At 36.9% G+C, this 60,948-nt stretch overlaps 3 protein-coding genes across 23 annotated transcripts; all 3 read right to left on the bottom strand.

Moving 5' to 3' along the window:
* Positions 1–6,802: 6,802 nt before the first annotated feature.
* On the bottom strand, positions 6,803–21,166 carry LOC132634785 (probable F-box protein At1g65740). 7 transcript variants are annotated; one of them, XM_060350855.1, is made up of 6 exons: positions 21,013–21,166; positions 19,411–20,576; positions 16,150–16,251; positions 14,651–14,788; positions 8,803–9,983; positions 6,803–7,152 (listed from the first exon to the last, which is right to left on the bottom strand). In XM_060350855.1, exon 2 carries the CDS (start codon positions 20,572–20,574, stop codon positions 19,411–19,413), a length of 1,164 nt encoding a protein of 387 aa, XP_060206838.1. In that variant the 5' UTR covers positions 20,575–20,576; positions 21,013–21,166; the 3' UTR covers positions 6,803–7,152; positions 8,803–9,983; positions 14,651–14,788; positions 16,150–16,251. The 7 variants fall into 7 exon arrangements, with proteins under 7 accessions (XP_060206838.1, XP_060206840.1, XP_060206839.1 ...); XM_060350857.1 differs by lacking the exon at positions 21,013–21,166 and having other exon boundaries at positions 16,150–16,244; positions 19,411–20,963; XM_060350856.1 differs by lacking the exon at positions 21,013–21,166 and having other exon boundaries at positions 8,803–9,605; positions 19,411–20,961.
* A 1,666-nt stretch (positions 21,167–22,832) lies between these two features.
* On the bottom strand, positions 22,833–39,461 carry LOC132634786 (F-box protein At2g26160-like). 15 transcript variants are annotated; one of them, XR_009580334.1, is made up of 6 exons: positions 37,866–38,094; positions 37,206–37,267; positions 25,586–26,757; positions 23,782–23,859; positions 23,311–23,423; positions 22,833–23,180 (listed from the first exon to the last, which is right to left on the bottom strand). XR_009580334.1 is itself a non-coding variant. In XM_060350862.1 (4 exons), the coding sequence occupies exons 1-3, from the start codon at positions 37,946–37,948 to the stop codon at positions 25,586–25,588; spliced, it is 1,317 nt and encodes a 438-aa protein (XP_060206845.1). In that variant the 5' UTR covers positions 37,949–38,094; the 3' UTR covers positions 22,833–23,180. The 15 variants fall into 15 exon arrangements, 9 of the variants coding, with proteins under 9 accessions (XP_060206845.1, XP_060206846.1, XP_060206847.1 ...); XR_009580332.1 differs by lacking the exon at positions 23,782–23,859; XR_009580333.1 differs by having other exon boundaries at positions 22,833–23,423.
* A 2,386-nt stretch (positions 39,462–41,847) lies between these two features.
* On the bottom strand, positions 41,848–49,273 carry LOC132634788 (uncharacterized). The gene is made up of 5 exons (XM_060350871.1): positions 48,764–49,273; positions 44,310–44,468; positions 43,220–43,480; positions 42,248–42,904; positions 41,848–42,157 (listed from the first exon to the last, which is right to left on the bottom strand). Exons 1-5 carry the CDS (start codon positions 48,842–48,844, stop codon positions 42,068–42,070), a joined length of 1,248 nt encoding a protein of 415 aa, XP_060206854.1. The 5' UTR covers positions 48,845–49,273; the 3' UTR covers positions 41,848–42,067.
* Positions 49,274–60,948: the final 11,675 nt, after the last annotated feature.

Here is a 60,948-nt window from a genome sequence, read left to right on the forward strand (position 1 = left end):
CCCTTATCTTCTTCACCGTTGCTTTTTCTCCTTTATCTTTCCAAGTCTATTTTTTTTTTTTCAAGTCTCACCAAATCACAAATAAAAAACTAAACACTTTAATTAAAATAATTGGTAAATTTAATTAAATCCTCTGATAATAAACACTTCTCTTTTTTACTTTTAGAATTGAATTTGTGTACTTATTAATTGTTACTATTGTATAAAGATTTATAGTATAAAAAACAATTAGGAAAAAAATTAAATATAAACCAAATCAGATCTAACCTTCATCTACAAAAGATAATTAATGTTGTTGAAAGTAAGATCACTACCAGAGGTTTTAACTTAAAGAAACGAGGGTCATTGGTAGCTAGCTACTTTATTCTTTTCTTTGAATTAATCTCATCGTTAAATAATACTTAGGAGTTTTCCTTAACTATAACTAAGCGTAAATATTGTATGAGTCCTAGTAGAAAATAACTTTAATTAAATAATATGAATCCTAGCAGGTATGTAATACGAATTCTAAATTTTACAATTATATCCAACATGGAATTGTCTCTTTAGACAAAATATTTTAGTTAAAGGATATAAAAGTCGTTCAATAATTGAAGGATATTTTGATCAACCAACACTTATATTCATGCTTTTAAAATAATATAGATATAACATGTTATTTCCTGTTTTTAGGTTGTGATTTGCTATATGAAGAGTACTAAACCATTGTTAATGTAAAATTTAACTTGATGACGTAATAATATTATACGGGTTCAATACACGATACTTGAACTCTTCTTAAATTAGCTAATACTTCAAAAAGTAATTTGATATTTTATTTTAAGTAATAATAAGAGAGACTATGCAATAGTAGGACTTTGAGATTGAATAACCATAATGAGTTTTGGCATAAATAGAGGAAGGTAATTCACCTCACTTTAACCCCATGTGAATATTTTTAACTCTGAAACAAATCAACTAGTTGAGGCCAAAAAAAGAACAAAATATTTGAAGAGTTTAATTTTTATATATCGTTAGATTAAGGAAATTTTACATATTAAGTCACATTTATCTATTATAGCAGGTAACTTAGCTTGTCTTGTTTTCTAGATTACAAATCTCACAATTTAAACACGTTTGCCGTTAGATATGATGGAAAATAGGCATATATACGCAGCGGAAGCAAACAACCAAAATCATATTCTTACATGTAAACTAGACAAACATAATCAAACACGAGATTGTAACACTAACCTTTTAAAGCTGTTGCACAAATCTTCAATAGCGGTCGTGCTGTCCAGGTCTACAATCTTCTGCTGTGTATCCTGAACTTCTATGAACGAAATACTTGAGTGGCAAGTATTGCGACTAAAGAATGAATATCACTTTAGGTTGAATGACTTTCTTTATATACACACGTTTTTAGGTTAAAACCCTAGCAAAAAACGTGTAACCCTTTCCTTACCCACAAAGGATATTATTTTTCTTGTTCTAGAATATTCAGGCACAACAGGGACCACAAATTTAATAACGAGGCTTCCTATTGTGGTATTAATTCGGAATATGAGTGAATTAATCCTACCACAATAAATTACAATTTATACCACTAAAAACTGTAATTGCACTCCTCTGTTTAATTTCAAAATCATTCATTAAAACTTATTTAACTCCCCATGTTAAGATTACAGATACGAATCAAATAAATTAAATTACCGACAATTTAATTCATCGACTAATTTAATCCTTTATACTTCCGCTTAACTTATTTCATATGACAGATACAAAATCCACCTGCAGGGTTTTCACATGAAAACTTATAAGCATCCATAAAGGGGTATCATCAATCTCAATGTCGAGACATGAATTCTATCAACTAATTGTTAATTCACAAATGCACTTTGCCATTATCCAATTTACCAGGAATACATTAACTCGCAGTTGAGTCGTACCTTTTAATAAATCAAAATAATGAACGAAGCACATTGATCATAACAATCATGTCAAGATTAAGAGTATAAGTACATTTAATGAGCTAGAGAGGTTGTTTTATATATTCAGTATAAAAACACTTATCTCTAATTGGTCCGTTCAATACATACAAAATGTACTAGCATAAGAAGTTGGAACAAAACCATTCCCATAATCAAGATAGATTATATTTTAATCTTATGCTACAATCATCAAAATAATTTGTCCAGTTTCATCTTTGATTGTGAACATTAACTTTATAACTTATAAGAACCGATAATTTAATCTTCTGCGCATGAGTTAAAACTCCATACACTAAATCATCTACTATATAAGTAAAGGACACACATATGAACAAATGATCTAGTTAAAATGAGATTTTATTGAATTGAATAAATAAATAAACAATTGTTCCAAAAGAAATAAAACATAATACTATAATCAAACCGCATGGTTAATAGGATATCCTAACAAGATATATTTTAGGTAACATGATAGTGAAAAAAAAAATTACACTAAAGATGTATATAACGTAAATTCTTCTCTTAAATGCATTGACAAAGACTTCAAATTTCCTCTTGAAGACTAGTGAGTCCTATAAATAATTCATGTTGACCTCACATCTATTACCAATAAAGTCCTACCATCTCACAACCAGACGTACCAAAAACACTACTTATAATGTTTCAATTTGTATGGTAGTTATTAGCTTCAGTACAACGTATATAGTTGGTTTGCAGTGACATTTAATATAAGATGCAACTAACGGGTCGAAATTACTGCAGTTTAGAAGACTTTTGAGCTCAACACAATGTGAACGTTTGATGAAAATAGCATATTTCTGGTTTGTGAGTGATGAGTTTATTTAATAACTGCTGATCTTGCAAATTCATTAATTTAATTACATATCATAGGGGTCATCTTCAAGTAGGTAATTAATTAAACGCCGGTCTTAATTAATTTAATGTCTTTATCTTCTTCCCCTTACAACAGAATTTATACTACTTTTGCATACCAATTTGCTTCTATTGCCAGTTTATTAATTATATATAGTGACGAATCTTTGATGTAAAATTAGAGGGTTCTGGAAAGAAAGAAAGCAATAATTAGAGTTTAAGAGATAATTCAATCATTAAAAATTCTTCTTCTACGAAAAGGAGTATAAAGTTTACCTGTTATATATGAAAGATTAATGCTTGGTTGATTCAAGATTAAATTTTATGTGTTTATGTAGCTATCTCAAGTTAATTCTACTATAATAATTAGTTTTACCGTCAAATTAATATTTAAAAATATTTAAAATATTTCTTAATAAATGTAGGGTTTAGGCAAAAGCTATTGGTTCGGTGAACACATAACCAGACCTCTAGATCCACTTCTAAGCACCAATTAAAGATACATATACTTATGTACTAACTTACACTACTCAATAAAAAATTAGTTACAAAATTCGTCTCAAGTTTGTTGCTAAAAAGGTCGTAGCGAACAAATCTTAATTTTTTGATAATTCGTTAATAGAATTAGCGACAGTTTTCTATAAATTGCTTATGAATAGAAGGTGTCCGTCACTAATTCCAATTTCTTTATATAATGGTGGTGAAGGTTGAATTGGAAGCAAATACACTTGTCTTCCCTTGTGCATAGATCGAGCTAGGAAGAAAAAACTGATTCTTTTTTAACTGAGATTTTCAATTAGAAAGGGAATCATAGCACAACAATAAGAATTGTCGTCGAGTATTGACCGGGAGATCATGGATTTATATCCTAAAATATTCTCTTCGAGATATATAGTAAGGTTACGTATAACAGATCTAATATGATCCGATCTTTTTCAGAGTTTGCTTATACAATGGAAGCTTAGTGCACCGATCTGTTTTTGTTTTTCACGTTCTACCCTTAAAATCATTGTTGCCAAAATTAAGGAGCATATGTGATATCATCCCAACAAGTTGTGCATGTATTGCATATTTGCATGGATTTAATTTTATTGTATAACGTCATTGTAAAATATGGATAAGCATGTGTACGGTTAACGTATTGATGGGGTATGCAAATTAATTTAGCTTATCTAAAATTAATTTGTTATATAATCCCTACAAGATTTTATACTATTTTTTCCACAATTGACATAATCACGACGCTAGTCTATCGTCATGGAACTGTATAATGAAATATGAAACTATGGTAGTCAGAAATTTATTGTTTTTTTTTTAAAAAAAAAAAACTTAGATTAAAAATCATTTGTCGTTTTTGTTAACGAGAATTTAAATAATCTTGGGATTGAAAAAAGGGGATTTATTTCGCTTTCAAAAATAGTCTTCAATAGTTTAGGTGAGAAGATGAAGAGTGATTGGTTGTGAAAATCTTTTGTGAAGACCCTTTTGACTTGATTGAAATGAAGAACATAATTATAAACCTAATCTTGACCCCACTAATTGGGATTAATATAATTAATTTATGATTAATTATTATTTTTTGGCCACAAGATCTTAACAATAATTGTCTTTGATATTGTAGTTTAATGGGTCAAATCTAAATTTCACCCTAGCTACCATTTTAATGTCCAAGTTTTTGTGCGGATGGTCCTTCTTTTGGGGTGGTCTTTAATTTTTATCCGTTGCTAAAAAAAAGTGACCGAAAATATCTTAAGATTCTGGGTTCAAACCCCGCTTAGTCATAAAAATAAAATAAAAAAATCGCAAGGCAAGACTTTGCAAAAAGTCTGCCGCCTTACGATTTTTTTATTTTATTTTTATGAGTAAGCCGGGGGTTCGAACCCAGAACCTCGAAATATTTTAGGCGAAGGGCAAAAATTAAAGATCAACAATTTGAGGGGCAAAACTTAAAGACCACACCCAACGAAGGGCAATCGTGCAAATTGCCCAACACATCCAATATTTTGTTCTTTTTAATAATGACGGTGTCTGAGCAAGCTTGCAAACACTACAAATATGATATACTTTACCCATATGAAGTTTTAACATCGACCTAATGGCCACATAATGTGTTTAAACATGCACAACTATCGTTTAACCTTGGTAAGTTAATGTATATTTTCACTTCAGTCAATTAATTAAGGTATGTTGAATTGGTTTGGTGTAAGCACCCTGTGTGGAGAAATATTTATCCCTCAAATATTCCTTGGCACTTGTTTCCCCACCAACACAATTACCAAGTAACTCTATTCAGCAGGTATCAGATAACTCTATCCGACCAAAGCTTAAGCAGATCGAAAGAAATCATGACTTATAAGCTAGACCTTGAATCTTATTTCCTGCACAAAATCATTAAAATATCAAGAATTTCAAGCTAATTCTTCAATTATACAAGCAGTGGCATCCCAAACAGATGACCGTAAAGACATATCATGTTTATAATGCATCTTAGTGTCAGAATCAGTGATGAAGTATACTATTTTCTTAAGTCTGAACACTGCCCATCTTATGAACTCTAGTCAAGAGTTGGGCCTGGAGGAACATGTAGATCAACTTGGGCCTGTAATAAAAGGGCGATTAGCCCAATAAAAGATCAAATATTGCGGGCAATTTGCACGATTGCCTTATTTAGGGGTGGTCTTTAATTTTGCCCCTTAAATTGGTGGTCTTTATTTTTTGCCCTTCGTTAAAAAAATCTCTTGGTTTTAGGTTTGAACCCTACTCAGTCAAAAATTAAAAAAAAATAAAAATCGCAAGGTAGAGCTTGGATTCGCAAGGCAGAGATTTGCCTCAAACTCTACGGCAAGAGTTTTGCTACCTTCAGGCAGAGTTTCAAACTATACCTTCAGACACAGTTTGCCTCAAACTCTCCCTGATTAGGTAGAGTTTAACTCCAAACTCTCCCTGATGGCATAAAACAAATTCTACCTTAAGACTGCCTTCTGAGTTTTGCTTTCAGGCATAAAGCAAAACTCTACCTTAAGGTAGAGGTTTGCATTAAGCCAATTTTTTTTTTTAACTCAGTTGTAATTTTGCAAAACTCTGCCTTAAGGCCAAACTTTTGCCCGAATAGGTCTAATTTTGCTATGAAACTCTGCCTTGCAAATTATATTTTTTTGACTGAGCTAGGGTTCGAACCCCAAACCTCATGGTATTAGGCGAAGGGCAAAAATAAAAGACCAGTTCCTTTGAAGGTCAATCCGCACAAAAAAAAAATGAAAAAAAAAGGAATAATTGCACAGTTTGTCTTTCATATGGACTGGTCTCTAATTTTTGTCCTTCAAATGGGCTGGTCTTTAATTTTTGTCCTTCAAAATTCAACTTACGCCTATCAAGGTGTAATTTCTGTAAGGTAGCTAACATAACTTGTGGACTCATGGCCTTTTAGGCATAAGTTCAATTTTGAAGGGCAAAAATTAAAGACCAGCCCCATTTGAAGGTTAAAAAATAAAGACCAACACAAAATAAGGACAAAAGTGCAAATGACCCATAAAAGATTAGCAGATTGAGTGGGAGCCTAGTTGAAACTACACACGACTTTGGGCTAAAAAACGAAGAGTAACATTTTTTTGTGTGGATTGCTTTCAAAAGCACTGGTCTTTAATTTTTGCCCCTCCAATTGGTGATCTTTAATTTTTACCCTTCGCCTAATACCCGAGATTCTGGGTTCAAACCCCAAGTAAAAAAAACAAAAAAAAAAAATCGCAAGGCAGAGGTTTGAATTCGCAAAACCCCTTAAGGTAGAGTTTCAAACTCTGCCTGAGGCCTAACTTTGCTACGAAATTCTGCCTTGCGATTTTTTTTTTTTTTAACTGAACCGGAGTTCGAACTCCAAACCTCATCGTATTAGGCGAAAGGCAAAAATTAAAGACCACCAATTTGAGGGAGAAAATTTAAAGACCAATCCCTTTGAAGGATAATCGTGCAAATGACCCCGAAGAGTAAGTTCAGATAAAGATTAGCAGATTGTGAGTGGGCACAACCATGACTGCGTTGTCTCACTATAGACTACATATATATAATATAAGATAAAGTTAGATATAGTAGTAGAGCAACATCAACAATTCCCCTTGTACATAGATCAGTTAAAATACTAGTGTCTTTAGTTTTCAGCAGCAAAACTAACAAACAGTAGATGTGTAGCTGCATTTAAGCTACATTCTTGAACATCCATTGTACGTTAAGTCATGTGCAGGCGCTTTTGGGCAAGATTCTCAAAAATCTTATGAACATCAGCAGACGTAACTGGCTTCGATGAATCGACGTATGCCTGTCAAGGAAATGTAAAGGTGAATAAACGGCTGAAAGCTATATCCAGAATAAATGACATGCCAAGTTAAAGAGTAATAGTAAGGGATAAAGAGGAGCTCGTTCATCCAATATTCATTTAGATACCAGTTAAACAGTAATTAGTGGAACAACGAGAAGTTTGGTTCCACTTTTGCTTTTCCTTCATACAGTACTCGCTTAGATCGTTGTGTCATCACCCACAGGCAGACAGTCAATTTTATTTTGCAAGCTTGGTCACCTTCTCATATCTTAATTTCAGATTCCATGGATTTACTCAAATTACATATAACAAATTCCAGTGTACAAACTTGTCAGGTTTGAGGGGAGTTAAACAAGCTAAATCGCTGACATGACATATGCAAACAGCCAAAATCTTTACACAGTTAACCAAATAGTGGAGTGAGTTATTCAACGCTGTAAACATGACTGTATCTGTTGTCTTTTTGACATTTACCTGATAAAAAAGCTCCGAGAGCGTATTCCTCTTATAGCAGACAACAAGTACTTGTTCCAAGCTCAACAAAATATCATACTATACTAATTACTTTTACATAAAACCTGTTCTTTTATAATTACTGTGGCTTAACAAGTGCAAGTTTATAATCGGATTTAGGCCAGACATGATTTGGTTCATAGATGTCACTAGCTAGGGTGTTGTGTAGAGGGTTAATACAACAGAATAAGGAAAAAACTATACAAGTATGGATATTATCACTTCAAAAAAAAGTTAAATGACAATAATAGAGCAGTTTCTTCATAAATGCTTTTCTAGGAGCAACAATGAGAAAAAGAGCAATAGAGTATAAGCAGAAAATGTTCAAAAACAACACCATAGGCTCTGCGAGTGAGTCCAGGTGCGAGTATCCAATAAAATTTTCGGACAGCACAATGGCCTCATCAACATCTTTTAGGTCCTCTTGGACAAAAAGAACCGAGATTCAAAGAAGTACATGTAAAGCTGAATTGGTTTAGAAAAGAAGACATGGCAGTGCTTACAAGGTGAAATTTGATGTAACATTGGTCACTAGGAATAAGGGTTGAGTAATTTCAAAGGATGACTTCAAGAAGAGGATACATCAAAATGATGAATCTCAAATATTGTCTTGTTGCTCCTACTTTTTCAAGCAAGAGAAGCTAACATTTATAAGAGTACAAACAACAATGACAGTCTGTTCAAGTATCTCAAAACATATATTTGTTCTTTCTGTGTGAAACTCATTTTAACCCTTGAAGAAACAACTTCAAAACACAGTTTATTGAAGCAGAGTAACAGAAAGAATCTTACCACCTCTTTCTTTTCTATAGACAACTAGAAGATAATTACATCGAAAATCAGTTAGCATATCAATCGCAATAATGGTGACTGAACCTCAATATTATTAGATTGTGTCAATACTGATATAGAAAGAAGATTTCAAGGCAGTAATGCATTCCAACACAACATGCCCTGAAGCAACGAAGTATAACAACTAATGAAAGTACCTTTGTCCAATTATATGAATAACAAGAAAGATAAATCAATTAGAGCTGAAGGTAAATGACAACTAAATGTTTTTTTAAAAATGGACTTTCAGGGTAACACACGAACATATAGCATAAGAAATAGAGTAAATAAAGAAAGGTGACTCACTCAACACAGAGTTGGTGTAACCCAAATTGGTGGACAAACATGACTGAGGGAAACACCAATATAATGTGGCTGTATACAACCACTGCTAAGTTGAACATCCCCATGTCCAAGCCGCCTCCTTCTTTAGACTTAATGTATCCATCCAAACAAATATCTGTAAAATAAATATGATTGGGCTTGATTCCCGGAAATTGAGAAGCTTGGACCGAAAGAGAAGCATTAGCGCCCAGGAAAAAAGCTGTGTCCCCTAAATCACTGGTTGGCGTAGCTTTGCAAGCATCTAAATCAATCTGGAAAACAAGAAAATATCTTGTGCCATACGTCTTCATCCCACATTCTTCACCTAGGTTGAATGTCACTGGAATCCTTCCGCGATCATCTCTGACGTGCCTTATACCAACACCATCTTGCGAAACTACAAATAATTATCCTAGTGACTCTAGCCTATAATACTTTCTCCCCGGTGCTAGTTTCACTATGATATGACTTTTTGTGGGTTCGGGGCCATCAACATCACAAACTTGGACACAACCGTCATAACCGACCACATAAAAGTGGCCATTGAAACATACCACATCACTAATCGGTTTGTAGTAGGTCGATTTCTTCCCAATCCTTGTCCAAAACAAATCTCCTGGTCTCCAGATGCTAAGGAACTCGAAGCGTCCCACAATGACCATGAGAATATAGTCAGATGTATGAGAAGGATTAGCTGACAGAACTGCTTTCTCGACAAAAGTCCATGGCTCTTCCGTCGCGAAGGTCTCATAATGTTTGGTGGTATTTTGATGGGGCAACTCAATCTGAACACCGGAGAAGGGGTGTAGCAGATTAATTTCACCCTCATCTTTTCCGACTGTGATAAGCCATCCCCTAGACTCCATACAGCGTTTTCCACTCGCTTAGGAATCCGCTTCTTCAAAATCATGCCATTATAGAGACTGAAGAATTTCCTACAAGTGTTGTCATCCTTTTCCTCAGCTAGCATTAGCCATGGAACCCTAGGCAGGTCACTGTTAAAACTGTCCTTCGTGGCCACAGTGTTGCACGATTTGCAGACTGTCCTAAAATTAAGGTAGTCTTCAATCAAATTTACGCGTCTAACTATTAGAACCAGCAGTTCATGTTGAAGTTCCGACCAATCAAGCATCTCTCGCAGTTTCACCATTCTCCCTGAAACTCTGTAACGAGTTTGACAGGAATTTCACTTTTGGTGAGGTTACATTCATAAATTTCAAACATGAGATCTAAGGTGAAATAGATAAACGAGAGAAATAGAGAACAAGAAGAAGCACACAATTAAACAAAAATAGTCAGCTAGTAAACACATATCAGTTTAGAAGCAAACAACTAAATGAAGACACTGAATCCATAAAAAGTAGGGTTTATTTATTTTCTAATATTCAAATATGCATAGCCATACACAAGATAGCATGTACAAAACACTTAAAATTTTCAGAAACTTCATATCTCATATTGAAAGTGATGAGCTCGCCTTTATTGGAAAGCTTCAATCAATAGAATCAATCAGACATTTTCATTTTTGTGCGCTTTTAGTAAGAGAGTAAAGTGTGGAATTTCGCCCTAAAATGGGCACTTTTGGTCAAAAGACTCACTTACTGTACATGTTATTGCTGGGAGTAGAGGTGTGTGTATATCAGGTTGGTTCAGGTTTTTACCGAATCAAATTAATCGTGTCAATTTTTTTCTCTATATAAATCAAAACAAATTAATCAAAGTCGGGTTTTTCAGTTCTCAAATTTTTTGACTTCAACTATGGTCCGACGTGAAGCACTTTGCAATTTCTTTTAACAGCAAAATACGATATAAATGCATACTATTTCATACAGTCATACCAAATCCAGTTCAGTGTAACAAATTACACACAGGACTATCAACCACAACGCCACAAAAGAGAGAAAAATATCTTCTTTTTAATAATGATGGTGCTTGATCAAATTTGCAAACACTTCAAATATGGTAAAACTTTACACACATCAAGTATTTACATCAAACCAATGGACACATGACGTATTTGAATATAGTTAACTATCACTTAACCTTAGTTAATTAATGTATATTTTACACTTCACTTAATCATGGTATGTTGAATTGATTTAGTGTGAACTTTCGGTGCATATAGTATTTACCCCTCAAAATATCCACAGGTACTTGTTTCCCCCACCTGCACAATTATCGGATAACTCTATCCACAAAAATGACAATCAAATTTCTCTGCCCATAAGTAGATGGAAAGAAATCACTTATGAGCCATTTTTGACACATCCAATATATGACAATCTATCCATTTTACCTTCTTGATTTGCACAACGAAGGGGAATAAATACCTGTAATGAATTATTATTATTATTATTTCGGGAAAAAGAAAAGGTCTAAAGTCAGGTAAGTTGAGATCCTTTTTTGGCTAAAAATGATATTATTATATATAAATAGACTGAGATCTTCTCTTTCTTGCCTACCTCTACTTTATGCTTATAGACTCTTCTCGCTCGTTTGAGAGTGCAAGATGATATCGTTACCAAGACAAAGCTTGAAAGCTTTCATGGGCTAGACTTTGTACTGTCTAGTTTTTGGTGCAAAATTTCATAAAAATATCAAGAATCTCAGCTAATTCTTCAACTTACAAACAGACGGCATCCTAAAAGAACTCCCATAAAGAGATATCTCAATTTATAATGCATTACCATGTCAAAATCATTGATGAACTATACTGTTTTCACTGGTTGAATTTACAAGAAAACAAAATAAGGAAAACCATATAAACACGGATATCATCACTTCAAACAACAGTTAAATGGCAATAATTGTAACACCTCGTGCATTCGGGCTAAGATTTGTCTCATAAGACGGGGGTATAATGAACCCAATTTGAGTAGTGTATAAATGGTGTTTGAAACCCAATCAAGACATGAGAAGAGTCTTTGGGCAAAGCAAAGTTGAAAGCCACTCTACGGGGCATGTTTGCAAGTGAGTTTATAGAAGGCCTTACTTCCAACGACCATAACCCCTTTATTAATTTGGAATTTGGGAAAACTTCCTTGATGAAAGTTGTAGCCCTTTGAAATAGCTTTCCAACGGTATATTATTGGTCTTGAACAGAGCTATGTACAAAAAGTTATGCCCGTTTTACTAAACAGTGTTCTGTCGATTTACGGTGGAAACATACGGACCGTAAAAATTATACGGTGGAACATACGGACCGTAAAAATTATACGGGCCGTATATTCCAGTCGTAAAATTGGTCCAGAAAGTCCAAATCACTGGAATGGTTTTACGGTATGATATACGGTCCGTACAAATTATACGGGACGTAAAATGGGGCGTAAAATGGGTCCGAAAGTATTTTTAAAACTTCGTTCTAAGGCTTTTTTACTTCATTCTTCACACCCCCAAGCCCTAGAACGACCTTCTATTCTCTCCCATCATCAAGAACATTAAGGTAAGCCTATTCTAATCATTCCAAGTCAAATCTAAAATATATCCTTGTAATCTAAGCAAGAAATCATTGTTCATATACTAGGGTTTTCCAGAAAACCCATCTCAAGGTTCAAGAACCAAGATTTTGGAAATCTTCTTCAAGTTCAAATCTTTAATTTAAGTTTGGAGCATTACCAGGTATGTAGAGTTACTATCTACGTGTGGGAACATCATTGTTCTTCCCCACGCCTCATAATCCATAAAATTATGATTCTCTACTAAAAACTAGGGTTTCTATACCATGCTCATGATAACCCTAGGTCCATGTCCATGATTATATTATGTATGAATTGTTATAATTCCATCATTGAGTTCTTAATATTTCTTTATGATTATTGAGAATCCGTCCGTAATCTATGAAAACCCATACCTTGTATTCCATGGGTTCTTGCATGCATGTTTTTGACTAAGAATGATTGTTTCATGAATATCCTACATGTCTACAAGTTTTCATGCAACTATATTATATAATTACTTTCATGCTATGATACAAGATACATACATACTAAATACAAGTTATTTCATGAAACCATATTTACAAGTTATTTCATGAAACCATGTCTACAAGTTATTTCATGAAACCATGTTTACAAGTTATTTCGTGAAATCATGATTACAAGACAAGTACAAGTTAATTCACGAAAATCATGGGCTTCTTAGCCAACTATATTATGTTCATGTTTTTGGGAGTTGCACGAATTACCGAGAAGGCTCAGATAGCCTGAAACTATGTAGCCACCATAGGACAAGGATCGCTCCGCCCAGTTAGGACGATACCTTAATTTTACACTGAATGGATCCATCAAACACGTTATCACCTTATACCCTAGCAAGGTATAGGGGCTCTGCTGGTCCGGAGAGGTACCAGACTCCACGTATCCACATGGTGAAATCATGTGTCGGTTTATGAAATGCTCTCCCTATTTATCATGTTTTACTTATGTTATATATATATATGTACTCATGCTCATGTTCATGTCCGAGTTTTCAGTTTCGGTTCTTATCATGTTATTCCATGTCCCATGTTGTTTCTTTCAGTTGCTTTACATACCAGTACATTCAATGTGCTGACGTCCCCTTTTATTGCCCGGGGGCCTGCATTTCACGATGCAGGTACGGATTTACAGGACGACGCCTCTGCTCATTAGGATCTGCACGTACCAGCTTATTGGTGAGCCCCATCTCATTCGGGGTTTAGGCATTATCTTTCTTTATCTAGTTTTGCATCTAAAGGTATGCTGGGGGCCTTGTCCCAGCAAGTATGTTACGTGTTTTTTCAGACCCATGTTAGAGGTTTCATAGACAAGACAAGTGTCATGTTAGACTTCCAGAGTTGGTTAGCCGGTTTGGCTCACTTATGATATTGTCCGCATTCATGACTTAATCAAGTATTTATGTTTAATATTATGACTTACTATATTTTATAAAAGCTCATCATGCACTTCACGTTATATTTCCGCTCATGTATGCCTCATGATGGTTCAGCAAGCCATGTGGTTCGCTCGGTCACATGCAGTCAGGCACCGAGTGCCGTGTTACGCCCAGGCCATGGTTCGGGGCGTGACAATAATGGAGCAATTTCCTTATCAACACATCATTTACTGTAGATAATAGACAGAAAATTCATTTTACCTTGTAATAAATCAATTCCCACTTGGACTTCGAGCCCTTGAAAAGAAACAACTTCAAAATTGTTATGTCAGTAAGGGTTTGACAATTTCAGAATTGAGCACAAATTAGGGATTTGGGGTGTATATGGGGAAATTAGGGAAGTCACGTGTTCAGTAAAGGGCCTCACATGGATCACAATCCAACGGTTCAGATTAGAAGATAGCTAAATAAATCCTACGGTGGGGATTAATAATGCAACGGGTTGTTGAAAAGTGGTTAAATACACTAACACATGGACTGAGGCGGATATTGCAAATCTGCTACAATTTTCTAACTTCCAAAATATCTTTTCTCTCTTCTCTTCTCTTCTACTCGATCTCACCCTCACTCTTTTTCTTCCTTCTCCATTCTTTCAGGAATTCAAGGTCATCTCGTGTAATTAGTTCATTTCTGTTTCCACCGTTGTACTTAAGCATTTCTTCATTGTATTGACTGTGACAGTGTTGTATTGTTCCAATTTAGCAATAAAATTCCATTTTTCCGCGCTAGATTTTCTAAATTCAGTTAAGAACATTACAATGGGTATCAGAGCCTAATCCTGGCCCACAAAAATATGACTAATACAGAAACTAGATCGAAATCCATGGAGGAAAATGTGAAGAAATTAGAAACACAGATACAAAATCATATAATTGATGCAGGTCGCATATCTGAAGCAACCGATGGGAAGATTGATGACCTGATATGATGATGAAGAGATTCATGACAGTTCATGATGGGATACTGGGCAGTCCACCTAGGGCTCAAGCTCAAACAACTGTTGGGCAAACGAGTGGATCTTGCACTGTTGGCAACAGGAAAAATCAAATGGTTGCACCTGCAGCAAGAAATCATGTTAATCAACTGAGTCATAACGTGGAGTTTCCATATTTTGAGGATGGAGATCCTCAAGCATGGTTGAGAAAATGTGAGAGGTACTTTCACTACAATAATGTGATAGATCCTCAAGAGAAGTTGGAAATGGCAGTCCTGCATTTGAATGGAAGTGCAGAAGCATGGTATTTTTCTTACCACTTGAATAAGGGAAATGTTGAATGGTCTGAGTTTACTGAGGAGTTGTGCAAGAGGTTTGCAGAGGGAACCAACAACATACTCAAATCTTTTGGGGGAGTTTAAGAGAGTGGAACAAAAGGGATCAGTCAATGAATACTTAGAGAGGTTTGAGGACCTCAAAGCATGGGTGCTTATAAGGCATCCCACTATTCCTGAATTCTACTTGGGATTCTTTGTGGAAGGTTTGAAAGATGGTATCAGACACACAGTGAAGATGCTTGACCATTACACCTTAAGTCAAGCTGTAGACAAGGCTAGACACTATGAGAAGGTTTTGGAAATAGCTAACAAGAAGAGCAGATTAACAGGGAGTAAGAGCACAAGCCAATCCAGTGCTCCATCTTACAATGCTAATAACAGGAATGTACATTCAGGAGGAAGCAATAATAAGCTGTTGGAGTCACGAAGAAGTCAAGGCTTGTTTTACACATGTGGTGGTAAATATATCTATGGCCATCAGTGCAAAAATAAGCAACTCAATGCTATTTCTGCAGCTGAGGATCAACAAAAGGAAGATCCAGAGGAGGAAATTGTAGCAATAGATGATGAGGAACCCATAATCTTCAATGAATCAGAGATTGTGGAAGAGGCTATTAGTTTGCATGCATCGCCAGTAACTGAGGTTCCTAATACTATCAGTCTTATAGGAGAAGTCAAGAAACAAATGGTGAGTGTACTGTTAGACTCTGGTAGTACACACAGTTTCTTGGATATGAAGACTGCGAAGGAGAGAGAAGTGTGATTAGACAAGGTAACCCCATGAAAGTGACTGTAGCAGATGGCAATCGGGTTATGAGTTATCACATATGTCCCAGGTTCAAATGGAGAATACATGGGATTGAGTTTGAAGACTGTCAAGCTGATGAACTTAGGAGCTTCTGACGTGATACTAGGGGGTGATTGGATGAAAAAACACAATCCTGTGTTACTGGACTTTGAGAAGTATGAGGCTCAAGTTACTCACAATGGGAAAAGAGTTAAAGTTGAGAGGAATGCACAACCAAGCTACTCTTCAGAGTATGACATCACATAGTGTCTAACAGTTGCTTAAGAAGAGCAAGGTGTTTTGGGGACACTCATTCACTATTACAGCAGAAGAAATCACTGAAGAAGAGGAAGTCTTACCTGCTGATATCAGTAATGCATTGGAGGCATTTGTTGATGTGTTCATTGAGCCAAAATCTCTACCACCCAGGAGGCATCATGATCATTTCATACCACTGAAGCCTAAGTCAACACCAGTGAGTATTAGACCATACAAATATAATTTTTTCCAAAAAAATGAGATAGAAAAGCAAGTAAAGGACATGTTGAGTAATGGCATAATTCAACCTAGTCATTCACCCTTTTCTTCTCCTCTATTGTTGGTTAATGTAATCGAGAAGTTAAGTTGCTGTCTTATTCCAATAGATAAGCAAAGTATAAATACAGTACATCAAGGTGCTAACTAATGAAAGAAATAAAAAGGATCCCTACAAATCCGTCCTGTAAATCCCTACAAATCTGCTACTTAACTATTGCTATGTACATTACCAATAATGAGTCTAAGTGGGCGTTTGGCCATAAAAATTATTCACTTTTTTCTGGATTTTTTTTTCACTTTTTTTACTTTTAGCGTTTGGCCATAAAAATTATTCACTTTTTTCCGAAGTTGTATTCCGGAATACCAAAAACAAGAAAAAATTGTTTTTCAAAAAAATTTCACTTTTTTACACAACATTTCACCAAAAACTACAATTTTAAAAACTATGGCCAAACACAACTCCAACTCCAACTTCAAAAATTTCAAAAAAAGTGAAAAAGTTTTTGATATTTATGGCCAAACGGCACCTAAATATATTCTGTAACACTCCCCCTCAAGCTGGAGCATAGATATTGATCAAATTTTTTGACTTTTTCTTTGGTCCGATGTGAAGCATGTTACAATATTATTATTATTTTGGTAAAATATGACATAAATGTCATACTATTTTATAAAACCATACCTAATCCAGTTTAGTTAACCAATTACACATAGGACTGTCAACCACAACACCACAAAAGACAGAAATATCTTGTTCTTTTTAATAATGACGGTGCTTGAGCAAATTTGCAAACACTTCAAATATGGTAAAAATTTAGACACATCAAGTATTTACATCAAACCAATGGATACGTGATGTATTTGAATATAGTCAACTATCACTTAACCTTAGTTAATTAATGTATATTTTTCACTTCATTAAATCACTTAATCATGGTATGTTGAATTTATTTAGTGTGAACATTCGGTGCAGATAGTATTTTCCCCGCAAATATCCACGGGTATTTGATTCCCCCAGCAGCACAAGTATCGGATAACTCTATCCACAAAAATGATAATCAAATTTCTGTGCCCATAAGTAGATGGAAAGAAATTACTTATAAGCCCTTTTAAACACATCCAATATATGACAATCTATACATATTACCTTCTTGATTGCACAATGAAGGAAAATAAATACATATAATAAATATCTCCATGGATTTACTAAATTTACAGATCACAAATTCCAGTGTACACTCTTATCATGTTCAAGGGGAGTTAAAACATGCAAAATTGCTGACAAGACCCATGCAAACATCCAAACTCTTTATATAGTTAACCAAATAGCGGAGTGAATTATTCAAGCGCTTGTTCCAAACTCAACAAAATATGATAAACAAGATTTATACTAAGTGACTTAACCACTTGTAGGATTATACCGGGTATGTTGTTGTTGTATTTACATAAATATTTGCTAGCCCGTTATTTTCTAATTACTGTGACTTAACCAGTCCAATAAGGTAGGACAGGCCATGTGTAGAGGGTTAACATAACAGAGCTATTACAAGAAAACAAAATTAGGATAAAACCATACAAGTATGGATATTGTTACAGAATGTATATAGATGTTATTCTTAGTAATGTACATAGCATAATTAGGTAGTAGGAATCAGTCTTTATTTTCTTTCCTAAGTTAGAGCCTGATGTATTGTATTTATACCTTGCTTACCTGTTGGAATAAATCATCTTCTTCAATTCAATTACAGATATCATCACTTCAAACAAAAGTTGTATGACGATAATAGATCAGTTTCTTTATCAACACAGCATTTACTGTAGACACTAAACAGAAAAGCAGAGAATGACCAAACAATTTCGTCTCAACTCACACAACATTTAAAAGGTTCAAAAACATCACTAAACAATCTACTTCTTGCACGTATTTGTTTCTCCATCAGTAAATTTGTGGTCATTTATGATTAGGTTTCTTTCTTCCTACTCTTAATGCTATCAACAACATGTTGATCCTCCTAAGAGTCTTCCAAGTAATCCAATGAGACATCAGAAAGTTCCTGATTATTTTCACAAAAGAAAGTTTATTTACATATCTATTAAACATGTTTGTTTTAAAAATGAGTGAAGCTTCCTAAAGAAAACAGTAAGTCAAGTTACTTTTTCTTTGATAAATTAAATCCTTTTGTCACCTATTTATTGATTCACTTTTATCCCCCACGAGAATTTTCCCCTTACCAGAATTGTGGTATAAAATTTGGATTTTAATATACAAATCGCCAACATGTTCGAGTTACTTTTAGGATGACATTAGACAAAATTCGTGGTGAAGGAGGAATGCTGCAAAGATACTATACACATATTAAAGGATCTCAGTTTGCTATTTTTTTATTTGGACAAGAAAGACCAACTTAGTGGTAGAATATAGTGTCACTTACAATAAGTTCAATTCCTGTTAACGTCAAGTTTACCTCCAGCAGTTTTGAGGACTATGTAGAGAACCATTGGCAATAACACATTCCATTATTGCCACCCTCTCCTCCACTTTCTATCTTTTTTTTTTGAGAATATTTGGGCCGATTACAATAATTCAACTTGCATAAATGCTTTCCAAGAGCAACAAGGAGAAAAAGAGCAATGGTGATCCAAAGAAAGAGTATAAGCAGAAACAACACCATCGGCTATGCTAGTGAGTTCAGGTGTGAGTATCTAATAACATCTCTAGAAAGCACACTGGCCTCATCGAATTCTTTTAAGTCCTCTTGGCCACATCACCGACTTCTGTTTTTCATTTAGTATAACAATTGCAATGGTGACTGCACCGTAATATTATTAGAATGTGAACATTTTCCAGTAAGAAACCTGAGAATAAGGACAATACTGATATAGAAAGAAGATTTCGAAGCAGTAATGCATTCCAACACAACATGTCTTGAACCAAGGAAGTATAACAACTAATTGGAGTACCTTTGTCCAATTATATGAATAACAAGAAAGTTACATCAATCAAGTCTGAAGGTAAATGACACGTTGTAAATGTTCAAAACATATAGCATAATAAATAGAATAAGTAAAGAAAAATGACTCACTCAACACGGAGTTGGTGTGACCCAAATTGGAGGACAAACACGACTGAGAGAAACACCATCATAATGTGGCTGGATACTGCCATCTGCTAAGTTGAACACCCCCATGTCCAAACCGCCTCCTTCTTCAAAGTGGAGGTATGCACCCAAACAATTATCAGTAAAATAAATATGATTGGGCTTGATTCCTGGAAATTGAGAAGCTTGGACTGAAAGAGAAGCATTAGCGCCCAGGAAAAAAGCTCTGTCCCCTAAATCCCTGGTTAGCGTAGTTTTGCAAGTATCTAAATCGATCTGAAAAACCAGAAAATTTCTTGTCTTGTACGTGTACATCTTCTCCTCCTCATCATCTTCACCTTGGATGTGCGTCAGGGGAATCCTTTCGCGGTCATCTTTGACGTATCTTATATCAACACCATCTTGCGAAACTACAAATAATGATCCTAGTGATTCTAGGATGTAATACTTGCCATCAATCCATGGTGCTAGGTGTGCTATGATGCGACTTTTAGTGGATTCATTGCCAACAACAGCACAAACTTGCACGCACCCATTATAACTGACTGCATAAAAGTGGCCACTGAAATATACCACATCACTAATATGTGGGAAATAGGCCGGTTTCCTAATCCTGGTCCATAACAAGTCTCCTGGTCTCCAGAAACTGAGGAATTGGTAGTGTCCCTCAATGACCATGAGAACATAATCAGATGTATGACAAGGATTGCCTGACAGAACTGCTTTCTGGACAAAGGTCCATGGAACGGGAGTCTGGTTGAATTCATAATGTTCGGTGGTATTTTGATGGGGCAATTGGATTTGAACACCGGAGAAGGGATGTAACAGACTGATTTCACCCTCATCTTTTCCAACTGTGATAAGCCATCCCATAGATTCCATACATCGTTTTCCACTCGCTTTAGGAATCCGCTTCTTCAAAATCATGCCATTACAAAGACTGAAGAATTTTCTACAGGTGTTATCATACTCTTCCTCAGCTAGCATTAGCCATGGAACCCTAGGCAAGTTACTGTTAAAGTTTTCCTTGGTGGCCACAAAGTGCCATGATTTGCAGACAGTGCCGAAATTAAGGTAGTCTTCAATCAAATTTAAACGTCTAACTATTAGAACCAGTAGATCATGTTGAAGCTCCGACCAATCAGGCATATCTGTAAAGAGTGTGGCAGGCTTCACTGTTTACTTTGTCCGACCAATATACATAGATTATTCACTGATTATACACATTATCTATAGATCACACATACACTCTCTATTCCAATTTATATGAAACACTTTCCTTTTTAGTTGATCAAAAAAATAATATCTTTCTATATTTAGTAACAATTTAATTATAAAATTGCTAATGAAATTATTTTGAGCCGCAAAAAAATTGTTTTACATCACAAGACTCAAAAGTCATGCTCAGTCAAACCCGCAAATTGGGACGGAGGGAGTAGTTATATTATATATTCGCAAGCTATTTTTAGATTTAGGTTAATTCTTCTATTCACTTTTGGCGTAGTTACAGTTTTAAACTTCAAACACTGAGATGTAAGGCAAAATAGATAAATGAGAGAAATACAAAATTAGAAGAAAAGAAATTACCCTATAAATAGCGAACACAGACGAGCAAAATGGAGAATTGAAGTGTAAGTGTAATCAAATACTCCATTATTTATAAAGTAATTAGATGGAGAAAATGATTTTAAAAATTGGTCCCTTACGTTTGGGAAGCAGGTATTAAATAGTCCTTAAAGTATGCTTTGAATGGTTTGCTCCTTTTAGGTAGTCAAAAGGTGAGCACTTTTGATTTCCATCAAATATTTAACAAATTTTATTTTTTAGATTTGATGGAAACTATAGAAGAAAAAGACTAAGAGCCTGTTTGGATGGGTTTAAAATAAACAGCTTATAGGCTGTTTTCAGCTTAAAGCTGCTTTAGATAAGTTAAGCCAAAAGGGCCCAATTATTTTTTTGAGCTTATTTTATGCACAAAATGACTTTAAGCTGACCAGCCAAACACTCAAAAAAACTGAAAACAGCTTATAGGCAACTTATAAGCCAATCCAAACAGGCTCTAAACCTTATACTATGAAAGTCTCATCAAACCTAGAAACTCCAACATAAAAACACTAAAAATTACAGATCAAATATAACAGAACTAACCGCGGGGTTGGGGGGGGTGGGGGGTGATTTAGAGGGTGCCGAGGGTGTTCACCCGAATATTCTAGGCACAAAATTACAGTGTATATATAGAGTGAATTTTCTGTGTTTATTTACATATATTAACTTTTGAACATCCTAAACAAATGCAAAAAGTTAGCTCAAATGATCCAGAGTGTTCAAAATTGTCTCTAGTGTCCTAGATTGATTCCTATCGACAACATTATTTTTAATATTTAGCTTTTGTTGTTTTATTCGAACCCCCTAAGTAAAAATCATGGATCTGCCACCGGAACTAACACATAAAAAATGTAGATTTAAAATAGCAGAAATTGTACCTCCAAAAGTGAGTTCCCTCTAAATTCTTTTTTTCATGTTCTTGTTAAATCTATCAGACGAAATTTGTTAAATATTTGACGAAATTAAAATTGTTCAGAGCATGCTTTAAGGATTATTTTAAACCTACCACAAACATAAGGGACCATTTTGTCATTGTCAACAATTAAATACTTCTATATTTTAATTATTACAACAAAAAAAAAAAACCCCTAACCCAACAACTTAAAATATACAGAAAGACAAGTGAGGGATGGCTCAGTGGTTAAGCACCTCCACCCACGATCGGTAGGTCTTGGGTTCGAGTCACAGTGGAGGGGAAGTGTGTAAACACTATAAATCCTCCTAAATGGGAGGGGAAAAAAAAAATATATAGAAAAAGACAAGTGAGGGATGGCTCAGTGGTTAAGCACCTCCACCCACGACCGGTAGGTCCTGAGTTCGAGTCACACTGGAGGGGAAGTGTGGAAACACTATAAATCCTCCTAAATGGGTGGGGAAAAAAAATATATATATACAGAAAGGATGGCCTGGATTTTAAGTTGGCTTAAACCCCTGGAATATTAACGTATGAATTGACAGAGGAGAATGTTTGTTTTTCTACCTCTCCTTCCCCGTTAAATTCATTGCATTAAGATTGCTTGTAGGGTTGAGGGATAAAGACGATATTGCTCATCCAATATTCGTTTAGATACCAGTTAAACAGTAACCAGTGCAACATTGAGAAGTTTGGTTCTACTTTTGCATCTCCTTCATTCAGTTAAACAACAAAAACTACGTCTCAATCTCAAACTAATTTGCATAACGCTCCATTTCTGCCCACTTCATTATCATTACCTTGAACAATGCCCATTTGCGATAGAAGTTACTTCAAGAAACCCGATTCTTGAAGCTAGAACATGGACCTTCTAATTGTAAAGCGGACATAAGAAGAACGCGAAATCTTGATCGGACAAATACTTTCTAACCCAGAGGAGTACTTTGAGGTTAACAGTAACATGATCCCATTGTCTCACTATAGCTAACATAATACGATAAGCTAAAGTTAGATAGTAGTAGAGCAACATTAACAATTCCCCCCCTGTACATAGATCAGTTAAAATACTAGTACATGCTTTAGTCTTCAGCTGCACAACTATCTACACTAGATGTATAGCTGCAAATGAAGCTACATTCTTGAACAAAATAGTCATGCGCCTGCGCTTCTGGGCAAGATTCTCAAATATCTTATGAACATCAGCAGATGTAACTAGCTTCGATGGATCCAAGGATGCCTGTCAAGGAAATGTGAAGGTAAACAAACGGCCAAAATCTATATGAATAAATGGCGTATACCAGTTAAAGAGTAATAGTAAGGGTTGAGGGATAAAGACGATATTGCTCATCCAATATTCGTTTAGATACCAGTTAAACAGTAACCACTGCAACATGGAGAAGTTTGGTTCTACTTTTGCATCTCCTTCATCCACAGGCGACAACAAATCTCAGTTTGCAAGCTCGGTCACCTTCCCCATATCCTAATTTCAGATTCGTGGATTTACTCAAATTACATGCTAGAAATTCCAGTTTACAAACTCCTCATGTTCATGGGGAGTTAAACATGTAAAATTGCTGACAAGACACATGCAAACAGCCTAAATCTTTACGTAGTTAACCAAATAATGGAGTACTTGTTCCAAACAAAACAAAATATGATAGACAAGATTTATACTAAGTACATTTACATAAATATTTGCTAGCCTGTTAGTACTAAGTACTGTGACTTAACGAGTACAATGAGGTAGGACAGGACTTAGTTCATAGATGCCACTGGGGCCATGTGCAGAGGGTTAACAGAGAATTTACAAGAAAATAAAATAAAGGATAAAATCCTACAAGTTAGGCAACAACATCAACAGCATGTTGATCCTCCTAAGGGTCTTCCATGTAATCCAATGAGACATCAGAAAGTACCTGATTATTTTCAAAAAAGAGAATTTATTTACATATCTACTAAAAATATTCATTTTATGCTTCCTAAAGAAATAGTTAGGCAAATTACATTTTCTTTGACAAATCCTTCAGTCATCTGCTTTTTTGAGTGACTTTTACCCCCACGAAGCTTTTCCTCATGCCAGAATTGTGGTATAAATTTGGATTTTAGTATACAAATCGCCATCATGTTCAAGTTCCTTTTAGGATGATATTGGAAAGAAAAAAAAAGTGATGGAGGAGGAATGTTGTAGAGATACTATACAGTAACAAATCAAAAAATCTCAGGTTGGCTATTTTTTTGGATGAGAAAGACCAAGCTAAGCTGGCAGAATTCAATGTCACCTACAATAATTTCAGTAGTTCAGTTCCTGGCGATTTCAGTTTTACTTACAGCAGTTCTTTGGGTAATCAAGGACTACGTAGAGGCCCATTGGCAAGGACACGTTCCGCTACTGCTACCCCCTCCTCCAGTTTCTATCTTATTTTATGCTATTTTTGGACTGATTATCATAATTCTTGCATAGATGCTTTTAAGGGCAACAAGGAGAAAAAGAGCAACAATGTTCAAATAAAGAATATAAGCATGAAACAAGACCATCAGATTTGCTAGTGAGTCCAGTTCAGAGTATTCATTAACATATCCGGAAAGCACAATGAATAATGTTTCTTGGCCAAAAAAATGAGATTCAAGGATTTACTTTAAGCTCCAGATGAATTGGTTGGGAAAGGGAGACGTGCAATTGCTTACAAAGGCCAAATTTGATGAAACATAGGTCTCCAGGATTAAGGTTGGTAATTTTCAAAGGATGATCTCAAGAAGATAATGCAGACGTACATCAAGAATCTTATTTATTGCCTTATTGCTTTATACTGTTCCAAGCAAGAGAAGCTAACAATTATACTAGTACCAGCAGAATGGCAGTTTTAAGCACCTCCATCAATTTTTTTGAGAAGTTAAGTAACTAGTACATTGAAAACTAAAAAAGGAAACTTAGCACGAAGCTGGTCAGGCAGTACAAGAATCGACAATCCTTCTGAACAAATACAAAGAGAAGAAGGATATCTATGATAGTCCTAAACTTGAAAGAAGTCAATGAAGTCTAACATACTATCTACCTCCTTTAGATCCTGTAGATTACAGCAAAAGGCTAACAGCGATAAACATCTGCATTTAAGTTGCTTCACATTACCTGACTTTCCTTCAAAACATCTGGCATTTCTTTCTTCCATATATTTGTTCTTTATTTGTGGAACTCACTTTACCTTGTACAGATAACTTGAAAACACGTTTACTGAAGTAAGAGTAATAGAAGCATCTTACGCTCTCTTTCTTTTCTGAACACAGCTAGAAGATGGTTACATAGCCTACTTCTTTTTTTTCATTTAGTATGTCAATCAAAATGGTGACTGCACCTCAATATTATTAGACCTTGAGCATTTTCTAGTAAGAAATTTGAGAATAAGGACAAGACTGATATACAAAGAAGATTTCGAGGCATTCCAACACAACATGTCTTGAACCAAGGAAGTGTAACAACTAATGGGAGTACCTTTGTCCAATTATTTGAATAACAAGAAAGATACATCAATCAAGTCTGAAGGTAAATGCCAACTAAATGTTTAAAAAAAAAAAGCAATGGGCTTTCAGGTAAAACAAGAACATATAGCATTAAAAAAATAGAGTAAACAAGAAAGGCGGACTCACTTAACAGAAAGTTGGTGTGACCCAAATTGGAGGACAAACACGACTGAGGGAAACACCCTCATAATGCGGCTGGATGCTTCCATCTGCTATGTTAAACACCCCCATGTTCAAGCCGCCTCCTTCAAAATGGATGTATGCATCTAAACAATTATCTGTAAAATAAATATGATTGGGCTTGATTCCCGGAAATTGAGAAGCTTGGACTGAAAGAGAAGCATTAGCACCCAGGAAAAAAGCTCTGTCCCCTGAATCCCTGGTTGGCGTAGCTCTACAAGCATCTAAATCGATCTGGAAAACTAGAAAATTTCTTGTCCTGTACGTGTACGATGTCTTCTTCTCATCATCTTCACATGGGGAGAATCTTTTGCCATCATCTTTGACGTACCTTATATTAACACCATCTTGCAAAACTACAAATAATGATCCTAGTGATTCTAGGATGTAATACTTACCATCAAGCCATGGTGTTACCTGCGCTGTGATATAACTTTTAGTGGGTTCAGAGCCAGCAACATCACAAACTCGGACACAGCCGCTATAATCGACCACATAAAAGTGACCCCTAAAGTATACCACATCACTACTATGTCGGAAATAAATCGGTTTCTTAATCCTGGTCCATAACAAATCTCCTGGTCTCCAAAAACTAAGGAGCCCGATGTTTCCCTCAATGACCACGAGAACATAGTCAGATATATGAGAAGGATTGGCTGACAGAACTGCTTTCTTGATAAAGGTCCACGGCTCCTTAGTCTTGATGATTTCATAATGTTCGGTGGTGTTTTGATGCGGCAATTGTATTTGAGCACCGGAGAAAGGGTGTAGCAGACTAATTTCACCCTCGTCTTTCCCGACTGTGATAAGCCATCCCACAGACTCCATACATCGTTTTCCACTCGCTTTAGGAATCTGCTTCTTCAAAATCATGCCATTACAGAGACTGAAGAATTTCCTACAGGTGTTATCATCCTTTTCCTCAGCTAGCATTAGCCATGGAACCCTTGGCAGGTCACTGTTAAAATTGTCCTTGGTGGCCACAGAGTGCCACGATTTGCAGGCAGTCCCGAAATTAAGGTAGTCTTCAATCAAACTTATGCGTCTAACTATTAGAATCAGCAGTTCATGTTGAAGTTCCGACCAATCAGGCATCTCTCGCAGTTTCGCCATTTTCCCTATAAATTCTGTAATGAGTTTGGCAGGAATTTCACTTTGAGTGAGGTTACATTCATAAATTTTAAACACAGATCTAAGGCGAAGTAGATAAACGAGATAAAGAGAGAACACGAAGAAGCACACAGTTAGACAAAAATAGTCATCCAGTAAACACATATCAGTCTAGAAGCAAACAACTAGATGAAGACATTGAATCCATAAAAGAAGGGTTTATTTATTTTCTAACATTCAAATATGCATAGCCATACACAAGACAGCATGTGCGAAACACTTGAAATTTTCAAAAACTTCATAATCTCATATTGAAGGTGATGAACTCACCTTTTTCAGAAAGAGCATCAATCAGCAAAATAAAATCAATCAGATCTTTTCATTTTTGTGCACTTTTAGAAAGAGAGTGAAGTGCAGAATCTCCGCCTAATTTGTGCACTTTTGGTCAAAAGATTCACTTACAGTATATGTTATTGTTGGGAGTACAGGTGTATGTATATCAGGTTTTTACCAAATCAAATTAATCGTGTCAATTTTTTTCTCTATATAAATCAAAACAAATTAATTAAAGTCGGGTTTTTCAGTTTTCTCAATTTTTTTGACTTCAACTGTGGTCCGACGTGAAGCATTTTACAATTTATTTTTTCTGTAAAATAAGATACAAATGTCATACTATTTCAGATAGTCATACCAAATCCAGTTCAGTGTAACAAATTACGCACGGGACTATCAACCACAACACCACAAAAGAGAGAAAAATATCTTCTTTATAATAATGATGGTGCTTGATCAAATTTGCAAACACTTCAAATATGGTAAAACTTTACACACATCAAGTATTTACATCGAACCAATGGACACATGACGTATTTGAATATAGTTAACTATCACTTAACCTTAGTTAATTAATGTATATTTTACATGTCACTTAATCATGGTATGTTGAATTGATTTAGTGTAAGCATTTGATGCATATGGTATTTACCCCTCAAATATCCACGGGTACTTGTTTCCCTTGCCAGCACAAGTATCAGATAACTCTACCTACAAAAATAATAATCAAATTTCTCTGCTCATAAGTAGATGGAAAGAAATCACTTATGAGCCATTTTTGACACATCCAATATATGACAACTTATACATATTACCTTCTTGATTTGCGCAACGAAGGGGAATAAATACCTATAATGAAATACTATTATTATATTTTTGGGAAAGAAAAAAAGGTTTAAAGTTAGGTAAGTTGAGATCCTTTTTTGGCTAAAAATGATATTATTATATAGAAAATAGACTGAGATCTTCTCTTTCTTGCCTGCCTCTACTTTATGCTTATAGACTCTCCTCGCTCATTTGGAAGTGCAAGATGATATCGTTACCAAGACAAAGCTTGAAAGCTTTCATGGGCTAAACTTTGTACCGTCTATTTTTTGGTGCAAAATTTCATAAAAATATCAAGAATCTCAGCTAATTCTTCAACTACCGGACCTCTTATTCTTCAACTTACAAACAGACAGCATCCTAAACAGACGCCCATAAAGAGATATCTCAATTTATAATGCATTACCATGTCAAAATCATTGATGAACTATACTATTTTCACTAGTTGAATTTACAAGAAAACAAACTAAGGAAAACCATACAAGCGCGGATATCATCACTTCAAACAAAAGTTAAACGACAATAATGGAGCAGTTTCCTTATCAACACATCATTTATTGTAAACACTAGACAGAAAACTCATTTTACCTTGTAATAAATCAATTCCCACTTGGACTTCGAGCCCTTGAAAGAAACAACTTCAAAACTGTATAAGGGTTTGACAATTTGGGAATTGAGTACGAATTAGAGATTTGAGGTGTATTTGGGGGAATTAGGGGAGTCACGTGTTCAATAATGGGCCTCACGTGGATCACAATCCAACGGCTCAGATTAGAAGGGAGCTAAATAAATCCTACGGTGGGGGATTAATAATGACAGCGGGTTGTCGAAAGGTGGTTAAATACACTAACACATGGACTGAGGCGGTTATTGCAAATCTGGTACAATTTTCTAACTTCCAAAATATCGTTTCTCTCTTCTCTTCTCTTCTCTTCTCTTCTCCTCTCTTCTTCTCGATCTCACTCTCACTCCTCCTTCCTTCTCCATTCTTTCAGGAATTCAAGGTCATCTCGAGTTCATCAACGGCGAATTAGTTCATTTCTGTTTCCATTGTTGTACTTAAGCATTTCTTCATTGTATCGACTGTGACAGTGTTGTATTGATCCAATTTAGCAAATAATTCCACTTTTTTCGCGCCAGATTCTCTAATTTCAGTTAAGAACATCACAATGGGTATCAGAGCCTAATCCTGGCCTACAAAAATATGACTATTATAGAAACTAGATCGAAATCCATGGAGAAAATGTGAAGAAATTAGAAACACAGTTACAAAATCATATAGTTGAAGCAGGTCGCAAATCTGAAGCAAACGATATGAAAATTTATGACCTAGGAAAGAAGCTGGATATGATGAGATTCATGACAGTTCATGATGGGATACTGGGCAGTCCACCTAGGGTTCAAGCTCAAACAACTGCTGGGAAACGAGTGGATCTGGCACTCTTGGCAACAGGAACAGGAAAAATCAAATGGTTGCACCTGTAGCAAGAAATCATGTTAATCAATTCAGTCATAACGTGGAGTTTCCATATTTTGAGGATGGAGATCCTCAAGCATGGTTGAGAAAATGTAAGAGTACTTTCACTACAATAATGTGATAGATCCTCAAGAGAAGTTGAAAATGGCAGTCCTGCATTTGAATGGAAGGGCAGAAGCATGGTATTTTTCTTACCACTTGAATAAGGGAAATGTTGAATGGTCTGAGTTTACTGAGGAGTTGTGCGAGAGGTTTGCAGGGGGAACCAACAGCATACTCAAATCTTTTGGGGGAGTTTAAGAGAGTGGAACAAAAGGGATCAGTTAACGAATACTTAGAGAGGTTTGAGGACCCCAAAGCATGGGTGCTTATAAGGTATCCCACTATTCCTGAAGAATTTTTCTTGGGTTTCTTTGTGGAAGGTTTGAAAGATGGCATCAGACACACAGTGAAGATGCTTGACCATTACACCTTGAGTCAAGCTGTAGACAAGGCTAGACACCACGAGAAGGTTTTGGAAATAGCTAACAAGAAGAGCAGATTAACATGGAGTAAGAGCACAGGGCAATCCAGTGCTCCATCTTACAATGCGAATAACAGGAATGTTCAGTCTGGAGGAAGCAACAATAAGTTGTTGGAGTCACAAAGAAGGCAAGGCTTGTGTTACACATGTGGTGATACATATATCTATGGTCATCAGTACAAAAATAAGCAACTCAATGGTATTTCTGCAGCTGAGGATCAACAAAAGGAAGAACCAGAGGAGGAAATTGTAGCAATAGATGATGAGGAACCCATAATCTTCAATGAATCAGAGATTGTCGAAGAAGCTATTAGTTCGCATGCATTGTCAGGAACTGAGTTTCCTAATACTATCAGTCTTATAGGAGAAGTCAAGAAACAAATGGTAAGTGTACTGTTAGACTCCGGTCGTACACATAGTTTCTTGGATATGAAGACTGCTAAGAAGATGGGAAGTGTGATTAGACAAGCTAACCCAATGAAAGTGACTGTAGTAGATGGCAATCAGGTTATGAGTAATCACATATGTCTCAGTTTGAAATGGAGAATACATGGGATTGAGTTTGAAGACTGTGTCAAGCTTATCAACTTAGGAGCTTCAGACATGATACTAGGGGGTGACTGAATGAAAAAACACAATCCTGTATTACAGGACTTTGAGAAGTATGAAGCTCAAATAACATCTCCGGAAAGCACAATGAATAATGTTTCCTGGCCAACAAAATGAGATTCAAAATTTACTTTAAGCTCCAGATGAATTGGTTGGGAAAGGGAGACATGCAATTGCTTACAAGGCCAAATTTTGATGAAGCATCGGTCTCTAGGATTAAGGTTGGTAATTTTCAAAGCATGACCTCAAGAAGATGATGCAGAGGTCCATCAAGAATCCTATTTATTGCCTTATTGCTTTCTACTGTTCCAAGCAAGAGAAGCTAACAATGATACTAGTACCAGCAGAATGGCAGTTTCAAGCACCTCTATCATTTTTTTTGAGAAGGTAAGTAACTAGTATATTGAAAACTAAAAAAGGAAACTTAGCACGAGGCTAGTCAGGCAGTACAAGAATCAACAATCCTTCTGAACAAATACAAAAAGAAGAAGGACATCTATGACAGTCCTAAACTTGAAAGAAGCCAATGAAGTCTAACATACTATCCACCTCCTTTAGATCCTGTGGATTACAGCAAAAGGCTAAAATCGATAAACATCTGTATTTAAGTTGCTTTACATTACCCGACTTTCCTTCAAAACATCTGGCATACCTTTTCTTCCTTATATTTGTTCCTTATGTGTGGAACTCATTTTACCTTGTACAGATAACTTCAAAACACGTAAAAAGATAATTATTGCCAAATATGGAGCTCAGAATCATTGGAGTCCTAAGGATAGCACATTTCCACATGGGGTTGGCCCCTGGAAACATATCAGCAGCTTCCACCAAGCCCTCTTTCAGAACATATCTTATAAAGTGGGCAATGGTTTGAATGTGAAATTCTGGAAAGATAGGTGGATTGGAAATGAATTACTGAAGGACTCTTATCCTACCATATTCCTTATTGCCAGCGACAAGGACTCCTCTATTGCTCAAAATAGAGAGGACAACACTTGGAGGCCCTTACTAAGAAGGAACCTAAATGACTGGGAGATCAATGATTTGATTGCTCTCCTAGCCACACTGAAGGTTTTCATCTTTACTGATCAGGAGCCAGACAGAATCTTATGGGGAAGTTCAAAGGAAAAGAATTTCACAGTCAAGGAAGGATACAATGTTTTGTGCTCTCATAATGGTGTGCTTGAGGATTGGCCCTGGAAGCATGTTTGGAGAACAAAAATGCCACTGAAAGTCTCCTGCTTCACCTGGACAGCTCTTAAGGAAGCAGCCTTAACTCAGGACAACCTCTGCAAAAGGAAAATCCCACTAGTTAACAGATGCTATCTATGCCACCAACGCTTAGAAAGTGTCAATCACCTACTTCTTCACTGCCCTGTCACCTCTGATATCTGGAATTTCTTCTTATCAATTTTTGGATTATCTTGGAACCTTCCTCGGACCATTAAGGAGGCTTACACTAGCTGGATTTTTTGGAGAGTTGACAAAACCATCAAGAAGGTCTGGGAAATGATCCCAGCAGTCATCTTTTGGGTCGTGCGGAATGAAAGAAACCGCAGGTGTTTTGATGGGCTATCAACTCCAACACATTCACTGAAGGCAGAGAAAAACTAAGGAATATTGGGTAGCGTGAAAGCTGATAGGGACAGGACTTTGTGGGACCCAATTCCAGTGAAGAAGCAGGTAAGGGGACCAAATTTAAATTCATCTGGCCCTACAAAACCTATTCTTAAGCAGCAGCCTAAATACCAAGGTTTTAAAGGAAAAGGTTTATTGAGCCATCAAAGTGGTTACTACTCAAAAGGCCCAAAACAAAGAAAGCAAAGGAAAAGGCCCAACTATTATCCAACCTGGAAGGCAAAGTCTGTTATTAATAAAAACGATCCCTGTTTGCCAAGGGATTATTCCATAGAGCATCATAATTCTTTCGATCTTCTCTCAGAAGAAATTCTAGCATCATCTATTCAGGGCAAGGAAGAAAGGGGGGAACCATCCTATTCCCAATTCGATGCAGATGACGAATCGGAGCCACCTTCTCGCCCCTCTGAGAATGACTTGGATTCAGATTTTTCACTACATTCCTTTTAGTGAATTTCTCCCTCTTCCCTGGCATGATCGAGAAGATATTTGCATGCAAGTGGTGGACAAGCCAACAGTGGTGGAAACATCAAGGTGGACTAAAATTACGATGGTTAAAGCTTGCAAATTATTCGGAGTAAACGCTACAGGTTTTGAACATGACCTCTTTGATATTATTCTAAGGATGGAGGAGAGGCGCAAGGCACAATTATTGGCTCAACAACAACAGGAGGCACAGGGAGCTGCCAGTCCTAAAAAAGGGAGAAATAAAGGGAAAGCAGAGCTAAAAAAACTGCAATGGGGTCTTCAAGACAATTGTGAGAAGAGGCCGGGGTAGGTTCCACAATTCTCAACCTAGATGAGAATAAAAATCTTGAGTTGGAATATGCAGGGGCTAAACGACAGAAATAAAAGGACTTTGGAGTCATTGATTCGTAAATGGAGAGTTGATATTGTCTGCCTTCAAGAGACTAAAATCGAAAATTGGACCAGCTCTCTAATTAGAGAGATTTGGGGCTGCAGATGGATATCTTGGGTTGAACATAAGGCTATTGGGAGCAAAGGCGGAATGTTAATTTTATGGGACAAAAAGCAGTGGCAATGTGTTGATACTCAATCTGGGGAATACTCACTGACCTGCAGATTTGAGAGTCTAACTGAAGACTTCAAATGGGCCTTCACAGAGGTATATGGTCCTCATTCTAATCCAGAAAGGAAAGAGTTTTGGCAGGAGTTATCAGCAGTCAGAGGACTATGGTCGGATCAGTGGGTAACTAGAGGAGATTTCAATGTATGTAGGTACGAAAGTGAAAGACTTCACTGCTCCACAAGGTCCAGGGCAATGTGTAAATTTTCCAACTTAATTTTGGACTTGGGATTAATTGACCCCCCTCTAGAAGGAGCACAATATACTTGGTCAAGAGGAGAAAATCATTCTCAAGCATCAAGAATAGATCGATTTTTATTTTCTAACGAATAGAGTGATGCATTTAAAGATGTGAAGCAGCTAGCGTTGCCAAGGGTGATTTCAGATCACAAACCTATCATCCTGGAGTGTGGAGATTGGGAACCTTCACCCTCCTATTTCAAATTTGAAAATATGTGGCTAAAAGCAGATGGTTTCATGGACATGATAAAAGAATGGTGGCAATCTTACTCTATCACTGGTTCCCCTGATTTTATTCTTTTACAGAAGCTCAGGTCCCTAAAGAAGGACATATCTGTCTGGAACAGAGAAGTGTATGGCAAGCTAGAAACCAGAAGGAGGAAAGCATTAGATGATTTGCAGCACCTTGATCAAGCTGCTGATCAAAGACCTCAGTCAGCAGATGAAAAGGAAAAAACTTTTACCTTAAAAATGGAATTGCATCAGATTGCCTTAGCTGAAGAGATTTCATGGAGGCAAAAATCCAGAGCTGAAGAGATTTCATGGAGGCAAAAATCCAGATGCACATGGCTTAAGGAGGGTGATAAAAACACAAAGTTTTTCCAGAAAATTGCCAACTCTCAAAGAAGATACAATTGCATTGATAGACTCTTAGTGGGGCAAAACATCGTGGAAGACAAGGTCCAGATCAAGCTGGAAATTCTGGAATACTACCAGAAGTTTTACAAAGAAAGGGAACATTGGAGACCCACTGCAGATTTTGAAGGTGTGGCCTCTTTATCAGCAATTGAAAGTGAGAGTTTGGAAGCACCTTTTGAGGAAGTAGAAGTTCTGGCTGCTTTAAATTCATGTGCCCCAGACAAAGCACCAGCCCCGGATGGTTTCACTATGGCATTTTTTCAAAAGGCATGGAGCTTCATCAAGGCAGATCTAATGGAGGCGCTCAATCATTTTCATCTCAATTGCCACATGGAGAGATCTTGTAATGCATCTTTCATAGCCCTCATCCCTAAAAAGAAAGGGGCAATAGAGCTAAGGGACTACAGACCCATTAGCCTAATTGGTAGCGTGTACAAGATTGTTGCTAAGACCATGGCCGAAAGATTGAAGAAAGTCCCAGGGAAGCTGATTTCAGAGCAGCAAAGTGCATTCCTCAAGGACAAACAGATAACAGATGCTTCTTTAATTGCTAATGAAGTTCTAGACTGGAGGCTTAAAAGTGGTGAAGCAGGACTATTGTGCAAATTAGATATTGAAAAAGCTTTTGATCAACTGAGCTGGAAATACCTCATTGACATCCTCAAAAAAATGAACTTTGGTAATAGGTGGTTTAGGTGGATAAAATTTTGTATCTCAACTGTGAAATACTCGGTGCTAGTTAACAGGAGTCCTGTAGGCTTCTTTTCCCCGGAGAAAGGCCTAAGACAAGGAGACCCCCTCTCTCCTTTCCTCTTCATTTTGGCTATGGAAGGCCTTACACAGATGCTGGGTAGGGCCAAGGAGCTACAATGGATTCAAGGTTTTCAGGTGGGCAGAAATCCAACGAGCTCAATCAATGTTTCACATCTGTTTTATGCAGATGATACTTTGATCTTTTGTGGTGCGGAAAAATCTCAAGTTATCAACCTCAACCTTTTACTTCTGTTGTTCGAGGCATTGTCAAGTCTACATATCAACATGATAAAAAGCATCATCTATCCTGTTAACGAGGTTCAAAACTTGGAAAAGTTAGCAGATGTTCTTTACTGCAAAATTGGCTCAGTCCCGACTACCTACTTAGGTTTACCTCTGGGAGCCAAATTTAAATCCATTGAAATCTGGAATGGGGTGTTAGAAAGAGCGGAAAAAAGGCTTGCTACCTGGCAGATGCAACACCTTTCAATGGGAGGCAGATTGACTTTGATTAACAGTGTTCTAGACAGCATCCCGACCTACATCATGTCTTTATTTCCTATGCCAAGCTCTATCCTAAAGCAGTTTGACAGGATTAGAAGGAAATTTCTTTGGGAGGGTAGCAGTGAAACCCACAAGTTCTCACTAGTCAAGTGGCCAATAGTGACTCAGCCAAAATCTGCTGGAGGTCTAGGAATCAGGAACCTCATGCTGCATAACCAGAGTCTATTGATGAAATGGTTGTGGAGATATGGACAACCTGAAGCGGGTTACTGGAAAAAGATCATCATTGCCAAATATGGAGCCCTAAATCATTGGAGTCCAAAGAAGAGCACATGTCCACACGGTGTTGGGCCATGGAAACACATCAACAGCTTCCATCAGGTTCTCTTCCAGATTATATCCTACAAAGTTGGTAATGGGCTTCATGTGAAGTTCTGGGAGGACAGGTGGATTGGAAATGCAGCTTTAAAGGATTGCTATCCAGGTTTGTACCGAATTGCTATCAATCGGAAGGCTACTATTGCAGAGTACAGAGAGAATAATAACTGGAGGCCTACACTTAGAAGGATTCTCAATGACTGGGAGATAAACGACGCGATTGCTCTTCTAGCATCACTTGGGGAATTTACTATGGATGATCAAACACCTGACAGGATTTTATGGGGAGTTTCTAAACAAAGGAGATTCACCGTCAAAGAAAGCTATAATCTTTTGTGCTCTCAGAACGGTCTGTTAGAGGAATGGCCATGGAAACATGTTTGGAAGACAAAGATGCCTCTCAAAGTCTCATGCTTCACATGGTGTGCCCTCAGGGAAGCTATTCTTACACAGGATAACCTCAGCAGAAGGAAAATAACTCTAGTTAGTAGATGCTATTTTTGCCACAAAAGCTTGGAGACTGTCAACCACCTGCTGCTACATTGTCCAGTCACTGCTGAGATCTGGAGCTTGTTTTTTGCTATTTTTGGGTTAGTATGGACCATGCCGCAGTCCATAAAGGAAGCATATACCAGTTGGAATCAGTGGAGAGTTGACAAAGCCATCAAAAAGGTCTGGAAGATGGTTCCTGCCGTCATTTTTTGGGTTACTTGGAATGAGAGAAACCACAGGTGTTTTGATGGGATTTCAACTCCTCTTCATACTCTAAAAGCTAGATGTTTAGTAGTTTTGTTCAGTTGGAGCTTTCACTCCCCTGTTAATAGCATTGACAATTACCTGGACTTTGTTAGCTCCATGGTTCTTGCATAGTCTAACTTAGTTTCCTCTCCAAAAGCTTACTAGCTTTTGTTTTTGCTCCAAAAGCTCCCAAGCTTTTGCTTTTGTAAATGGCACCTTCCACTTGCCTTTCTTAATGGAAACTTCTTACTTCATCAAAAAAAAACATTCACTGAAGGCTAAATGCTTAGTTTTTTTGTTTAGCTGGAATTTTCTTACTCCTGTTAATAGCATTGACAGTTTTTTGGACTTTGTTAGCTCCATGGTACTACAACAACAACATACCCAGTGAAATCCCACAATGTGGGGTCTGGGGAGGATAAAGTGTACGCAGACCATACCCCTATCTCGGAAGATAGGGAGGCTGTTTCCGAAAGACCCTCGGCTCAAGAGAAAACACAACGAGAAAGGTTAGATAAGCACAAGCAGTTCAAAGCAAAATGCAATGAAACTAAAGAAAGCGAATAAGTCAAAATAGAGCAGTCTGAAAAAAGGGAGCAGTAGCTACCACAGATAAACAAGATAATCGAAGTACAAGAAACAACATATAGTAGCAAGAAACAAAGGACTAGCTCCATGGTACTAGTATAGCTTTAATGTAATGGAGACTAACATGTTTTTTGCTTCAAAAGCCCTCTGGCTTTTGCTTCTGTATTATGGCACCTTCCAGTTGCCCTATATCAATGACAACATCTTACTTCATCAAAAAAAAAAAAAGATAACTTCAAAACACGTTTACTGAAGTAAGAGTAATAGAAGCATCTTACGCTCTCTTTCTTTTCTATAGATAGCTAGAAGATGGTTACATCGCCTGCTTCTATTTTTTCATTTAGTATGTCAATCACAATGGTGACTGCACCTCAATATTATTACACCTTGAGCATTTTCTAGTAAGAAACTTGAGAATAAGGACAATACTGATATACAAAGAAGATTTTGAGGCAGTAATGCATTCCAACACAACATGTCTTGAACCAAGGAAATCCCTTTGTCCAATTATTTGATAACAAGAAAGATACATCAATCAAGTATGAAGGTAAATGCCAACTAAATGTTAAAATGCACTCCAACACAACATGTCTTGAACCAAGGAAGTGTAACAACTAATGGGAGTCCCTTTGTCCAATTATTTGAATAACAAGAAAGATACATCAATCAAGTCTGAAGGTAAAATGCCAACTAAATGTTTAAAAAAAAAAAACAATGGGCTTTCAGGGTAAAACAAGAACATATAGCATAAAAAAAATAGAGTAGACAAGAAAGGCGGACTCACTTAACAGAAAGTTGGTGTGACCCAAATTGGAGGACAAACACGACTGAGGGAAACACCCTCATAATGCGGCTGGATGCTTCCATCTGCTATGTTAAACACCCCCATGTTCAAGCCGCCTCCTTCTTCAAAATGGATGTATGCATCTAAACAATTGTCTGTAAAATAAATATGATTGGGCTTGATTCCCGGAAATTGAGAAGCTTGGACTGAAAGAGAAGCATTAGCACCCAAGAAAAAAGCTCTGTCCCCTAAATCCCTGGTTGGCGTAGCTTTACAAGCATCTAAATCGATCTGGAAAACTAGAAAATTTCTTGTCCCGTACGTATACGATGTCTTCTTCTCATCATCTTCACATGGGGAGAACCTTTCGCGATCATCTTTGACATACCTTATATTAACACCATCTTGCGAAACTACAAATAATGATCCTAGTGATTCTAGGATGTAATACTTACCATCAAGCCATGGTGCTACCTGCGCTATGATATAACTTTTAGAGGGTTCAGAGCCAGAGACATCACAAACTTGGACGCAGCCGCTATAATCCACCACATAAAAGTGACCACTGAAGTATACCACATCACTAATATGTCGGAAATTGATTGGTTTCCTAATCCTGGTCCATAACAAATCTCCTGGTCTCCAGAAACTGAGGAACTGGTAGTGTCCCTCAATGACCATGAGAACATAATCAGATGTATGACAAGGATTGCCTGACAGAACTGCTTTTTCTACAAAGGTCCATGGAACCGGAGTCTGGTTAAATTCATAATGTTCAGTGGTATTTTGATGGGGCAATTGGATTTGAACACCGGAGAAGGGATGTAACAGACTGATTTCACCCTCATCTTTTCCAACTGTGATAAGCCATCCCATAGACTCCATACATCGTTTTCCACTCGCTTTAGGAATCCGTTTCTTCAAAATCATGCCATTATAGAGACTGAAGAAACTCCTACAAGTGTTATCCTCCTCTTCCTCGGCTAGCATCAACCATGGTATCCTAGGCAAGTTACTGTTAAAGTTGCCCTTGGTCGCCACAGAGCGCCACGATTTGCATACAGTGCCGAAATTAAGGTAGTCTTCAATCAAATTTAAGCGCCTTACTATTAGAACCAGTGGATCATGTTGAAGCTCCGACCAATCAGGCATATCTGTAAAGAGAGTTTGGCAGGAATTTCAGTTTAGGATTTTTCACACTGTTTATACACGTTATGCAAACATTAATATATGGAAAAAATTTATTTTGTCAATCACACAAAATGCGTTGAGACACCTTTCTGTCTCACAACTTGAGGGACTCAAAAGGGTAAGATTCGGATGCACTAAATTGTGAGACAAAAAAAAAAAAAAAAAGGCACACGACAAAGTTTTTCTTAATAAATAACACGTGTATTATATACCCACCAGCTATTTCTGAATTTAAGTTACAGTTCTGAACTTCAAAGCAGATATCTATTATAAAATAAATAAATTGAGGTAAATACACAATAAGAAAGGAAAACAAAACTCTGACCGTTTTTTCGGGACAAGTCTCAGTAAAAAGGGGCCTTGATTTTGTTGAGACAAAAACTCACAAACAAAATGGAGAATTGTAGCAGTTTAAAAGATAGTGGAGTATATATAATGGTCAGTCACGTGAGTTTAGAGAGAGAGAGAGGAATCTTCCGTATTACTATTTTACTTACTGTATATTGGATAGTTTTGTAGTCCTCGTATAATATTTCTTGTCTCTGTTTACCCTTAATTAAGGATTTAATCTTTAATTAAGGAGTACATGGCCTAATTTCATTTTAATTGATAAAACGAGAGTAAGAAGAAAAAAATACTTCCCACTTTTTTATTAGTTAAAGGGATAGAAGAAAAGAAACAAGAAAAGATTTCTCCAAAAATAATATTTTTATATAAAGAATGTGTTTAAAAGAAAAGAAACAAAAAATTTATTAGGAAAAAGGCATTTTTGACCCAGTAAAGTTATGATAGGGGTATTTTTGTTCAATTTCGTATAGTTTAAGGATATTTTCAGACCAAACTATAAACGGAGGACATTTTTGTTCAATTTCACATAGTTTAAGGACATTTTTTTATCCTTTTCCGTTATTTATAAGGCATTAGATGGGGGAAAATGACAAAAATGGTCCCTCGTGTTTGGGAGTAGGTTCAAGATAATTTTTAAAGTACGCTTTGAACACTTTTGATCCTTTTAAGTTTGTCAAATGTGAGCATTCTTTTAAGGTGGTTTTTAAATTTTGCCCCTCATATTTGTGGTCTTTAAATTTTACTCCTCATATTTGTGGTATTTAAGTTTTGCCCTTCGTTTGGAAAGGTGGATAAATACATGAGGTTCTGGGTTCGAACCCCCGCTCAGGCATAAAATAAAAAAATAATTTCGCAAAACAGGGCTGGGGGAGTGTATGCTGGATCCGGCATACAATCCTTAAGGAAAAACTAAAGTTATGCCGGATCCGGCATAACTAAAAGTTTGCCTCATAAGGCAGAACTTTTTCTTAAGGCATAATTTAGTTATGCCTTATAGGACAGACTTTTAGTTAAGGCATAACCAAAAGTATGCCTATAGGGCAAGAATTTTTCCTTAAGGCACAGACTTTGCCTTATAAGGTAAACTTTTAGTTATGCCTTAAGGAAAAGTTCCGCCTTATGGGGCAGACTTTTAGTTATGTCATGGGGGCACACTTTTAGTTAAGGCTTAACTAAAAGTTTAACTTGAAAAGTAACATATATATATATATATATATATATATACCTCAAGGCAAAGTCTGCCGGAGGGGGCATAGCGAAATCCAAACTCTGCCTTGCGAATTATTTTAAATTTTTCAACTGAGCGGGGGTTTGAACCCGGAACCTATGGGTTTTAACCGAAAGGCAAAATTTAAAGACCATAAATATGGGGAGCAAAATTTAAAGACCACCCCAAAAGAAGGGCAATTCCCGGAATTGCCCGTAGTGGTATTGTCCAATGGCTATGCAAATGAGGAACGAAGATCGACTACTGGGTGTCATAGATTTGCCTTGGTTTTGTAAACAAACAATTTTGAACTTTTGAGAAATGGATGTGGTACGTTTTTTTGAAATTTTGAACATCCATAGCCATCTAATTTGAAATTTTGCCTTGGTTTTGTGAACAAACATAAACAAGTGCACTCTTCAAAACAACATAACAACATTCCTCTTTGGAAAAAATAAATCTATTCAATGTGGGGAGATGGGAGATATTTGTTCCACCACAGAAAATTATTTAATTCTTGTCTTTCAGAAATATTTCACGACGTACCCAAAACAATCATTTAAGTATTAGACACAAAGACATAGACCAAATATAGCAGAAATTACATGTAAAAAAATTATACCGGACTTTAGAAATAGACCAAAATAGCAAAAACTGTAAAAGTTATATCTCCAAAATTGAGTTCCGCTAAATCTTTTTCTTTTTCAAATTTCCGTCAAATCTAACTGACAAGCTTTTTAAAGTATTTGATGAGAGAAAAATGTATCACTTTTTACAAGCTTAAATGACAAACTGTTTAGAACAATACTTTAGGAATTATTTTGAACCCACCCGAAATATAAGGAACCATTTTTGTCATTTTCTCCACTTAGACGCTCCTATATTAATTATCGTAAAAGAATAAACACAGACAGTCGTTCACTCAACCGCTTAAAGTATTAATGTACTTGCTTGTAGTAGTATCATTATATAGTTTAAGTAAGAATAATTTCCTTCCCCCGGTATACTCTGATGTGAAGGAAAGAAAAGGAGTTGTAGGCTGTAGCATTATGATCTTCGATAAGTTCCTAATTATGTGTCGCTGGCAATTCAGTTTATTGGAGCACATGCTTATCAACATTCATTTAGTGAAACAACAAAAACTATGTCTCTGTCTCAAACTAATTTGCATAGCGCTCCTTGAATCCCCCAATACAAGTTATTGCAAGAAGCCCCCTTTCTCAGAGGAATTAAAAGGAACGGGAAATCTTGATCCGATAGATACTTCTTAACCCAAAGGAGTTCTTTAAGCTTAACAGTAACATGATCGCATTGTCTCACTATAGCTAACACAACACGATAAGCTAAAGTTAAATAGTCATAGAGCAACGTTAACAATTCCCCTTGTACATAGAGCAGCAACTAACTACACTAGATGTGTAGCTGCAAAGCTACTTCCTTGAACATTCGAGATAACTCAAGTCATACGCCTTCGCTTCTGGGCAAGATTCTCAAAAATCTTATGAACATCAGCAGATGTAACTGGCTTTGATGAATCAAAGGATGCCTGTCAAGGGTAAGAGAATGCTCAGGAGCTATATGCTGAATAGATGGGAAATATCAGTTAGCAGTAACAGTTTAAAGATGAGGGACATACCAAGTAGGTACCAAGCTCGTCTTTAAGGTCAGCGATACCAGTCAAAACCTCCATTTTCTCGACATGGCCCAGGTTATTAAGCAACTGATCAGCACTCTGTTCTTGCTCATGTTGAGCTCTCTTCTGCTTTGCCAATTTCTCATATTCTGCAATTGTATCCTCTTTGTCAAGTAAGAACGTAAGCCCTTTCTGTTTGTAGAATTCTGTGCAATTTGGACACCTACAGAGGGCTTCTCTCCAATCTTTGGAAAGGAACATTGTCTTGCTTTTCTCAAGGCCAATTGGAGCTTCTAACAAATTCAGTCCAACAACACAATTGGTACTGGGACCAGCAACTTGGTTACACTGATTAAGGACCGAGTTTGTTGTGGCATTTTCTCCAAGAAGAACAGCCTTTCCGTTGCAGTCTTCTTTAGGACTATTATCAGTTACAGGAGTCTCAATTGAGGAACTTCCATTGTTAAGCTTCTCTGAAGATCCCACAGCCAAGGGCGCATCTTCAACCACCTCCTTGTCCTTCGAAGAACCTGTAGCAGTGTGCTGCTGGACCGGTGCAAAGATAGAATGAGGATATAGCTTTAAAAAAGAACAAACAGTTGCGCACCCCTGGCAGATTAAGTCCTCAAACTGAGGCTCCCCTTTTTCATCTCTTGGAACCTGTATTAAGAGCATAAGCATTAGTAGCTTCTTTCAACTAATGAGTCATAAGAGGCAAATTAAAACCAACTTACAGATCACGAAACAAGTAATGCATTAGTTACAGGGAAGCATCTGATCTCATGACTGAAAGGGTATACATCCTTTTGTGATGGACAATAATCAAGGAACAATATGGATGAAGACAACATTTTTCAGAAGCTACAATTTCCAAATACCTCAAACTAACTCCTCGAAACTTCAAGTTATCTCACATAAAAAAGGGAGTTGAAAATGATCAGCAGAAATTAAGCAAGAAGAACAAGAGCCACCAACCATATCAGAGGACTCAAGACCAAGATGCTCCTCATGAAACCAGTCCTCACAGATGCAACATTGGAGATTCTCCAATTGGTCTTCAACATCAGGATCAGGATATGGCCGGCCACATGTGCAGTATGAACCTTTGAAATTTTGATTATATGAATTCTCCGCATTTTCAACATCTTTGCTGGCGTCAAGCTTGCAGAAGAACTCCCCGAACTTTGAATTTCCACAGTCACACCTAAAATTTCTTTTCGTCCAAAGTTCCAAAATCTTGTTCAACCAGCATTCCAAAAATTAGAAGAAAAAAAAACAAGATTAGTACTCCCTCTGTTTCAATTTGTTTAAACCTATTTCCTTTTTAGTCCGTGCCAAAATGAATGACTCCTTTCCTAATTTGGAAACAAATTCACTTTATGAATGATTTACAACCACACAAATTTTCAAGACTTATTTTGAACCACAAGTTTCAAAAGTCTTCCCTCTTTCTTAAATGTCGTGTCCAGTCAAATGGGTTCATATAAATTGAAACGGAGGGAGTATATCTCAATGTGCAAAGTGAGATACTTAAATTATCACCAGATAGAAGAAAACCATGAAAGAACATCATAGTACTCAATTTACAAAAATCGTGCCACTGAAGTAGATAAAATTCTTCAACACATTATAGTAATGGCTTCACAAGAATATCACTTGTGGGAACTCAGACATGCAAAAATAAAAACATTGCCACACAGTTCATATTTGAAAATGAAAATCATAAATTAAATTCAAAAACATATCAGCTTTATTTTACCAGCATATTTACACTAGAGTGATGAAAAACCAAGCAGCAAGTTGGATTAATCAAATATAACATTTAGAGTACAATGCAACCACCCATATATAGCGTGCAGAAATCATAACCTGCTACTTACGACAGGAATTCCTTATTCTTTACATTTTAAGAAAGAGAACGGTGACATGGGTATTCAACATTTTCCCCAGGTAGTCCTGGGATTAAGAATATAAGCAGAAGAGTCTTACCATCAGCGGCCTGAGAATATTAACCTAATCATTAATTATATGCAGGAAAAGGAAAGTCCTTAAGATTAGTGAATACCTCATGACCATCATGGCAAGTAAGGCAACAAGCTGTGCAAACTCCAGCATTCCCATCTGGTGTGCATGTCAAACAAGAAAAAATAGCCTGTCTCTTCATATAACCTTTATTATAGGTGCACTCCTTGCCTTCATCACCACCTAAGACCAGATCCGCCTCCTAAAAAGATGATTTATCCAAAAAAAAAATTATATACATATATCTACTAGAGTTAAATAAACTGTCAAATTGAAAACATCACGATCAACTCACAGGTCAAACATTTCATAATAGACTACAGTTCATATCTTTTTGAAAAATAAATGCTCTTTAGGGGGGAAATCAAGAGGGTTCAACATGTTCATATTTGGCCCCAAAAAGATCCAACAGAGCATGCACCCACTCACCCAAGTAAAAAAAGGAAACTCCATACTAATTTGATGCTCCCTCAAGCCATTATCCTATCATGGGATTAATGCCACTTGAGAAAATCAACAGTATTCACATGAAAATGAATAGATCACATTTAGCAAGTTAAAAACACTTTGAGCTAAATACACTCAAATACTGAATATAAAAAGCATTTAGCGTAAGGACAAAGAGTACAAATTAGAGCACACAGCATTTTTTAAAAACAAAAAGTGTGAAAATGCTCCTAAGGCTCCTAAGGCTTTAAGCGGGAAGCAAATCACATGCTTCTTTGACGCCAGTGTTCTTAAAAGCAAAAAAACAGCAAGGTCCATGGGGCTTGAAGCGAAAAACAAGAAAAGCACACGCTTCTTTGAAGTGAACGCACAATTTACGAAAAATCAGAAAAAATGAAGCATCTATGAGTTAAGTACAATAACAACAACACAACAACATACCCAGTATGTTAATCTACACTTAAATTAACTAATTTAAATTAACTAATTTTGACATCCCGTATAAAATAATGGCGATATCATTTCAACTCCTAAATTGAGATTCAATGAAGCGACTGATTCTCGTTGGAATCACTTTTACACCATTGTTTGAAGCGCGTAGCTTAACCCATGAAGCGATGACCCCTCGCTTCCTCGCTTTAAGCAACGAACCGATGGCTTTTAAACAATGTTCGAAGCAAAGTGCACTATTTCCAAATAACACAAAACTTGACATGTATTAATTCTATACCATCAAAACTGCTATTAGCATTCCTAACTTCAACCTCCACTATACAACTATAACAATATTAATCTCAACTCATTTATATGTAATTTCAACAATTCTTTAGAAAGATAAAGTCAATTGCAAATTTTGATTTCAATTTTCAGTTTAACCATAATAATTTGCAGCATTTAATTTCATATTTACTTGCTCAAGTAACTGTATTGATAATTAGCTTCTTTTGGAAGAGTCATGGTATATTTCCAGATAAACAATGTACAAATCAGGAAACTAAAGAGAAGAAAAAGAATTAGCAAAGTGTAGAAGAAAAAAGCAAAAGAGAAATCCAGAAGCAAAATAAATTAGAACTCATTACTGAAGGAGAAGAAAGAGTCACCGTCAAGAAAAAGAAGTTAGCAGAAAAAGGAAATATGATAAAAGAAAATAACAAACAGGATGCTAAAGCGCATTTGGAGGGGAGTCCTAGTAAAAACCCTATTTATCTCTTTGTTTTCCTTTTCTTTTCCATTTTTTTAAGTTAGATTCAAAGAAGCTAACTGTTTCTCATTTGAAATGCTTTGCGCCTCCCCTTCCAAAGTGTGTTCTTCTTCATAGTTACACTCTTCTTCTATGAGAAGGAATAATATCTTGCTTGCATTGCTACCCTACGTGCAATTGTTTTCCGTAACTGTGAGCACAAGTATGCTAGTCCAAATGTCAGACCATCTTAGGCTCCATCTGGAGTCTTGCTATGTGGCAAATGGCAATAAGAAGCATGGGCATATGTTTTCTTGACTTCGCAAAGGATGAAAGTATTCTACATATAAGTACTGGTGCTTTCAAGATTTGAGCAAATTTCCTTCTAGAAATCCCTTAAGGAAGACCTTTAATGTGCACTCCACCACATTAATTCAACCGTTTCAAAGTTCCAATTCAGTCATCAAATTTGACGATGAATAGCCATTATGTAGCATAGCTTCTAATTCCATGTTTATCTTCTCAAAAATACTAACCAGTTCTCAGTAGGTCCAGACTTCTAGTGAGGAAACTAAGAAAGCGCAAAGATATTAACTCACCCATTAGAAATCTGAAGAAACTAGAAAGACCACAAAAGTCACAATATGATTAGATAAATTTGAATATAGATTAGCTTTCTCACCTCGCTCACACAGACAAAAGCATAGAATAATGAGCTAAGGCTCCTGCCGGTACATTCATCATCTACACCTCAAACTCAATCTGGCTGTAATCAGCTATATGAAGCATCTGTGTCATTCTACTTTGTTTTCAATATTAAGAGGATTGATCACAATCTGACTATTCTTACCCTGGCCGCAACCTTACAAAAACCCTCTTACTTTACCCAGGCTAAATCCCATCAATAGAATCACTTTTTCGAGAAAATACGAGACATCTAAGTCATACAAGTAAAGACATCTATTCATTTTTAAGAAAAAGAAAAAACAGGGATTGGATCGATGATAAAATAGAATCCTGGGTCACGAACAGTGATTCGATTGAGGATGAAGAAAAAGTCATCTTTTGCCGAGATGCCTTTTAAAAAAAAAATCCCGCATCGGAACAAGACCCGCTATACTAGATTTAGCCAATTCGGGTGTGAATGGGGATTCCCCAATAGATTCTACAGATTCGGATTTCGGCATTCGCAATACCTAAATATAAATTATATTAACATATTAAAATTTATATTTGCTCTAGTACCGATCTCAAATTTATATGTTAAATGCTCTTAAGCATCTATTTATGGAGCAGAAAGAAAACCCAAATTGCTCGTTCCAGCCTCAATTTTCCTTAGTATAACTAGTATAACTAAGGAAAAGAAGCTATTTGCCTAACATCGGAAAAGGTCAACTCTTGAGAAATCATGCTAATATGATGTGATCCACGCAAACTACTCATTGAATTCATCTAAACAACCATATACTTGAACTTCAGACTCATCATAATGAAATTCAAGGGGAGGCAATAGTTAAGCTTTTCATAAGAAAGTGGTTAATATGACAAGAAATGCAATAGAATAAAAGACATCAAACTACAAAAGACTTAACATTAAAGAACATCTCTGGTGATATGCATTACTATCAATCAACAAATCAACCGATTAAATCTCAATCCCAAATTAGATAGTGTTAGCTATATAAATTCTCTATATATGAAGATGGATCTAGACTGAAGATCGGCTAGTGTAGCTCCGACGTCGTGTTTGAGGGAGGTATCCCAGCTCAGAGCCGCAGACGCTGTTGTTTCTTCTCCGATGAAGCTCCGGCGGCTTAGGAAAGTCCAAGAAGGTGGAGAGAAAATAGCACGAAGTCGGTCAATATCTTCGAGGATTAGGACACTAATCTTTTGTTGTCTTTATTTTTTATGTTGCTTTTGTTTTCCGTTCTTTTTGTATTTTTTATCTATTTTAATAAAATAAAACCACTAAGGCCTACTTAGTGGTTATTAATTTAAATAGACATTCTCTATATATGTTCTGCTCTACTCAGGTACATTTCATTCTTTTTTTGACAACCGATAAGTCTCCAAGGATTAGTGGCACACGTTCAAAACTAGGTGCACAATGGACCTTCTCTGCTATACCAGCTTTTTTTTTACTGCGATAGTGATTGAGCCTGTGATGTGAACCTAATCCACACATCACAGGCTAAGCTCTTACCACTAGAACAAAGCCCCGGGTACTCAAGTGCATTTCATTCTCTTTTTTTTTTATATATAACAATGGTGTCTGGTCCAGCTTGCACGCACCTCGACTAATTGCACAGGAAACTTGTCAACTCACCTCCCACCAGCAACAGGTACCATAATTATGTCCACCAAGGCTAAGACATATGGGAAAAAATCACCTAGTGTTTTTATCTCCACTAGGATTTGAACCTGAGACCTCATGATTCTCAACGCAATTCCTTGACCATTAGGCCACACCTTTTGAGTGCTCATGTGCGTTTCATTTTTTCACCGATACTAAATAATTTGCATTTTTGCTATCTCTTTTCTGACATTATTGTGCCAAGTACCTTTTCTAAGCCGAGGGTCTACCGCTCACAAAAGTAGGGGTAAGGTCTTCCTACCCTCCCCAGACCCCACTTGTGGGATCACACCGGGCTTCTTGTTGTTGTACTAAATAATTTGCATTTTAAGGTAAATTGGCGGTTCTCTTATCCTCAAACTTGTCTCTAACATTTTACTATGAGGACTTATCATAATTTTACTATCTTTATAGAATTCCAAACCAATCCTAATTAACATACCATTGCAAACACAGATACAGAACCACAACATAACAAATCAAATGAAATAACAAAAAAATTGCAAAGTGAAATTACCAGTTCCTGCTCTTCGAGATCTTGTAAATACTCTCCAATTGAAACAGTATTCTCAGCTTCATCTTCAAATGCATCAGCCATTTTCAACCCAAAACTAAGCTCTCAAAACCAAATTAAAACCCTGAAAAACTGCAATTTATAAAACCTAAGGCACACGAAACCCTAGCTTCACAAATAAGAAAGGTATTTAAAAGCAACTATTAGTGAAATTGATGAAGTTTACTGCTATTATCCATAGTGAAATTGAATAAATTACGCAAATGAAGAGCGATTTTGTTCAGTGAAAATAGGTTTAGGGTTTTATTCGAGGCAAAAAGGGCTGTAAGGACATTTTCCCGCCATTTTGAACTACATTAATTACTTTTCCAATTCAACCTATATATATGGTGAGTGTTCTAGAAATGGATTACACAAAAACTCTACGTATGTATTTTGCACACAGACTTTAATTATTGATGAATGTAAGTAAATATGGAGATATAGTAGTTGTTCTCATCATAAAAAACGCGCGAAAATAGAATTATATGTTAGTTTTATCACTAGAAACATAGTACGTGAACCTTATTTAACGAGTAATAATTTTCGCTTTGTTGGGCCAACGCTATTTATATAACAAAGAAAGAATCAATCATTAGGTGTCGAGTGTCTGGAATTATTTCAAAACTAGATACTATTATGAAATGTATAGGACATATTTTTTAATAATTTTAATACTTATCCTGGTGATATACGATTTGCACATAGAGTTTAATCTAATCATTGGTGAATGTGAGTAAATATGGAGATATAATAGTTGTTCTCTTCATAAAAAGCGCGCAAAATATTATATGTTGGTGTTATCACTGGAGATGGACGGTAGGTGATCCTTATTTAACGGGTCATAATTTAAAGACATTTTCCCGTCATTTGAATTGCATTAATCTATTTCACTAAATCTAAATTCATGGGTTCTTAGAAAAAATTGACACACAAAAACTCTACTTATCGTAATGATATGTGTTTCTACATAAATTTTTAATCGTTGACGAATGTGAGTAAATGTGAAGATGTAATAGTTGTTCTCATCATAATAAAAAGAACGCGGAAAATATTATTGTATGTTAGTTTTATCACTAGATATGCACGGTACGTACCTTATTTAACGAGTAACAATTTAAGGACATCTTCCCGCCATTTTGAACAACATTTTTTTTTTATTATTGAATCTGAATTCATGGTATATATGGTAGGTGTGTTCTATGAGCGGATTATTCTAGAAAAAATTGTACACAAAAAATCCCCTTATCGTAATGATATGTGTTTGTACTTAGACTTTAATCATATGATTATGAACGAATGTGGGTAAACATGGAGATATAATAGTTGTTCTCTTTATAAAAAGAGCGCGAAAATGTTACATGTTAGCGAGGTACATGAACTTTATTTAACGAGTAATAATATAAGGACATTTTCCCGTCGTTTTGAACTACATTAAAAAAAACATCAATGAATTTGATTTCGTGGTATATATATGGTGGGTTTGTTCTGATTCTTCTAGACTATATATGGATATACAAAAACTTTGTTTATTACGATGATATATGTATTTTGCACATAGACTTTAATCATTTAATCTTTAGCGAATATAAGTAAAAATGAAAATATATCTAATAGTTGCTCTCTTCATAAAAAGCGCGCGAAAAAACTTACTTTGTATGTTAGTTTTATCATTAGAGATGTACAGTACGTAAACTTTATTTACTATACAATAAGCTAAAGGAAGGGGGAAGGGGGAGTGGGGGGAATATCTGGAGTGCAATACTTATTCTTTTTCTTTCTTATACCTTTATTAGTGGGACTCAGTTATTGCGTAGTCACTTATTCTTCTATATGCATCACTATCTGGAGCTGCATTTGTTTTGTCTCTTGCTATTTTACTGTCTATTTTCTTTTGAGCTGAGGGTCTATCGGAAATAGACTCTCTACCCCACAAAGATAGGGGTAAGGCTACGTACATTCTACCCTTCTCAAACCCTGTTTGTGGAATTATACTGATTGTATGTTGTTGTTGTTACTAGATATGAGCAAGAATTTAGGTCAGCAACTGAAAAAAACACAAAAAAAAAAAAAAATTATTAGATTGAGGTATATCTTGTGTAACTTTACTACTTCATATTTTTCAAACAAAATAAGAGACTCTTGACGAGGAAAATAACTAGAAGTCACAAGAGAATATGAAGAGCATGACCATTGACCAATAATTCTTTTTAGTCCATTATTTTTCAAATTCTTTGTCGTTCTAATAAAGTGTTTAGTCGTCTTGGATATTTAGACCTTTGAGTAGTCAAAATAATTTAAACTATTTGACCAGGGAAAGTATTATTAGAAAAGAAAAGGTATATGCATATATCTCAAAAAACATTTACATTTAGGGTATGGTTAATACGATGGGAGTCATTATCCATGGAAATGTTTTTCGTTGTTTGGTGGGTACCTCAAAATCACTTGGAGTCGCTTGGTTTGCGGGAGAAAAGCATCTTATGTTCAAGGTTAATCTAAAAGATAATACTCTATCTTATCTTAAATATTGGTCGTTTCAACAATTTGAATTTGTTCTAAAATATTTAAAGTCTTCAAAAATTATAAAGTTGCATACGGTAAAAACCGAAATTATGTAAGACCGGTAAAATCGGAGACCGAGGGTAGGAAGAAACAAGCACGAGTATGAAGTCTTTCCTTCGGACCGGGGGATTGTACAAATGCGGTTGATCCGAGAAAAGTGAAGTAAATCTGTTTAAACCGGTATTTCCGGACCAAACTCTGCATCGCAGTTAGTCCGATTTTTTCATGACCGAATCGATCGTGGCCGTTAGTCTGATTTCTCCATGACCGAATTGATCGTGGCCGTTGGTCCGGTTAACCAGTTGCAGAGTTGCCATGCGTCAAGACCGTTCTGTCACGTTGTACTGATAACCGTACGGGTGTCAGACTGTACGGTCTTATCTTATCCTTTTAGGGTTACTTTATTCTCAAAGGGACTTTGTGTTGTATGTGAGGCCCATAAGGCAAAACTATAAATAGAGGACATTTCCCTAATTTTAGGGGTTAGCTTTTGGAGATCAACAACATTGTAATAGAAAATATATATATTGAAGCTCTCTCTCTCTTTTGGTCCGGATCAGTGATGTTTTATTTATGCTTATTCATCCAACATAATTAGCTTAACCATAAATATTTACATCTTTATTCAAGTCATTAACGCATATATTCACATACACATACTACAGCACGCAAATCCATAAATATTTCTCATAAACTCAAAATAGATTAAAGTTCATCCACATATCCTATACCTCACTTATAAATTCAATTGATTACCAAGATTCGGGGTAAACAGTTTGGCGCCCACCGTGGGGCTAGGATAATGGTGGTTTTTTAATCTTGGCTTCTATATCCTACCCGTTGGATTAAGAATCTTTTGCTGATCTCTGTGAAAACGGACCGAATGGCAAGCAGTGGGCAATTTGGTCATGTCAACAACAACGAGATTGTGGCCGAAAACGAGAACAGTGGGCTACGGGACCTACCAGCAGATCCCATTGACCCAAATTCTGTTGATTCGAGGGAAGGCCTCAACCAGCAGAACACCGTGAACCGGGAGAATGCCACCCAGCCGGCCACTGATCCCTTAAATACTCATAATTCATTTACTTTATTCCGGGCCCAAGGCCGGAAAGTCTCGGATACTCCGGATGAGATTAACTTACGTTTAATTTTTGAAATGTTGCAGGAACAGGGAACCGCCATAGCCGAACAAGGAGTTGCAATAGCTCAGCTACGAAGCAAAAATGATAAGGCCGCCCCGGAAAGGTCAAAAGGCGTCACTGAACCAAGAAGGGATAAAACACAGAGAGTCGAAAGTAATGGATCGGGAGTCGGTCCATCCACCGAAGTTCTGAAGATGCACGAGACCTTGGCAAAACGGGTAGATTCAATAGAGAAGAGGGTGGAAACGTATAACTCTCGGGTGGATCAGATCCTGGGGGCTCCGTCTATTCTAAAAGGACCAGATTCAAAAAGGTACATTCAAAGGCCTTTTCCTCCAAGTGCGGCTCTGAAATTGATCCCGAAGAGGTTCAAAATGCCGGATATCCAGAAATATAACGGCACAACGAACCTACAGGAGCATGTGACTTCATACACTTGTGCCATAAAAGGCAATGACGTCGAAGAGGATGAAATTGAGTCCGTGTTGTTGAAAAAGTTTGGGGAAACCCTATCGAAGGGAGCATTGACTTGGTACGACCATCTTCCCGAGCATTCAATCACTTCTTTCGAAATGCTCGCGAATGCGTTCATAAAAGCCCATGATGGAGCTAAAAAGGTGCAGGCCCGGAAGGCGGATATTTTCCCTATAGCCCAAAGGGACGATGAGTTATTACGTGAATTTGTCAACCGGTTCCAAAGGGATTTGATGGAGCTCCCTCCGGTTCCGGAGGAATGGGCTGCACAAGCTTTTACCAAAGGGCTTAATCCTCGGAGCTCGACGGTCTTGTTCAAACTAAAAGAAAACTTGCTGGAATACGAGGTTGTGACCTGGGCAGATGTCCATAACAGATACGAATCAAAGATTCGGGTAGAGGATAACCAACTCGAACTTCTCCCGGGGCCCGTAAATATGAACAAAGCCTCTGAGAGATCGAGGAAAAATTACGAGCCGGAGTCAAGACCATCGAGGGAAAGGTATCGGCCATACTCTCATTCGGAAAAGCCAAGCTTCAGGTCGGAAAAATCAAGGGTTGGCCCCAGTCAATTCTCCGATAGGGGTGATAAACGGACCGAGCGTCCGTCAAACAGTCGAGATCTATCATTTAGAAGTGATGCCGGGAGTTCGGCTAGCAACAAAGACCTACCGAGGATATCGGAGTACAACTTCAGCATTAATACCTCGGATCTCGTCTCGGCCGTTGGCCATATCGCAAAAGCAAGATGGCCGAGACCACTGAGATCGATCCGGGTCAACGGGACCCGACCGTGATGTGTGAGTACCACGGAACTCATGGGCACAAAACTCAAGACTATTGCCAATTGAGGAAGGAGGTGGCTTGGTTACTGAAAAATGGCCACCTTCGAGAATTCCTGAGTGAACGAGCTAAAAGCCACTACAAGGAAAGGGAGTCCCACAAACGGGCCGAACCGATGGAACCTCAACATATAATCAACATGATAATCGGAGGTACATATGCTCCTCGAGGGCCGGTGATCAAACAGACAAAGGTTACCGTTGTGCGTGAAAAGCGCAGCCGGGATTACGTACCCGAGGGTTCCCTCTCCTTCAGCAACGAGGATGAAGAAGGCATCATTCAACCACACAATGATGCGTTTGTAATTTCTATTCTTATTTTTAAATCACGAGTTAAACGTATTTTGATTGACCCAGGTAGCTCGACCAATATCATCCGGTGGAAAGTGGTTGAACAGCTAAAGCTACTCGATCAGATTGTACCGGTAGCCTGAGTGCTTAGTGGGTTCAATATGGCGAGTGAAACCACGAAGGGGGAGATTTCTTTGCCGGTCAACATTGACGGGACCATTCAGCAGACGGTGTTCTATGTCATCGAAGGGGATATGAAGTATAATGCTTTGCTTGGCAGACCGTGGATACATAGCACGAGGGTTGTGGCATCGACATTACATCAGTTGTTGAAATTCCCAACACCGGAGGGGATAAAACCATCCGAGGTGAACAGCCCGGTGCAAGGGAGATATTCGCGGTCGAGGAAGCGCCACTCTTTCTCAAAAAATCAGATCCAAAAGACGATGAGTCAGTCGGTGGCAAGGACTCTAAATAGCAACTAAAGTATACACGGGGAATGAAGAAGGGGTCGGAATTTCTTTAGCAAAATGTCTTTAGCGCAGTAATTTACTGCGCTAAAGCAGTTAATGGGGACGGCTCTGTTAACTACTATAGCGCAATAATTTACTGCGCTATAGTGTGCCTCCCTTTTTTTTTCCGGCCCTTTTGGTTAACCTTTCTTCTATTACACTTTTTAACGTACTTTGACCATAGATTAATCATGCTTCGGGACTCCGAAACTTCAATTTTTTATATAGAGCCCTACTTATTTTTGTGCGATTAATAAGGTAGGATCAATACATCAAGGATACACAAAAGTTCGGATGGCCGTTTTAGTGGTTGAAAAGTGCTCGAATGCCATTTTCATTTGAAGGCTCGGTGATATTAGCTTGAAGTTCTTTACGAATACTTAAACTTGTTCATTAATAATTAATCTAAAGTTAGACAAAATGATAGCATTCATACAAAAAAAAAAAACTTAATTAAATTGCATCATTCATAACCTTGAGTAGATGAAAATACTTAACATACTAATATTCTTCAAAATAACAGCATAATCATAAATTAAACTTAAAACTAAAATCACAACATTCTTAATCATCATCAGAGTACAAATCCTCAATATCGTCCTCAGAAAAATATTGGCGGATTCTTAAGACACATTTTTTTCAGTAGCAGTTAGTTCTTTACCGGTTGATGATGCTTGTTTTTCGGCCAACTTTATCATGTAAAATCTACATCGTCTTGCCAGCATTCTGTTGTTTTCTTTTCTAATCCTTTGCACGGCAAGCTCGCAAGTTTCTGGACCTACTTGAGGCATGGTTAAGGAGTACCTTGTTGGGATTGGAGCGTTGAGATTTTTCAAGTCACGAACAAGACGTTCTGATTCGGCAAGCCGATGTGACCTTTCTCGGCGTAAACCGCAATAATATTCCCGCGGATCTGAATATTTCACACTGCAGAAATTATCATTACGCTCTATAGGAAGGTGGGGATTTAGCTCATCTAGTTTGAAATCACTGGTATCGCTCGAAAAACTGCTATGATTTGAACTCTCATCATCACTGCTATTTGGTTCTTTTGGAAGGAGTAAAGACCAAGCTGAGTTTCTACTACTCAACATTGAATATGGTGTAGTCTAATAACAAAAGAAATGGCTACTTATATAGTTGCAAACCCCCAAGTACCCTTGGAGGGGGGGGGGGGGGGGGGGGCGAGGGGGAGGGTCTTTATGACCCTACCTACTTACCTTATTGTAAGAAAAATATTAATCTTCATCGGACATTTCACAGTCCGAATCCCACTTGGATCTAAATCTTGTGCTACCATGTATATCATATTCTACCCTATGGTAACGTATTTGCATCCGATTGTTCTCTTCGCAAAAACGATTAAGAGCCAAATTAAACTCTTGTGGAGTGTCGCGAGGCATTGACATAGCACGTTTTTTTGGGCGTTTAAGCCCTACTGACGCTAACTTGTGCTCCAGTGCTGCAGCCTCCCTAACACACCAATCCCACTCCTCTCTCATTTTATTATTGTATTCTCGATTGAATCTGTCGTTAGGGCTATTTGAGTAATGAAAATCACTATCACCTAATTCCCAGGTCCTACCCATTGCTTCAAAGATGTTTGCTGGAGTGAACGATATAACACGATTAATATCTCTAAATTGGTCAAAAAATGACATAGTAACTCAATTTTGTGTGGAATGTTGTGTGGTTGGTAACAGTTATTCGTCAAATTACGTTATATAAAGTTTGATTCGAATCATGACGTTTTTCTGTTTGACAGTTGAGGTGACAATAAGATGCAGAGGTATAGCGCAGTAAAATATTGCGTTATACTGGTATAACGCATTAAATTACTGTGTTATTATGTCATAACGCATTATTTTACTGCGTTTTGACAGAATAACGCAGTAATTTAATGCGCTATTCTGACATAACACAGTTATTTCATGCGTTATGGCAACGCTCCATACTTAATTTGATTTGACGTAACACTGCAAGACACTGTAATTACATGCATGCGTTGGTTTTAGATTCAAACTTCAAATCCTATTAATACCGAGTTCGTATAAGGCAAAAAAAAGCAAAAAAATCGAAGTTTCATCTAGTTTTTGCATTTTTGTATTCCTCCTAAATTATTCAAAATATGGCACATGTTCCAAGAATTAGAGTTTCTTTGTTCTGGGACGGACAAATTATATTTGAGGAAAATAATTTGCGCTATGATTCTTCCCCAAAATACCATATTAAGTTTCCACTTGACTTAAAATTCTCAAAACTACTCCAAACCTTGTATAATAGACTACAAGTTAGTAGAAGTGAGTTTGATCTAAATATAATTGGAAAATTTCGCCGCAAGGTGTAACTAGTTATGGACAGTGGTACATTCAAGACGATGATCCTTTGACTGATTATTTGAAGGCGCCTTATGATTATAGGCAATGCATAACTTTAAATGTCCTTGAAATGTATATAGAGAAGGTGCCCATTAATCGACTTGAATTCATGGCTAGGGCTCCTCGGGAAGCCCGAAATAGACCTCGTCGGGAAGCCCTGTCTATAATTCAGGCCGAAGTCACTCAAGCGGAACCTACTTATCAACACAATTACCCTGACATGAGTACCTATGAAAGCATTTTGACTAGCCAAATGCCTCTGGGTAGTTTAAGTCAGCAACTTGACGGGCAGTGGTAAATATTCATTTTTTACAATATTATTATTATTATTATTATTATTATTATTATTATTATTATTATTATTATTATTAATATATTGTAGTGACACTTGAATGCTACTAATGGTGTCGATTATATTATTTAGGGGTTATACACCTGATATGGATCATATCGGACGGTCTCCTTAATCGGGATGGAGGAATCAGGTTGAAACATCCTCAGCCTATCCCACAACTCAAAACGATGGTCCTTCCTCAAGTTTCGGTGTAGTTGATTACTATTGGTACGTCTATTTTTTTTTAATATCAATAGTGTTATTTGATGTGTAGTAGCTAAAACACCCTAATTTCTTATGTAGGGAGAATGTGGTGGTTGCACTAAATTATAGGCAAAGGCCTGCTATGGATGGTCCGGATTATCCAAATTATATAGTGACATCATCCAGCGATAGTGAGGAAATACCTAATGCGGAGGAAAGTGATGATGAGCAAAGTGACGATGAGATTGAGGTTGGAACTAATCCTCAACATCAAGTAGAACTGTTGCAAGACATGATGGACAGTCCGGCACACAAGGAGGAACTGAATTCACAGCAACCATTTGAACAGCAAGAGTCGACTCCGATTCAGTGGCATTCCGATGAGATCCCCTATCTTGATCATCTTCAAGATCGCCCAGATGCCTTTGTCTTTACTAGGGATGATGATCACATTCAGCGAAGTTTGTGGAAAGAGCCAGTGGATCTTTTAAAACAAAAGGCTCGTATTGAAAAAGGGATGATTTTCAGTTCGAAAAAATCATTGCAAAGGGCTATTAAGATTTATTGCATCCAGGGGATGAGGGAGTTTAAAGTTGACGATTCCATACGAAAACTTTGGCGATTGGTCTGCAAGCGAAAATATCAAGGCTGCGAATGGATGCTCCGTGGTAAGGAAACTGCTGAAAAGATGTGGACTATTTCAAAGTTCTACACAAAGCACACTTGTGATATGGGTGACCTCCGAGATGATCATTGCAATCGAGATACTAATTTGATTGCGCGTGTATTAGTTGGCGACATTGGAAAAAACCCAAGGTATCCCCTTTGCCTAAGTGGAATTGGATTTTTGGTGTTAATATAATGTTCCTCGTTGTTAAATGCTGATATTTTAATTTTTTTCAGGTTCCCTATTAAAGATTTTATTACAGCCGTCCTGAAAGTATATAGCAAAACTATTACTAGGAGGATGGCGTATCTTGGGCGTAGGCGTGCACATGAGATAGTCTACGGCAATTGGGAGGGCTCTTTCAAGAAGTTGCCGAGATACATGGCGGCTCTACAACACTTCAATCATGGTACTGTTGTTGAATGGAAGCTCAAATCGAAGCCTGGTGTGCCCGGTAATATTTTTGATTTTGTGTTTTGGGCATTGATGTTTTTGCTCATTGTCGGCCTATAATATCAATAGATGGAACACATGTGTACGGGAAGTATGACATAAAGCTGCTAATAGCAGTTGGAATGGATGCAAATGGAGCTATATTCCCTCTAGCTTTTGCAATTGCAGCTAATGAGAGCATTAGTACGTGGGGTATGTTTTTGGACTACTTAAGGCAACACGTTATTAAGGATCGCATGGGAATATGTGTGATATCAGACAGACATGCTGACATATTGCACAATATGTTCAATTTGCAGGGGTGGCAGCCACCCTTTGCCTACCATCGTTATTGTTTAAGGCATTTGAAGGCAAACTTCCAAAAGGCATATCGAATCCCAGCACTTTGCAATTGGATGTGGGCGGCTGCAACAGAGCATCAGGAGAAGAAGTTTAACCTGCAGATGAACATTATTAGGCGGGCGAATGAGGAAGCCTTCCACTGGTTGAATGCAATTGATAAAGACAAATGGACATTACACCAGGATGAAGGTAGGCGATGGGGTATGCTGACAACAAATAACTCTGAGTCATTCAATGGCTTGTTGAAATCTGCACGAGGACTACCCGTCACCGCAATGGTGAGAATGATATTTAAGCAGGTTGTGGAGCGGTTCGTCAGTAGATCAAAAGAGGCCAAAGCACATGCAACAGCAGGTCTAAGATGGATGCTAAAACCATCAAAATTGTTCGAGTACCACAAATATAAGGCTCAGAAACATGACCGGATGGAGTACAACCCTGCAGAGCGCATATTTGAACTCAAACAAGTGTGCACCAAGGTAAAGGAGGTAACGTCCACACAATTTGTGAGATTCCAAGAACATGCACATACGGCAAGTGGCAATCATATCACATGCCCTGTTCTCATGCCTTCAAGTGTTTTATCGCAATGGGAAAGAACTCCTCCCCATACATGACTGAGGAATATACAGTTGAAAATTATGCAAGAACGTATGCTGGAAGGTTCTACCCACTTGGCAGTGAGAGTTATTGGCCACCAGATCCATTTTCAATGGTTGCAAATAAAGCATTTATCCGTAAATTTAGAAAGAATGCATACTCGCGTATTCATAATGAAATGGATGTTCCACCGGGGAGATACACTCGAAAATGCTCATTTTACAATTATGTTGGTCATGATAAGCGCAAGTGTCCCTTACGGCATGGTGGTCAAACTACATCTCGTGGTAGAAGTACCTCTCGTGGTGGAGGAAACTTTCGTGGTGGAAGTAACTCTAGTGGTGGTGGCATATCTCGCGGTGGTGACACATGATCAACTCAAGGGCATTAATTGATGAATGTTTTTTAAGTTTTTTTCTTACTTTGATGATTGTATTTTAAAAAGTTTGGGTTTCTTATTAATGAACAAGTTTAAGTATTTTCATGTACTCAAGGTTATGAATGATGCAATTTAATTAAGTTTATTTTTTTTGTATGAATGCTGCCATTTTGACTAACTTTGGATTAATTATTAATGAACAAGTTTAGTATTCGTAAAGAACTTCAAGCTAATGTCACCGAGCCTTCAAACGAAAATGGCGTTCGAGCACTTTTCAACCACTAAAATGGTCATCCGAACTTTTGTGTATCCTTGATGTATTGATCCTACCTTATTAATCGCACAAAAATAAGTAGGGCTCTATATAAAATATTGAAGTTTCGGGGTCTCGAAGCATGATTAATCTATGGTCAAAGTACGTTAAAAAGTGTAATGGAAGAAGGGTTAACCAAAAGGACCAAAAAAAAGGGAGGCACACTATAGCGCAGTAATTTACTGCGCTATAGTAGTTAACGGAGCCGTCCCCGTTAACTGCTTTAGCGCAGTAAATTACTGCGCTAAAGGCATTTTGGTAACATTTTTTTTGTTGGGGTATTTTGGTTCAAAATATTTTTTTTGGGGGCATTTTGGTTCCGGAGCCATCAAGAGAAAACATCCTTTATTACCCAGTACGGGACATACTGTTACAATGTCATGCCTTCGGATTAAAAAAAGCCGGTGCAATTTATCAACGCCTAGTTAATGGGATGTTCGAAGAACAGATAGGGAAAACAGTGGAAGTTTATATTGATGACATGGTAGTCAAGTCCCTGGAAACAGAGGACCATTTAAAACATTTGTAGGAAACCTTCAATGTACTCCGTAAATACAACATAAAGCTTAACCCGGAGAAATGTGCCTTCGGTGTCCGATCGGGCAAGTTCTTGGGTTTCATGGTATCCAACTGGGAATTGAAATTAACCC

This window comes from Lycium barbarum, chromosome 4, assembly GCF_019175385.1.
Source record: "Lycium barbarum isolate Lr01 chromosome 4, ASM1917538v2, whole genome shotgun sequence".
NCBI lineage: Eukaryota > Viridiplantae > Streptophyta > Magnoliopsida > Solanales > Solanaceae > Lycium > Lycium barbarum.

What these genes read in the sequence shown, in the direction of transcription:
- LOC132634788 (XM_060350871.1), bottom strand. Translation starts at nt 48,844, where the DNA reads ATGGCTGATGCATTTGAAGATGAAGCTGAGAATACTGTTTCAATTGGA. An exon ending in ATCTCGAAGAGCAGGAACTG is followed by an intron (nt 44,469 to 48,763) that starts GTAATTTCACTT and finishes TCATCTTTTTAG; the next exon opens with GAGGCGGATCTGGTCTTAGG. An exon ending in GTCTTGAGTCCTCTGATATG is followed by an intron (nt 42,905 to 43,219) that starts GTTGGTGGCTCT and finishes CTCTTAATACAG; the next exon opens with GTTCCAAGAGATGAAAAAGG.
- LOC132634786 (XM_060350862.1), bottom strand. Translation starts at nt 37,948, where the DNA reads ATGGAAGCATCCAGCCGCATTATGAGGGTGTTTCCCTCAGTCGTGTTT. An exon ending in TCACACCAACTTTCTGTTAA is followed by an intron (nt 37,268 to 37,865) that starts GTGAGTCCGCCT and finishes TCATTGATATAG; the next exon opens with GGCAACTGGAAGGTGCCATA. An exon ending in GCTTTTGAAGCAAAAAACAT is followed by an intron (nt 26,758 to 37,205) that starts GTTAGTCTCCAT and finishes CAGAATTTATAG; the next exon opens with GGAAAATGGCGAAACTGCGA.
- LOC132634785 (XM_060350855.1), bottom strand. Translation starts at nt 20,574, where the DNA reads ATGCCTGATTGGTCGGAGCTTCAACATGATCTACTGGTTCTAATAGTT.